The following is a 72,089-nucleotide window of genomic DNA, read 5'->3' as shown; positions in this document are numbered from 1 at the left end:
TGAGCCTCTACAGCCCGGTCCTTCAGCAGTCTGGCCAGCTGCAGAGTCCTCCTGACAACCACAACAGATCACTGGCTCTCATTCATAGTGACACACACCTCAAAAGCTACTCTGTTCCTGAAATTAAGTTTAGTATATGAATGCACACATGCAGACACACACACACACACAAACTAATCTGTTTTCTGTCTCTCTTGACATTGTGTGTCCTTTGAGGCATGGCTGCTGCCATCTCTCTCCTGAAACCCTACTGCGTTCTAACAGTGTTACACCCTCCAGACTGAAAGAAGTGTTGTTTTCTCAAGGGGAGTGAACTTCATTAAGAGAAGATGAATGGCTGGGCTGGGCGTTTGGCTCACTTGTAATGCTCAGCTGCCACTTCAAATTCCCCCAGAAAGATATAGGCGTTCCCCAGGTTGCAGTAAGCCCTTCTCTCTGCCGAGCGGTCGCCAAACTCCTTGGCAATCTGGAGGCGCTGGGAAAGAAATGGACGAACACACAGACACATTACAACACTTTGGTCTCGGTACAGCCAGCGACTCTAGTCTTCCATTGTGTCATATGTTTACCTCCAGACTTTCTGTATTGAAATGAGCCATACAGGACATATTGAACTGCAGAGCACCATTGAAAACAGAAATATATCTGACAAAAGACTAATGGCTGGACTTAATCAAAACTGCCTTAGTAATGTTTCTGGAGTTCCTTTGTGTACAAACTACTGCTCATCTTCCAGTGAAAAGAGTCTGACTGGTATTTCTACTACAGTACGTAAAAACACTATTCTGTTTGGCCATAGGGTAAAAGTGTGTGTTTTATATGCTACAGCAGTACAGCTCTGATTGAATCCAGCACTTAATGATAGGTTATAAACTTTGATCAGATTGTAATTACCTGTTCATGTGAGGCCACTGCATTCTGGAAATCTCCTAATAGGTAGTGTGTGTTGCCAAGGTTACCATATGTTCGGCCCTGGGCGGCACAATCTCCAAGCTCCTTCACTATGGATAAGTTTGCTCTGACAATACAGACAAATAGTTGAAAATAAACATTGCTTAAAATACAGTACCATTCAAAAGTTGACACCAACTCATTCAAGGGTTTTTCTTTATTTTGACTATTTTCTACATCGTAAAATAGTGATAGCATACCTGTCAATTGAAATATGTGTGTGTATATATATATATATATATATAAAACAATATGCCCTTTATTTCTACTCTACAGTACTAGACGTAAGGCACATGAACACACTAACTCACTCATAGTATTCCGCTGCTTTCCTAAGTGCAGTCATGACCTCCTCAGGGAACTCTCCAGGCTCCGCTCCGCTCCAACAGATGGTCTTGCCTTTGGCATGATACACGTTCCCAAAGTTATACAGCGCCCTCGCCTGCCCCACCTAACGAAGTGACAGAAGAATAGAGGCAATGTCAATTCCAAAACCGTTGTTTTTTTTTTTTTAAGTAAAACGCATTTAAACACTGGGAAAAAACGCAAATGAGTTCATTTCACCTTGTCGTGCAGGTCCACGGCGATGTCTAAGTGCCTCTGACAGCAGACCAAAGCCTCATCAAACCTACCCAACACCTTTAGCGTGTTGCCTAGGTTACCACTGGCTTTCGCCTCTCCCTGCTGGTCCCTGATGGTCCTGAGAATGGGATAGTAAAATGTCATCATCGGAAGGAAAAGCTGATCTACTTTAAATTGCAAAATGCTTACTTCCAAACAGCGGAATTATGTGGCGAGGTCATGCTGATAAGAGGGAACAATGACCTGGTGACAGGGCGTATTCTTTCCTGCCTGGTGACAGGGCGTATTCTTTCCTGCCTGGTGACAGGGCGTATTCTTTCCTGCCTGGTGACAGGGCGTATTCTTTCCTGCCTGGTGACAGGGCGTATTCTTTCCTGCCTGGTGACAGGGCGTATTCTTTCCTGCCTGGTGACAGGGCGTATTCTTTCCTGCCTGGTGACAGGGCGTATTCTTTCCTGCCTGGTGACAGGGCGTATTCTTTCCTGCCTGGTGACAGGGCGTATTCTTTCCTGCCTGGTGACAGGGCGTATTCTTTCCTGCCTGGTGACAGGGGTGTTCCTACCTGGTCAAGGTGAGGTCATGATGGTGGAACTCCAAGGCTTTGCCGTAATCATGCAGGTGGAAGTAGGCGTTGCCCAGCTGGCTATAGATGGCACTCAGCACCTGCAGGTCCTCAGTTCCAACCTGGATGGCCGCCTCGAAGAAGGACACCCCTGCGCTGTAGTCGTCCACCTTACAGAGCCGCTCCCCCTCCAGGGCCAGCTCCAGACAAGACGCCTCCATCCTACAGGGGGCAGCAGAAACGGTTTAGGTAGAAGATAGGATTAGAGGTCCACGGAGCTGGTGGAGTTCAGTAGGCACAGACGGGAGAAAATATTGTCTGGTCCAAAACCCAATTTTATTGAGCCCAAACGTCCCAAAGTGGCCACAGTTCAAATGAACCAGAAACCAAAGCCCCCCATTAACCTAAGTGTTCAAGTTCTAGAAGCAGAAAAAAAAAAAACATATGACTAGCATCCCTCTCACGCTCCATCAGACTGGAGTTTGTTTGGCTACTTCCTCCTTAGTCCGGAGGACAATAGCCTTGGTTTATCAGGGTTTGTCTGTTATGGTTAGGGCTGACTTCCTCTCTACGTGGTCCCTATAGTACAATATGCAGCAATCTGGCAGACAGCTCCACTGAGGACTGTGCTATTCAGTGGGCTCAATGTTTACAGAACATTCAGACAGAAGTGCATTGTCTACAGGCATGGTTCTCTCCTGTGTAGAATAGGGATTGAGCAAGACATTGGATCTGCAACGCTCATGGTGCTGTAACATTCTGGGTGTTTCGGTCACTTTAACCCCAGACAGGGTCAGAGAGGAGCATCCACAGAGGCAGGTGGATTAACAGATTAGGAGCAGATTAGTGATATTCATGCAGCCTGGCTTCAATTGTTACACAGTCTCTTTACCATCTTGTGTGTTCTACTGCAAAAGCGCCCATCACTTTGTTAGAAGAGACGAACTGTATTCATGCATGTTTTTTACTTCCAGTTTTCCCTCTTGTATCAGGTGCTCCCCACCCACCCAGTGTTCCTTTTAGAAAGCTCTCACAGAATACTGACTGACATTACACCTGACCCACTAAAACACATTCTATACATTATGAAACTTTATAGATAAAGGGTTATAACATTGATACTGAAGGGAAAACATTATAGTTGTGTTTTTATTTACTGTATTTAAATCAAATGTGTTTTACTGTTTACTGACTGAACAATGTTACAATGAGTCGGTGTCGGTCTTGCAGATAAAATAACAAATGATTGTACTGTACAGTGACAGATACTGGATTTAACTTCATTTGGTTATTTGAACCACACACACACTACAACCATACCTGGGTTTCTTTCTCCTACAACAGCACATGGCACATCCGAGTGGCATCTAACAAGGCTTCCACTGGGTTTAATGATGATTCCTGTGCAACGGTCGAGAGCTAAACACATTCCGGACCAGGGCTGAGGTAGCCTACGCTCTTCAATATCTCACTGAGATTATTTTATCAAAACATTGAGAAGATCTCCTTCCATTCCCACAAGTCACCAACGACCATATGTTTTGCATACCACACACTACGGTTGCAATAAAGTAGGCTAACCCCAAGGATAAAAGGGGAAAATATACTGTCAGCATTACTACATGAGGTAATCTACTTGTCTTTCTCTGGCCTTGTCACCTGGCTGGATTTACTACAGTGGGTCCTACAGTGATTATACAGGCCCTGTGTACAAAACTGCTGGGCAGCATCAGAGAGCTTTGTTAAAGGTCTCTGTCTGAGACTCAGCTGGCTAGGAGGTAAAACTGGATATAGCGATAAAAATCCATATAGCGATCATTTGCTTGAATTGATGCAATAACCATAAATAGAACGATACGTTTATAAAAAATATTTCTGGTTTTATCGTTGTAGCCATCAATTGTCCCATTAACAATCACCCATATTAGCAACCTTATTTCATTTCACACTTCTCTAGTATAGGCTACTTATTATAATGAACAATATCAGCAAAATGCCTGCGATAAGTGCTCAGTACGGTCATTATCGATCATTTTCAGATTATCGTGCCAGCTCTACTAGGAGGTTTAAGTTATTCAATTAAAACGTACAGGGTTTGACTAGGAGTTAGGCCTACCTTCAACACTAACATTGAAGCGTTTGAGAACATATGCCATAATTGTCACCTCCGCGTTAATGCTCAAATGCATTTTAAATGGTTGAACAGGAAAATGCCTATAAATCCTAAGCGGAGATGAACATGGTTGAACATACAACCATGGTGCCTTCTACCACTCCTTTCAAAAGAAGTTGAATCATCTCATTTGGAAATTTGAAATACAAAGCAAATAATCAATGTTTCAGAGGCTTATTAAATATTGATTGAGAAGCCTGGAGCAGTTTTTGCTGTTTTCCCCCCAGGTCACACCTGCCGGTGCTCTTTACTTTGGGCCAGGTGCTGGGTGACACCTATGAAAGTCAGTGACCTGCCAGCCTGCCATAAACATGGGAACAGGAACCACTCAACTAGCTTAGTCTACAGTCCAACCATCCCTCAACTCCACTTACATGGAACTTCCTCTCACAACTCCATTTAAAATGGAAGAAGAGGGAAATGTAGCCTACCAATTGACACCTGAAAGCTCAGGAAAATCTGATCTCATCCCATGCAACAAACTTTTGAGACATCAGGATGAAATCTAGACTACATGGTCTACTGTGTCAAATCCTACAATGATCATTGCTGTTAAAAATTAAATAAAAAAATTGGTACAATTGAACTCTTCACTACTATGAAGGGGAGTTTAAAGCACCCAATCTAGGCCATACATGAAACAAAATATGTTGACCAACGATTGAGACAATGACAGTATAATGCTGTGTGTGGGGGGGGGGGGGGGGGGGGGGGGGGTTATTGCCTACCTGTATCGGACATGATAGGACTGGTCCTCATCTTGAATGCTAACCAGAGAGCCAACGGAATCCATTTAAGAGCATAAGTGGGACGATCCCAGTTAATCCAAAAAATTGTGATAATGAAAAAAACATCTGATGGACCTAGGAGAAGTGGTCTGAACCTTCAAGAGTTGTTGGAAAATCCTAATATTTCCATTTTTGGTAAGGTTGTTTGTCCTTCAAATGTTAGTCTGTCTAGAGACATTACCACAGCCCCAGACAGAGATCCCCGTCAGTCCAGGAGGCTGCATTTCTCCTAGTGTTTGAGTTTGTCTTGCCTTGTCAGTGCCACCACAGCTCTCCTCGGCAGTCTTCTGTGAAGAGAACACAAGATGCTGTGTGTGAAGCTTCATTCTGGCCCCGCGACAACATGGCAACACCCACTAAACAGCGTGCACACGCAGGGCAGGACAGGAGTGGATATGTTCACCCCTCACCACACGCAAGCTGTCAATCAATGACTCAATCATCAGTGCTCAGGGTCTACCTAAGAGGGAGGATACAGCTAGCCTAGGCAAGCAGACAAACAGGAGAGGATTTTTCCCAATCACCACAGATACATGTAATATACTGTGTGCAAGTTATTGGTAGGCAAAAGAGAACATGTATCCACCACAGAAATTATAATTGCAAATGGATTAAACTTGTATTACTTAGCAAGAAGTAGGTAAAGTAGCCTGGCTGACGAAAAAAGTTTGAAAAAAGACCTGCACAGTTACGACTGTGTGGAAAATCCATTGTTAGTACAGTGATAAGAAAGCCTAGTAGTCATAGATAAGGAACGCCACCAGTGCAAGACCAAACGCTGCCTCCTTCCCACATGATAAAGTAGGCCGCCTCTTTCCAGATGCACGTTTTAGTAGCGAGGCCTAATTAACAGGTTATTCCTGAAACCAAATTAGACTACCAGCTAAGTGTCAAGAGCACAATTATTACAAATATAAAAAACAGTAAGCGGTATTCAAATGTATGCTGCAGGTGCATATTGATATTCATTGGTGGATAATAGAAAGAGGCATATTCTGATAGTAGGTAGTATCGCAACAGCCTGTAACTAAATGACATTCACAAAGATTATTCAAAGACTTGTTGTTGTGAATCATCACTTTTCTAATCCAGGAGTAATCTACTTTCAACCTGGGGATGGTTCACCACAGACCTCTTTGTCGAGCTGCTTGTTACGTTGGGAATACAGCATGATACCATACCCTTTGTTGGTATAATTGATCTCTTTCAGGCAGAGAGTACACCTGGCATAGCCCTTTTTATCCACTGTATTGAAAGTGAGAAAGAGGGAAAGTGTGTGGTGTTCCTTTCACCTCTAGTGGCTTCCAGCTGAACCCTTGTATATGGTCTTAACATTCGATATACTCCTTGTCCTAAGGGTAAAATAATGACCCGCCTTCACTAAACCCCTAAAATAAAGCAGCTTAATTTTAAACCCAAAATCTATTTTGCATTTAGAAACAACCTGTCATTCATCAAACTTTGAATATCTTGGTTTTCCCTCTTCACAATGCAGAAAGACTGCATTTTAATCAGTGGACACTAGTTATTACAACACACCTGTCAATTGTTTTCCTTACTAAAGTAGAGGATTATTATTTCTAAAAGGTACTGCATAGGTGTAAAAAAAATATGTTTTGCAAGAGATAGCACTTGTATAGCCTATGAAAGTAGCAGAAATGTGCAGAGTAGTTTTGAAAGCATTTTATTGAAGGGAAACAATAACCATTTTTTGGCAACATGGTGATATATTCTATTATACTGTACAATGAGGAATTCAACTACAAAATACTAGTCTTCTCCCATTTTTTTAACCATAGCCCCCACCCACAAGGTGTATAAACAAATAAGATACTAAACCAAAATGTGAAATACATAAATCAATCAACTCTAATTAGTATGCAAGTGTGTGTGCATGGACTTTGCAGATGTATTTCTCACATGTGCAGCACATAGTATTTGTTTTCCAGTCCTTCTTTGGGAGGCAGAATTGGCATCTCCTCCTCTCGTCTGCCCCAGCTGCAGCCTCAGATGGCTCAGGGCAAGATTCCGCCCCTTGAACAGCTTTTACAAGCGCTGCAAAGGCTGCTGTGCGGGGGAGGCGCTCCCTTCTTTGAATGTGTGGGGTTACAAGTGCCTTTCCCAGCTGCTCCAGGAACACCCTCCTCTTGTTCCGCTTATCGGGCATCCAGGTAGGGTTGATCTTGTTCCATTTCACGAAGGCATTGTATAAGGACATTTCAATTATGTTATGGAAGATGACCAGGGGCCAGTCATCATGCAGCTGTAAGTTCCAATCACCTTGTTCAGGTTGTCCATGCCTCCTTTGTTGTGGCTGTAGTCCAGGATGATGGCTGGCTTCCTGTCCTCACGATCACTGATCTCAGCCGTTTTGTGCAGTGTGCTCAGGAGGACAACATTCTTGTTCCTCTTTGGGAGGTAAGAAACTAGAGTGGTGGTGGGGGTGAAGGCAAACTTTGATGAGAAGGCCTCCCCCTTGTTGCGAGGAGTGCAGGGGGGAGCTCAGGCTTGTTCTTTCTAACTGTGCCAACCATGGCACATGGTTCAGGAGCTGCTGGCTGAGTTAAATCAGTAGAACACAATCTCAATTTCTCATTATAACTGCCAGGTCAAAAATGTATTTGTACGCTGGTGGTGTACAGCTTTCATGGAAAAATGAAAAAGGAGATGTTTAACTTTCTAAATGCTGAGGTCACTCTAGGAAGTCCTTAAGTTTCAAGTTGGAAAAATATAATTTAGGCGGTTCTCTGCTGTTAAACATTGTGGCGGGTCATTTTTTACCCTTAAGACAAGGGTTAAGCCAGCTACAGCTACACTTGAGCCCTGAATCCACTTGTTTAACAAGCAACGTCACGTTTTGAAAATTAACCACATTCTGTTGAGGGAAAATATTACTTCACAGATACTCTAGTTAGTTTGTTAACATTTCACACAGATTGCCAGGATCCAGTAAGCAACTAACGCGTTATAACTTGAGGAACGGCAAGGAGTCGTATACCAGTTAATACTATAGCGAATGGTTAGGTTACTAACGTTAGCTCATCTGATGTTGTAACGTTAGCTAGCTAACATTATCTGTCTGACCTTATTAGCCAGCTAATTTTCACACCATAAACTCAATTATTTGATCAGTTAAGTTGAATATTGTTGCACAACATTTCTCTGGCTAGCTAACGGAGAATTTGACACCCAACTACTGTAGCAAGATACTTAACAATGCTAACAATACTTGTTCCACCACACTTTCTCCCTCACCTCAAACTTTCCAAAATGCCAGTTGTTTTTCGGTTACAGCTCATGAAGTACGCTTCATCAACTTCTCACCCCCGTCTCCGTGGTCAGGCTTCTCACCTACCTCTTCGTTATTGTCCAGGGGATGCGCTGCTGTAGCTGGTAAACTTCCATTCCACTCTCCGCTCTTCAGGCGCGTGCTGCATTCTGTTATGTGACCGATTGGCTAAGCCTTGGATACAGCCAGTATTTCTCCAAACACACGTCACTCGTCCGCATACAGCCAGTAGTGATCCAAAGATCCTCACTTTTCTCATTGGATCTACACGAATCACACAGGTCACCATTTTGGATTCAAAATGGCAAACTTCGCCGAAAGTAGACTAGTTTCATTAGAGGTCGACCGATTAATTAGGGCCGATTTCAAGTTTCATAACAATCAAAATTTTTGGCCGCCGATTACATTGCAATCCACGAGGAGACTGTGTGGCAGGCTGAACACCTGTTACGCGAGTGCAGCATGGAGCCAAGGCAAGTTGCTAGCTAGCATTAAACTTATCTTATAAAAAAACTAACATAACTACACATTGTTGATGATATTACTAGTTTAACTAGCTTGTCCTGTGTTGCATATAATCAATGCGGTGCCTGTTAATGCGGTGCCTGTCATCAAATCACAGCCTACTTCGCCAAACGGGTGATGATTTAACAAAAGCGCATTCGCGCCAGGGTATATGCAGCAGTTTGGGCCACCTGGCTCGTTACAAACTGTGTGAAGACCATTTCTTTCTAACAAAGACCATAATTAATTTGCCAGAATTTTACATAATTATGACATAACATTGAAGGTTGTGCAATGTAACAGCATTATTTAGACTTAGGGGTTGCCATCCGTACGATAAAATACGGAATGGTTCCGTATTTCACTGAAAGAATAAACATTTAGTTTTCGAAATGATCGTTTCCAGGATTTGACCATATAAATGGACAAGGGCTCGTATTTGTGTGTTTATTATAATTAAGTCTATGATTCGATATTTGATAGAGCAGTCTGACTGAGCGGTGGTAGGCAGCAGCAGGCTCGTAAGCATTAATTCAAACAGCACTTTACTGAGTTTGCCAGCAGCTCTTCGCAATGCTTGAAGCACAGCGCTGTTTATCAACTCCCGAGATTAGACTGGCAATACTACAGTGCCTATAAGAACATCCAATAGTCAAAGGTATATGAAATACAAATGGTATAGGGAGAAATAGTCCTATAATAACTACAACCTAAAACTTCTTAACTGGGAATATTAAAGGCTCATGTTAAAAGGAACCACCAGCTTTCATATGTTCTCATGTTCTGAGCAAGGAACTTAAACGTTAGCTTTCTTACATGGCACATATTGTACTTTTACTTTCTTCTCTAACACTTTGTTTTCGCATTATTTAAACCAAATTGAACATGTTTCATTATTTATTTGAGGCTAAATTGAGTTAAGTTAAAATAAGTGTTCATTCAGTACAAATAAATAAAATTAAAAATTAAAATAGTCCGATTAATCGGTTTTGGCGTTTTTGGTCCTCCAATAATCAGTATCGGAGTTGAAAAATCATAATCGGTCGACCTCTAGAGGAAACCGGTACAAAAGTATCTATAGCCACAGTAAAACAAGTCCTATATCGACATAACCTGAAAGCCCGCTCAGCAAGGAAGAAGCCACTGCTCCAAAACCTCCATAAAAAAGACATACTACGGTTTGCAACTGCACATGGGGACAAAGATTGTACTTATTGGAGAAATGTCCTCTGGTCTGATGAAACAAAAATATAACTATTTGGCCATAATGACCATCGTTATGTTTGGAGGAAAAAGGGGGAGGCTTGCAAACCAAAGAACACCATCCCAACCATGAAGCACGGGGGTGGCAGCATCATGTTGTGGGTGTGCTTTGCTGCAGGAGGGACTGGTGCACTTCACAAAATAGATGGCATCATGAGGAAGTAAAATTATGTGGATATATTTAAGCAACATCTCAAGACATCAGTCAGGAGGCTTGGTTGCAAATGAGTCTTCCAAATAGACAATGACCCCAAGCATATTTCCAAAGTTGTGGCAAAATGGCTTAAGGACAACAAAGTCAAGGTATTGGAGTAGCCATCACAAAGCCCTGGCCTCAATCCTATAGAATATTTGTGGGCAAAACTGAAAAAGCGTGTGTGAGCAAGGAGGCCTACAGACCTGACTCAGTTACACCAACTCTGTCAAGAGGAATTGGCCAAAATTCACCCAACTTATTGTGGGAAGCTTGTGGAAGGCTACCCGGAACGTTTGACCCAAGTTACACAATTTAAAGGCAATGCTACAAAATACTAATTGAGTGTATGCAAACTTCTGACCCACTGGGAATGTGATGAAAGAAATAAAAGCTGAAAATCATTCTCTACTATTATTCTGACATTTCACATTCTTAAAATAAAGTGGTGATCCTAACTGACCTAAGACAGGGAATTTTTACTAGGATTAAATGTCAGGAATTGTGAAAAACTGAGTTAAATGTATCTGGCCAAGGTGTATGTAAACTGCCGACTTCAACTGTATGTGTCTGAGCCGATGACAAAGCTGTCTGTGTGCGACTATGACGTAGTGGTTAATAGGACAAGTGTTGTATGACTACAGTGCAGCTGTGGCAACAAAAGCAGTCATTTGAAAGAATAGCTTGACAGGAGGCTGGCTCCCACATCACACACAAAACTGTTATCATGAGCTCATCTTTAATGTACTCACAGGGTGGTCTACTCACTCTGTTTCCACAGCCTCTCATTAACCAGTCCACATCCTCTCATTAATCAAGCAAACCCAGAAACACCAAAAGGATAATAATGCATGAGAGCAGTAATGCAGCCAGCAAATCACCATCAAAACAGAGGGATCTAGAAAGAGGCACCCCTCACCTGAAATAATTCAGTGTGGGGATTGGCTAGCTAGAGGGGATTGGGACTTAAAAAATTAATAGATTACTATCAATAGTTGAATGTCCTTCTAGTGTTCTTTCACATTTTGTTGCCTAGTTCCCTTATTCATTTCCCAGAAGAGATTAAGTCATACCATGATTTCCCAGAAAAATACACTGGAATTCTCAGCAATTCTACAGTAGCAAGCTAACTAAGTTAGTAACTGTAGATATTGTGCACACACGAGACATAGCTATAGGCCAAAAACATACTGTATTTGATTAGCAAATTATATTTATTTTGACGAATATAGCTAAAGCGTTCCCCAAATAGTGAACTGAGAGATTTGATCAGCAAATCAGAGAAAAATAACTAAGTAGCCAACAAGCCAGTTCTAACAAACGTGCAAGCTACAACCACAACCATATTGCTATTTATTTAGCTTAGAGGGCTACGCTATGGGTACACAACCAGAGAACCTTTGCAACCTGTAACCGTAGCTAACATTAGCTCAACTGGCTAACGTTAGCTAGTCCACTTACGTTAGGCGGTCCAGTTCGAACAATGCGTTTTACTCCCCGTTTCGATACTTCGACTCGAACGGTAAATACAATTTCACTTTAATTCTACAACTTTATAATAAAACTTTATATTTATTGCCATATGTGCTTATAAATTCGCCAATTCGCTAACATAACTAGCAATAAACTTTTGTGAAACTTCGATGAGTCGACTCTGTTTTGTTGGTCCAGTAGCCAATCAGCGGAACAGGTTCAAAGATAGCCACGCCCATTACACCCGTCTGTGGACCAATGTCATTTCAATAATGAATTTTAACTGTAGGATGAGAGAGTAAATCACGTTATCCTCATGCAGTTTCAAGGTGTCAAGTGTGTCAGCAAAATATGCAATAATCAGAAGAATAAAACAAAGTCAATCTCGACTATAATGGCATTTACTAATGCAAACATCTCAGTTTGGGGGGTTGAAAACTAGTAAGTAAACGGACTGCCTGAAAAAGTAGGAGCCTGTCTAGTTGCACTGCCACTGTTGCAGAACGTTAGGCAGTAGCTAGCTGTTAATAAAATGTAGATAGCTGCTAGCAAACTGACAGGCTAAATTAGTATTGTTTGCATAAATTGAGAAATTGGCCAAAACACACAAGTGCTTTCAAAAACTCGGCGTTTGTCAGCAGCAGGGGAGGATGAGAGTGAAGGGAGCTCGCTGCTCCCCCATACTTTTTTCGGGAGTTTACTGAAGCGATCAAACTCCTCTCGCACGTCAAGTTCAGACGTGATACAATGTACATTATTGATGAAGCCACATACATTCGACTGCCTTAGATCTTGAAACAATGTGACAGACGTAACTGGTGGGTTATGTCAGAACTTGAAGATCCCATAAGAAACAATGCTGTGTAGCATATAACACATTATAAATAGATGAGATTGGGGCCAGGTCAGGTGAGTTTCATTGGGTTCAACAGGCATACGCTGATAACTTGCCAGCAGGTCTTGTGGTTGATTGTTTTGAGAGGTTGCACAGACTTCTCAGTAGGATAGAGATTTGTTTCATTTGATTTAACCTTTATTTGATAAGTTTAGTTGTCCTAATAGAATTGCACTTATACCGACTGCATACAGCTTAGTCTGCCATGCTTTTTAACTTCTAACACTGGATTGTCAAATACTCGTTATGCTGAAGAGCAAGTTTATCAAGTCTCTCACCAATCATACACACATCACTCATACACACACCCACATACTGTAGGTGATGCTACACACACACACTCACACACACACAGCGCTTGACTTGGACTGAAATAGGTGCCGGTGCTCTTTTTGTGTGATGGTACTGTTTATATTCAGGTGCAGGAACTACTGACTGCAATAGTTTAAGCCAATATTCTGTAAGAGGTGCAGGAACTCAAGTAGTAGAACCTGTTAGGTGCCGGTATTCAGCTCCGGTGAGCTCCTGCCCCTGTCAAGCACTGCTCACACACAAACCTACCATTATACTCACATCACTCACGCCCACACATCGCAAAAATTACTGCATTGTTAGTTAGGGCTTGTAGGTAAGCATTTCACTGTAAGTGGACAAATAAAATTAGATTTTGATTTGAAGTCCACTACCTGCTCCCTGACTTCTCCAAGGTGAAAATCTCAAAGAGTACCAGCAGTCCGGTGAGACCTGTCAGCCAGTCACCCATCTTCTCCAGGCCTGAGTCCTCACTGGGTAGGTCCTCTGCTTTGGAGGTGATCAATAGGGTGATGGAAGACTCTATTCAGCCCTCATAGAGGCTCTATGTGTTCAGAGACCAGGACAAACAGACAGAGACCATCCCAGGACTTGTGCATCATTTACAGGTGGGTTCAGAGGGCCAGTTTAGTCTGCCATGTAAACCACTCTACAAATGAGTCACACATCTCTCTCATATCTCTCTTTGAGGCTAAATATGATAAACTGCTGACTATGCAGAAAACGTCATTGATCAGATGAGACTCTACAATGGTCTCGTCTTTGCTCTGTTAAATGGACTTAAATAACCTTCATACTATTATCACTTTTTAAACAATCAAAAAAATGTCTCAATGGAAATGTTGTACAACTTGTAACCATTTATTTCAACAGACACAAGCGCTATCTAATCTTACCCTGTAGTTTGACTGTGGTGACTAAGAAGACCTCCCCAACACCTTATCTCCATCAGGCAAGATGCTGTCTCTGACATCTGATATTATGACTGGTCCTCGCTCTATAACAAATTACCTGGCCAAGAGCCACCTGTTTCCTTAGTGACACATGGGGTCGGATGACATATGATTCTGGTTACACGCACAGTCACAATCTAAGAGTGAGGGTTCACCCCCTAAAAAAAATTCAAGGACAAAGTATTGAGAGAAAAAGATGACAAATGTATTACACAACCAGTTTACATGAGATGATGCAACTTGAGGAATGAAATTAATAATTTCTCATTATATTATATTTTTTCACATTAAATCAGCATCAATTACAAATAAGATACTTTCCATTTTCAATTATGTAGGATTTAGGCCATAACATAAACTGGATATGCACCGTCTCAGCTTTTGTGTTTGCAGGACAATTCACTGAGGAGCCAAACCAACAAAACCCCTCTAAACAGCCCAACACTTCTCAAACCCACACTGACCAACCAAGTCTGAGTGAAGGGGAAAGGATGGCCAGGGAGTTGAGGGATATTGTCAGTGGGTTTATGCAGAAGGTAACCTGTAAAGCAAACTAAAGCTTTATAGTGGTGCATTACCACCCTTCATTTAAATTATACAGACTTTTACAGGTGGATGAATTCAAAATGTGTTGAACACCATGTCAATTACTATTGAAGAGCAACCTAATGGTTAATTGATTTTAATTTACTTAAAAAGTATATTTCTGTTCAGGACTGTGTTCTAAAGTTTATAAATTGCCTGGCTGGGCTGATGAGACAGTGGATTGCGCAGTCAGATGGAACAGAGTAAATAGGCATTTTAACATCAGCGGCTGGAATAGACACCGCCTGGAATGCGGTTTTAACCAATCAGCATTCAGGATTAGACCCACCCATTGTATAATAACAGTTGATTCTCATATCCTTGATTCTGTAAGCAGAGTATATTGTTGTCTCATAATGCTATATCATACCATGGCCATTGTCCTGTGTCCAGGTGTTTAAAAGTATGATGGATCCCCAGGACCAGCTGGAGAGGAGGTGCATCTGTAAGAAAGAGCACAGAGCTCTGGAGATGCAGAACTACATGGGCCATGCCAGGAACACAGGCCAGTTCGACTCGAGAGTTTAGAGGTCTACTGATGTACAGTGTCTTATTGTGTGTGAGAAGGTTGAGTTATACAGTACATGTCTGCCTGACTCACGCTAGGGCCAACCAGAACCGTACTGTGCTGGCTCAGCTGTTTTATTTTAACATAGATCTTTCCAGCGCTTTTCCAACAACAATGGTAGATGTGTAACCAGGTCAGTACAGTCCAGAGCCTCCAGCGAGGGTTCCCAGTCCAGAGCGATGATCTACGGTCGGGAGGTCCCGGCGACGATCCCACTTCGGTCACCGAAGTGGGGGGAGCCTCAAGCGGAGCGGGGTCGGTGTCCCATGCCGGAGCCTCCACCGAGAGTAGATGCCCACCCGGACCCTCCCCAAAGGTTCAGGTTTGCGGCCGGAGTCCGCACCTTTGGGGGGGGGGGGGGGGGGGGACTGTCACGCCCGGACCTTCGAGATCCTTATTAGTCTCTATGTTTGGTTAGGTCAAGGTGTGACTCGGGTGGGAAAATCTGTTGTCTATTTCTTTGTGGTTTTGGCTGAGTATGGTCCCAATCAGAGGCAGCTGTCTATTGTTGTCTCTGATTGGTGATCATATATAAGTTGTCATTTTCATTTTGGATTTTGTGGGATCTTGTTTTCCGTATAGTTTATTTTGCCTTACAGAACTGTGCGCTTTCGTTTTTTGTTGTTGTTATTTTGCTTTTGGTGTCATCAATAAAAAGAACGATGTACGCCTATCACCCTGCACCTTGGTCTAGTCATTCCACAATCGAATAGAGTAGGGAGGTAAGGCAATAAATAGGCCATAGAGGCTAAAATAATTATGATTTAGCATTAACACTGGAGTGATAGATGTGCAGAAGATGATGTGCAAGTAGATATACAGGGGTGCAAAAGAGCAAGAGGATAAATAACAATATGGGGAGGAGGTAGTTGGGTGTGCTATTTACAGATTGGCTGTGTACAGGTACAGTAATCGGTAAGCTGCTCTGACAGCTGATGCTTAAAGTTAGAGAGAGAGATATAAGAATCCAGCTTCAGTGATTTTTGCAGTTCGTTCCAGTCATTGGCAGCAGAGAACTGAAAGGAAAGGCAGCCAAAGGAAGTGTTGGCTTTGGGGATGACCAGTGAAATAGACCTGCTGGAGCGTGTGCTACAGGTGGGTGTTGCGATGGTGACCAGTGAGCTGAGATAAGGCGGGGCTTTACCAAACAAAGACTGACAGATGACCTGGAGCCAGTGGGTTTGGTGACAAATATGTAGTGAGGGCCAGCCAATGAGAGCATACAGGTCGCAGTGATGCATATTATGCATATTATCGGTTATTTTGTGTGTGGAGGGAGAGATATTCAGGATAGAGATGCACCTAGAGGACATTAAAGGGCTGATTGACAGGAACGTGTGTGATCAGCAGCTCTCCCCTCCCCACTCATCATCCTCCACACCCCTGTCACTGTGTGGGGAGCCCAGTCCCCCTCCCCAATCATCCTCCACACCCCTGTCACTGTGTGGGGAGCCCAGTCCCCCTCCCCAATCATCCTCCACACCCCTGTCACTGTGTGGGGAGCCCAGTCCCCCTCCCCAATCATCCCCCACACCCCTGTCACTGTGTGGGGAGCCCAGTTCCCCTCCCCAATCATCCCCCACACCCCTGTCACTGTGTGGGGAGCCCAGTTCCCCTCCCCAATCATCCCCCACACCCCTGTCACTGTGTGGGGAGCCCAGTCCCCCTCCCCAATCATCCCCCACACCCCAGTCACTGTGTGGGGAGCCCAGTCCCCCTCCCCAATCATCCCCCACACCCCTGTCACTGTGTGGGGAGCCCAGTCCCCCTCCCCAATCATCCCCCACACCCCTGTCACTGTGTGGGGAGCCCAGTCCCCCTCTCCAATCATCCTTCACACCCCTGTCACTGTGTGGGGAGCCCAGTCCTCCGGGTCTGCTCACCCCCTCACCACCCCTGTCACTGTGTGGGGAGCCCAGTCCTCCGGGTCTGCTCACCCCCTCACCACCCCTGTCACTGTGTGGGGAGCCCAGTCCTCCGGGTCTGCTCACCCCCTCACCACCCCTGTCACTGTGTGGGGAGCCCAGTCCTCCGGGTCTGCTCACCCCCTCACCACCCCTGTCACTGTGTGGGGAGCCCAGTCCTCTGGGTCTGCTCACCCCCTCACCACCCCTGTCACTGTGTGGGGAGCCCAGTCCTCTGGGTCTGCTCACCCCCTCACCACCCCTGTCACTGTGTGGGGAGCCCAGTCCTCTGGGTCTGCTCACCCCCTCACCACCCCTGTCACTGTGTGGGGAGCCCAGTCCTCCGGGTCTGCTCACCCCCTCACCACCCCTGTCACTGTGTGGGGAGCCCAGTCCTCTGGGTCTGCTCACCCCCTCACCACCCCTGTCACTGTGTGGGGAGCCCAGTCCTCTGGGTCTGCTCACCCCCTCACCACCCCTGTCACTGTGTGGGGAGCCCAGTCCTCTGGGTCTGCTCACCCCCTCACCACCCCTGCAGGAGGTAACTGTGAGCGGGCCAAGTATTTTGTCTGTTGCTCTAAAGTGGAAAGGTGGAATAAACAAGTCCGGAGCAGGTTTTGACCTAGAACAAAGTTCTCTATGGAGGTATTGTCTCTTCTATAATGTAAATCACGGGTGTGTCACCATCTTAACTATACGTTTGTGGAGAGCTCATTTCTGGTGGTGAGAATCCGTGTTTGCCATTCCCAAGAGGTGGTCCTTTCCTTTCTTCTATCGCCTGTCAGGTAAGTCCTCCGTTTGGAGAATCAACACGTCCCTTTTCCACCGAGCTCTCCCCACTACTGGTTCTCCCGTATCTTATGTAGGAGGAAGAGAATATGTGATTAGTGCCGCCAGGTGTGCTTAGCTGCCTCGGATCCCCTGCACTCACACGCGGGGCTGGGCTTCTAACCGTGGGCACAGCCTGCCCCCTGGTGGTCCTTCCACATAATGTAACACACTCATTTACTCATAGCATAGCTGTTCATTCTTTGTTTTGCCATGTATTTGCTTACTCACTCTCTCACTCAAATACCTTAATGATTACTGCATGTACATACAAGCTTTTTACAGAGTAGTTACATAGATTATTGCTCTGTTATTTACACTGGAATAAGCCTCTGTAATGTTAAGTGTCAGCTAAACCTAAAGGGACCAATTACACCATCTGTGTTTCCTTCATTGTACATGCATCAACACCAGTGGAGGCTGGTGACTTGAAACATTGAGGAGGATGGGAGACCCACGGCACAGGCACGGAACGCACGGAGACCACAACGTGTGTTTCAAAAACCATGAAATACTCATTATTTTAACCTAAAGCATTTAATAAAGACATTTAATGTACAACATTATGGGGAATGGGAATGAGAGGGCTACTTACAGTGTTGGAAAGGGATCACAGCAGTGATTGAATGAGGGTATGAGGCATGAGTTGAGGTGTTCAGTGGCTTGACCAGTGCAGGACAGGATTTTACTGGGAAGATAAAAAACAATAACACAAGACACTACACAGACAACAGAGCTAAGAATGAGTTAGTCTAAGCAAGGAGTAAAATATTTGATGTGTATTAATGTGATTGTTTATGTGATTGAGTCTACATAAAGTAATGAGGAAAAAGGGGTACTCACAGTGATACTGATAGGGGTACTCACAGTGCTTGGAAGGGGAACATTCAATGTGCCAGTGGATGAATGGGCACATGAGACATTGTGGCTTCAGTTCATGTCAGGAGAAAGTTGACAGTGGTAGTGGAGTGGAGTAGTCATCACCTCTTAATCAGGGAGCAGGAGGGGACTTAGCTGTAAATACAAATAGCAGATACATTACAGGTGCGCCATCGTAGGTTTGGACAACGAGTTTCTCTACGAAGTTAAACTCAGACATTTCAAAATTCATAAAGTCAAACACAGACTGCACATCTCGCCCACTTGACACATCAAAGTAGCCCAAGAAACGTTCCTGAATAAAGCCCTAATCATCCACATACCTGACGATAACTGACAACTGCAAGCAGACTGGTTGCAGCATAGGTCCCAGAGCGGTCAGACTGGTTGCAGCATAGGTCCCAGAGCGGTCAGACTGGTTGCAGCATAGGTCCCAGAGCGGTCAGACTGGTTGCAGCATAGGTCCCAGAGCGGTCAGACTGGTTGCAGCATAGGTCCCAGAGCGGTCAGACTGGTTGCAGCATAGGTCCCAGAGCGGTCAGACTGGTTGCAGCATAGGTCCCAGAGCGGTCAGACTGGTTGCAGCATAGGTCCCAGAGCGGTCAGACTGGTTGCAGCATAGGTCCCAGAGCGGTCAGACTGGTTGCAGCATAGGTCCCAGAGCGGTCAGACTGGTTGCAGCATAGGTCCCAGAGCGGTCAGACTGGTTGCAGCATAGGTCCCAGAGCGGTCAGACTAGTTGCAGCATAGGTCCCAGAGCGGTCAGACTGGTTGCAGCATAGGTCCCAGAGCGGTCAGAGAAATTTTTACCACCTGGGGCCTGGAGTTTTTCCTTATATGTTAACCTAATTAGGAAAGCTCTGGACCCTATATGATGGTTTAGACCAGAGCTGTGATCTTACTCCTGCTGACCCCCTACTTAACAGTACTGTACACAGCAGAGTCAGTTTACGGTATACGTCCCACTTCTTTGAGTTTCTCTACATGCCATTTACATTCATGGGTTTCTTGTTTAGTATTAATCATCTAGATTCCTGTAATACAACACGGTGTATCATTTACATACTTATGTTTTTATGCCTCATGGCCCTAAGTAGAAATCCTGTCTAGGGGAGTGATATTATCTCTATTTTCCGTGACATTGACATCAATCACAAGTTACTGTACATTCAGATATTCTGATAATCATCTGTTGACTGTTGATGGTGATGTAAGTGGATAGTGTGTGCATGTGTGTCTGTGCATGTGTGTGTGTGTGTGTGTGTGTGCACGTGCATGCGTGTACATGTTTGTGTATGCTGATAGCAAGCACACTCCCAGCCCTCCCATGGGAGACATTCAGGTACAGAGGTGCTGGTGGGCTCCATCAACCGTTTGTTTTAGTCTCTGTGTTCCTCTCTGTTCCCCCTGAGCCTCTCACAAGGCTCCCTAGAGAGACTAGACATCCCCAACACAGAGGAAGAGGAGGAGGAGGAAGAGGAGAGGAGCTCGGGTCTATTTGAGGGGACAGCTTATGATATGGTTCTAGAGTATTTGGCTTGCCAGTACCTGATATCTTGAGATAGACTGTGGATGCCTGACAAGTTAGTGTTTTGGTATTTCAGTGTACTGGATTAGCTACGTAAACAAGCTAACCAACTCCCTATTCACCTCAACACTACCCTCTTTTGTCTATAATGTAGCAAGTGTGCATAATGAACAGGCCACCTAACTAACCCCCCACTCTTTAGTAAAAGTGACACAGCTGTGGTTATATGGAGTGGTGATTTCATCAGTACAATATTAAGACAGGATGCACTGTCTCTATCTAAGTCATATTGCACAACTGACATGCTATATATGAAAGGTGCACGATTTGGTAAAGTGTTTCCAAATGAACATCTAAAACGTGGATTTAGACAATGTCTTCATCCTGGTATTGTGCTGTTGTTACTGTAGCCTGCAGCAGAGCCCCCCTAAACCCAGAGAGTGAGTGGGATCTGGGAGGTAGTGTGAGTTTGGCTTGTCTCTGTTGTCAAGACCCAGTCCCAGAGCATCACAGACCCTCACCACATCCCAGGTTGGTGTCAATACATTGACTAACTCCCAAACTGGCACAGACGCTGTACTATTGATAATACAGCTGACAACATCCTGGGTGTTGAAGTGACGCTGATGTTGGGTTTATTCTGGGATGTAGAGGACAGTAAGTCCAGAGACATACAGTGGGTTTGGGAGCTCTGACTTGAGTCGCCAAGTCACAGGACTATCCCAACCAAAACGTCATACAGAAAGGTACAGGTACATACATACCTGGAGTGAGGCAAGCTATGACTGGACATTTCAGCAATGTATTAATAATTCAAATGTATGAAATGTATGTTGTATTTATCACCTATCCTCAGGCTCCAGTTCCAGTCTGATGGGGCCTCCAGTCCTGTGAGAATGAGTGACAGCGAAGGCTCCTGCTCCAACCTGCAGACAATGGTCCATCTGACTGGGGATAGTGGAGAGAGGAAACCCAGTCTACAGACTACTATCCATCTGACTGGGGATATTAGAGAGAGGAAACCCAGTCTACAGACTACTATCCATCTGACTGGGGATAGTGGAGAGAGGAAACCCAGTCTACAGACTACTATCCATCTGACTGGGGATATTAGAGAGAGGAGGCCCAGTCTACAGACTACTATCCATCTGACTGGGGATATTGGAGAGCGGAAACCCAGTCTACAGACTACTATCCATCTGACTGGGGATATTGGAGAGAGGAGGCCCAGCCTACAGATTACTATCCATCTGACTGGGGATATTGGAGAGAGGAAACCCAGTCTACAGACTACTATCCATCTGACTGGGGATATTGGAGAGAGGAGGCCCAGCCTACAGATTACTATCCATCTGACTGGGGATATTGGAGAGAGGAAACCCAGTCTACAGATTACTATCCATCTGACTGGGGATATTAGAGAGAGGAGGCCCAGTCTACAGACTACTATCCATCTGACTGGGGATATTGGAGAGAGGAAACCCAGTCTACAGACTACTATCCATCTGACTGGGGATATTGGAGAGAGGAAACCCAGTCTACAGACTACTATCCATCTGACTGGGGATATTGGAGAGAGGAGGCCCAGCCTACAGATTACTATCCATCTGACTGGGGATAGTGGAGAGAGGAGGCCCAGTCTACAGACTACTATCCATCTGACTGGGGATATTGGAGAGAGGAGGCCCAGCCTACAGATTACTATCCATCTGACTGGGGATAGTGGAGAGAGGAGGCCCAGTCTACAATCCATCTGACTGGGGATATTAGAGAGAGGAGGCCCAGTCTACAGACTACTATCCATCTGACTGGGGATATTAGAGAGAGGAGACCCAGCCTGCAGACTACTATCCATCTGACTGGGGATATTAGAGAGAGGAGGCCCAGTCTACAGACTAATATCCATCTGACTGGGGATATTAGAGAGAGGAGGCCCAGTCTACAGACTACTATCCATCTGACTGGGGATATTAGAGAGAGGAGACCCAGCCTGCAGACTACTATCCATCTGACTGGGGATATTAGAGAGAGGAGGCCCAGTCTACAGACTACTATCCATCTGACTGGGGATATTGGAGAGAGGAGGCCCAGCCTACAGATTACTATCCATCTGACTGGGGATAGTGGAGAGAGGAGGCCCAGTCTACAGACTACTATCCATCTGACTGGGGATATTGGAGAGAGGAGGCCCAGCCTACAGATTACTATCCATCTGACTGGGGATAGTGGAGAGACGAGGCCCAGTCTACAATCCATCTGACTGGGGATATTAGAGAGAGGAGGCCCAGTCTACAGACTACTATCCATCTGACTGGGGATATTAGAGAGAGGAGACCCAGCCTGCAGACTACTATCCATCTGACTGGGGATATTAGAGAGAGGAGGCCCAGTCTACAGACTAATATCCATCTGACTGGGGATATTAGAGAGAGGAGGCCCAGTCTACAGACTACTATCCATCTGACTGGGGATATTAGAGAGAGGAGGCCCAGTCTACAGACTAATATCCATCTGACTGGGGATATTAGAGAGAGAAGGCCCAGTCTACAGACTAATATCCATCTGACTGGGGATATTAGAGAGAGGAGGCCCAGTCTACAGACTACTATCCATCTGACTGGGGATATTAGAGAGAGGAGGCCCAGTCTACAGACTAATATCCATCTGACTGGGGATATTAGAGAGAGGAGGCCCAGCCTACAGACTACTATCCATCTGACTGGGGATATTAGAGTGAGGAGGCCCAGTCTACAGACTACTATCCATCTGACTGGGGATATTAGAGAGAGGAGGCCCAGTCTACAGATGCCTCCTCAGTTGTGCAGGACTGCAGTGGACTACTGACTGACCAGACCTAGTCAGAGTGTACCTGTTAAACCTCATGGTGAGTGGTGAAGATTCACACAGCTTCTGCTGTGGTCCTAGTGGAAGTGTTGATGTTTTCCTGGTAGAGGCAGTACATCTGGGCAAAGGTTAGTCTAAAAACACTGAGTATTCAACTCAAGAGTAAACTTGACCTTATGAAAATGATAACCAGGACTGGCTACCAGGTAATAAAGCTTAACATCATAGTGACCAAAACCCTAATGTTTTTGAGTTGACTAACCTCTCTCTCGTGGTGTCGGAGGTGTCCCAACTGAGGAGAGGAACCTGGAAGAGGGTCTGGTCCAGCTGCCTCACCTCTCCCAAAGGATGAACTACCTTACCTCCAGATACAGACAGAACAGACAGGACAGAAGGCTTAAAACCAAGCTGTTGATGCCTTCTAGTGCCACTGTGTAATTTAGTATTAGTTTGGTTAGCATGTAATTGAGATATTGCTTATATTAGCATGTAATGTTAGTCATTGTAAATGAAATCTCGGTTAAGCCAGAACTAAAGTCTTACGTTTTTGGTCTGATGCTCAATTAAGTTCTTGGTCCATACATGTTAAGATAAGAGATAAAGAGATGCTAGAATGAGGAGTGGAACCAGAGTGAGGAGCTTGACCCTCTCTCTTTGTAAGTTATGGGCGGAGTCGGACCGCTCTGAGAACATGTTGCCATTCCAAAGTACACCACTAGGTGGCAGGAGAGGGAGCAGCAAGCCCTACTCCTACGGACAGACCAGGGAAAACCCAGAGCAAAAAACACTCCAATACAGGTTGGTGGTCCTGGTATTGACTTTCTACTAATGGGTGTAAAATACAGGGAACAGTTGGAAAAACAACAGTGATTCTTACATTATTATTATTGGGGCGGCAGGGTAGCCTAGTGGTTAGAGTGTTGGACTAGTAACCGGAAGGTTGCAAGTTCAAATCCCTGAGCTGACAAGGTACAAATCTGTTGTTCTGCCCCTGAACAGGCAGTTAACCCACTGTTCCTAGGCCGTCATTGAAAATAAGAATTTGTTCTTAACTGACTTGCCTGGTTAAATAAAGTAAAAAAAATTTTTTTAATATGTTTAACAAAAGATTAAATCAGTTGTTGAGTCAGATTTTGGTCATTCAGTTTGCAGAATTTGCCTTAAAGTTATCTTCGGTGGTCCTGAAGGTAGTTGTGCTTGTTTCTCCATCCATTTTACAATCCGAGAACTGTTCTCTGGGGACCTCCAATCTCACCCACTCCAGTCCTCCAGCATTCCAGCACTCATACAAGAACCCAAGCTACAGATCTCCATGTAAGGACCAGCAACCAATCCACCTCTGCCCATATGACACTGTCGTGACTGGGTCTCATCATGACTACTTTATTCATTTCATTATCAAGTCACAATTTAAAGATGCACTATGCAGAAATCAGAGACCAAGGAGAAGAACAGCTGAGATGTTTCGCACCCAGTGTTGTCTACTCTGACACTATATTTTCACTCACTCACTCACTCACTCACTCACCTCACTCACTCACTCACCCAGTGTTGTCTACTCCGACACTATATTCTCACTCACTCACCCAGTGTTGTCTACTCCGACACTATATTCTCACTCACTCACTCACTCACCTCACTCACCTCACTCACTTCACTCACCTCACTCACCTCACTCACTCACCCAGTGTTGTCTACTCCGACACTATATTCTCACTCACTCACTCACTCACTCACTCACCTCACTCACCTCACTCACCTCACTCACTCACCTCACTCACCTCACTCACTCACTCACCCAGTGTTGTCTACTCCGACACTATATTCTCACTCACTCACCCAGTGTTGTCTACTCCGACACTATATTCTCACTCACTCACTCACTCACCTCACTCACCTCACTCACTCACTCACCCAGTGTTGTCTACTCCGACACTATATTCTCACTCACTCACTCACCTCACTCACCTCACTCACCTCACTCACCTCACTCACCTCACTCACCTCACTCACTCACTCACTCACTCACTCACTCACAGTGTGAGAGCAGCAGGTGCTGTCTGTCTCCCACCACAGAAGGAGCTCTACCAAGTCAGACTCACCTCTACTACCCAGCAATGTGTTTTTCCAGCGGACACTTCCCCCAGCTCTCAACCCCCCCCCCCCCCCCCCCCCCCCCCCCCCCCCCCCAGGACCGAGGCAGAGCAAGCAGGCACAGGGCCAACGAGGTGAGGCTGCCACAGATAGGAGAACATTCTTTCAACATCAATGGGTACCAGTCATGTTTTACCTGGTATTTACTGAGGAATGTGGTAAAATGGGTTAATGCGGAAGCCATATTTCAGTTGAATACATTCAGTTGGACAACTGACTAGGTATCCCCCTTTCCCACTTACCCGCACTGTAAGTTATGTCAAAGTATTATGCAAAGAAAAGGAATCCTAAAGGAATCAAATAACTATGTGTTGGTTCATGTCATGTAACCATCATTACATCATCAGTTTACAATTAGAAAAACGCCTGAATGTCTTTTAGTGAGGAAAACATGCTTACCAGATGTTGAAGTTCTTAGAAGATTGTTGTATTAGAGAAATGACTCAATCTGATCATTTTATTTTAAATGATTTACAAACAGTTATTTTGTAAATGTCAAATGTTTTAAAAGATAACATTTTGGTGTCGCAAAATTGCCCCCCATATTCCAGAGGCCGGTGTGTGTTAAGAGGAACACAAGAGGGTTCACACAGGAGTCTATTCTACGGTTGGTAACAACAGCTACCTCAGTACCATTATTACTACCAGTATCATTCAGCCACCTCAACTTATTGCCTCTATGGCCGCAGGACATCCCTATCACACTATTCTAGTACTACCCAGCCAACTGTCCATCCACCATTCCCCTACACAAAGGGACAGAGATTATGTTGATAAAAACTAGGCCAGATTTAGAATATTACATTACAGAAAAAAAGCCCCTTCACTTCTGAGAATGTGTATCGACTTTGGTCCCCCTTAACTATAATTTGTTCACCTGACACCCTCCCGCCCATTGTTTTCACCCTGTGGATATCGCAGACAAAACCAACACTTATTGAGTTTTTCTATCAGACGTCTTTGTGTTCCCCTTGCTCTGTCCCAGCCCGGTGCCAAGTTGTGTGTTTTGTTGTAGAATATTCTGTTTCCCTGTTGTTCTCTTCTGGGTGACTGAGGAGAAGTGTCCGGGAAACAGGCCTAACCGTCACGTCCAATTTTCTTTTAGATATAGGTGATTTCCCTAGACCTACAGACATCAACACACAACCCTTCTCTTAGATATGATCTTAAACAACACAAAACAGTTCATTTTCCTGGGGGCTTGGGATTCTTTCATGCCCTGTTGTCATGGATTCCTGTAAAAGACCTAACTTACCGCAATATCACATTTCCTCTCTAAAGACACTGAAACCATTTTATTATATCTCTCATTAGTAGGTCAAACCAGAGGTGGCCAGATCAGCTCCAGGCCGATCCCTAATCCATAAAACATCACTTTCACAGCTGTCACACTGATACTGTCCATGTGTCCTCCCAGAGGTGTGAAACTGCCCTGTGACCTTGAGGTGTCTGTCAACACCTTGATTATGCCAGTTGGATGTCTTCCAGCTGAGCTACCTATCTACCATTCTGCTCCCTCCAAGGGCTGTGTACTGAAGCCTGATCTGGTGTGTTCTCTGGGGGGGGAACCATGGTCCACCATGACATCCACATAAAAGGAGAGGAAACTAGTGCAAGCGGAAGTCTAAGTGCTGTGCCCCCACAGTGTTAAATCTGATCCCTACACAATCAAACACAAACACAAATGTAAGGACATATTGTGCCGCCACACTCAAACCTGATCTAAGAGGACAGACCACCAACATTTTCAGTCGCCTGCCACTGGCCAGTGCTTGGTGTTTGTGTATGTCTTGTCATAGCAGTAGTACTAACACAGAATAACACACTTTACATGTTTTCTTTTTGAAACTACACGGGAACTGAAAATCACACCTGACAATAATCCTCCAAATTGCATGTGAATGAACTCCCATGGTTGAGTGCTCCAACCCCTGTCTACCTCGGAGAAGTCCTTTCTTCTAGATAAGCCCTTTTGTTGAACTCTCATTGGGAAAAGGGAGATATATATATCACTTATAGTAGCCGTGACAACAGTACAATGGGCCTGGAGATAGGCTACTAGGCTAAGGGCATTGGGCCAGTAAATTTGTCGATGTACCCTTGAGCAAGGCACTTAACTCTAATTGCTCCTGTAAGTCACTCTGGATAAGAACGTCTGTGTAACGATTGTCGTCGGGAGAAGGAGAAGAGGACCAAGGTGCAGTGTGGTAATTATTCATAATACTTTTAATAAATACAAAAACTTGAACAAAAAAACAACACGACAAACAAACAGTTCTGCAAGGTGCAATACACACAAAACAGAAAACAACTACCCACAACTCATAGTGGGAAAACAGGCTGCCTAAGTATGGTTCTCAATCAGAGACAACGATTGACAGCTGCCTCTGATTGGGAACCATACCAGGCCAAACACATAGAAATCTAACACACAGAACAAAATATAGAATGCCCACCCCAACTCACGCCCTGACCAAACTAAAATAGAGACATACAAAAGGAAACACTGGTTCCTGACAATAGAAAAAGCTCTCACTTTGAATAGAGGACAATAGTATTAGTTTGGCTGAAACAATAATGTTTTGGGAAGGACATTTTCTGGCCTGTATCCCCTATTTATAAAACTATCAATATGACATCAAGTGTCCGTCACCAAGCCTAGGGATTCATCTGACATTTATAAGTAGAGGTACAACTAGGGAAAGAAAAAATGTAAATGAAGCATTACATATCAGTTGTGTGCCATGGACAGGGGAGCAGGTCACTCCTAAAGGGACCATTCTAATCTTGATGGGATCACCTACAAGGCTGTAATAAATCATAACAATAGAAATCCGAAACTCAGATCAGATCTAAGTTTCAGATCTATCTCTGTAAAGTTTCATTTGCTCAGATTTCTCTCTTTGTCCTTGGTTCACAAAACAGCCTTATCCATGCTTGATCCTTTTTTCCCCCATTTACTCATACACACCCACACCTGTTCATGCTTAGAATTAGTAGTGACTCATCAATGGTTCATATTTGCATCTTCTGTTAGCTAAGGGGTTCTTGGAGAAACCTTTAATGGTTCGATGTAGCAACGGGAGTGGAGGCGTGGCTTAGTATTTTAGTTAGGTGTTTGGCCACCCGTTAGACTAAATTTCATTCCTGTTCATCTGTTCTGTTGTGTCATCACATGTTAAGGTTGAACAATGACAGTTTGGTAGCTTTAATGAGGCTAACAGAGGTGTATGAGTTCCTCAGGAGCCTATGCAAATCCCAAAGTTGGAACGCTTCACTCGCTTTCAGAAGCGTTCCTCGGGGAACCTTTTTAAACTAGAATGTTTCCACTGGTGTGGCAACCCAAAAGCTCCAAACACCTTTACTTCTAGAGTGTAGGATCTGACTTAGAGAGCCACACATGACAGAGACATAGTCACTGGGGAACAGGGAGTATTCCGTTCAAGCTCTACCATTGAATTACATGTAAAAGAAAGGCATCTCACATGTAAAGAGGTGTCTTTGTCAGTACCAAACAATTAGCCTTCACTGTATGACATGGAACACCTGGTAGTATTCACGTTTCTTCACATCTTAACTGATAACCAGGCTGCATATGAGGTTAATCATTTCCTTCATGACCAGACCAGTCTTTGTCATCAGTCTTTGGCACTTTGTATTTGATTTGAATAAATAGGATACTTTTGGACACACAGTACTGCTGTGTACTGTGGTGAGTAACAACGTGAGCCTACTGGGTCAGATAATGGGTGATACTGAGGCCTGTGAGCAGTAACAAGATGGAGCCAGATGGAGCCAGAGAGGATGTCTGCCGTTTCATGGGCTCTTAATTAACCAACAGTGATATTTTCTTTGTTTGTTCACATTGTTTTAAACATATTTTGTACATAATGTTGCTGCAACCGTCTCTTATGACCAAAAAGAGCTTCTAGAAATCAGAACAGCAATTACTAACCTTGAACTGGACGAAGAATTTCTCTTTAATGAGTCGGACGAGAGGGATTTACTCCAGACACCCGAACAGGTCCACATCCCCGTCATTTGCAGGAGAAAAAGACGCAAGAGGTGCCTTGTGAGGATCTGCCGACGATTGGCTAATCTTCCCTTGCCGTCCGTACTACTAGCCAACATACAATCGCTGGATAATAAATTGGACGAACTCCTACCAATGGGACATTAAATACAATAATATCTTATCTTATCAAATTTATTTCAAATCAAATGTATTTATATAGCCCTTCGTACATCAGATGATATCTCAAAGTGCTGTACAGAAACCCAGCCTAAAACACCAAACAGCAAGCAATGCAGGTGTTGAAGCACGTCGGCTAGGAAAAACTCCCTAGAAAGGCCAAAACCTAGGAAGAAACCTAGAGAGGAACCAGGCTATGAGGGGTGGCTAGTCCTCTTCTGGCTGTGCCGAGTGGAGATTATAACAGAACATGGCCAAGATGTACAGCTATGTGTCATCCGCATAGCAGTGAAAGTTAACATTATGTTTTCGAATGACATCCCCGAGAGGTAAAATATATAGTGAAAACAATAGTGGTCTTAAAACGGAACCTTGAGGAACACAGGGTGATGTACAGTTGATTGGTCAGAGGACAAGCCATTCACAGAGACAAACTGATATCCGACAGATAAGATCTAAACCTAAGCCTTAAGATCTTATGTTTCACAGAGTCGTGGCTGAACGATGACATGAATAACATACAGCTGGCAGGTTATACACTGTATCGTCAGGATAGAACAGCAGCCTCTGGTAAGACAAGGGGTGGGGGTCTATGTATATTTGTAAACAACAGCTTGTGCACGATATCTAAGGAAGTTGCGAGGTTTTGCTCGCTTGAGGTAGAGTATCTCATGATAAGCTGTAGACCACACTATCTACCTAGAGAGTTTCTGTATTTTTAATAGCTGTCTACGTACTGCTGCTAGCACTAAGACCGCACTCAATGAGCTATGTACCACCATAAGCAAACAGGAAAACATTAAACCAGAGGGGGCGCACCTAGTGGCCTGGGACTTTAATGCAGGGTAACTTAAATCAGTTTTACTTCATTTCTATCAGCATGTTAAATTTGCAACCAGAGGGAAAAAACTCTTGACCACCTTTACTTCACACACAGAGACGTGTACAAAGCTTTCCCTCACTCTCCATTTGGAAAATCTGACCATAATTCTATCCTCCTGATTCCTGCTTACAAGCAAAAATGAAAGCAGGAAGCACCAGAGACTCGGTCAATAAAAAAGTGGTCAGATGAAGCAGATGCTAAACTACAGGATTGTTTTGCTGTCACAGACTGGAATATGTTCCAGGATTCTTCCGATGGCATTGAGGAGTACACCACATCAGTCACTAGTTTCATCAATAAGTGCATCGATGACGTGGTCCCCACAGTAACTGTACTTACATACTCCAACCAGAAGCCATGGATTACAGGCAACCTCCTGCCACTTTCAAGGAGCAGGACTCTAACCCGGAAGCTTATAAAAAAATCCTGCTACGCCCTCCGATGAACCATCAAACAGGCAAAGCATCAATACAGGACAAAGATCTAATCGTACTACATTGGCTCCGATGCTCGTTGGATGTGGCAGGGCTTGCAAACTATTACAGACTACAAAGGGAAGCACAGCCGAGAGCTCCCCAGTGACACGAGTCTATTAGATGAGAGAAATTACTTCTATGCTCACTTCGAGGCAAGTAACACTGAAACATGCACGAGAGCACAAGCTGTTCTGGGCGACAATGTGATCACGCTATCCGCAGCCGATGTGAGTAAGACCTTTAAACAGATCAACATTCACAAGGCCGCAGGGCCAGACGGATTACCAGGACATGTACTCCATGCATAAGCTGACCAACTAACAAATCAAATCAAAATCAAATCAAATCAAATTTATTTATATAGCCCTTCGTACATCAGCTGATATCTCAAAGTGCTGTACAGAAACCCAGCCTAAAACCCCAAACAGCAAGCAATGCAGGTGTAGAAGCACGAAATAAAAGTGTCTTCACTGACATTTTCAACCTGTCTGAGTCTGTAATACCACCATGTTTCAAGTAGACCACCATAGTCCCTGTGCCCAAGAACAATAAGGTAACCTGCCTAAATGACTACCGATCCGTGGCACTCACGTCTGTAGTCATGAAGTGCTTTGAAAGGCTGGTCATGGCTCACATCAACACCATTGTCCATGAAACCCTAGACAAACTCCAATTTGCATACTGCCCCAACAGTTCCACAGATGATGCAGTCTCTATTGCACTCCACACTGCCCTTTCGCACCTGGACAAAAGTAACACCAACATGAGAATGCTATTCACTGACTACAGCTCAGCGTTCAACACGCTAGTGCCCTCAAATCTCATTACTAAGCTAAGAACCCTGTGACTAAACACCTCCCTCTGCAACTTGATCCTGGTCTTCCAGACGGGCCGCCCCCAGGTGGTAAGGGTAGGTAACAACACATTCGCTACGCTGATCCTCAACACTGGGGCCCCTCATGGGTGCGTGCTCAGTCCCCTCCTGTACTCCCTGTTTACTCATGACTGCACGGCCAGGTACAACTCCAACACCATCATTAAGTTTGCCAATGACACAACAGTGGTAGGCCTGATCACCAACAACAACGAGACAGCATATAGGGAGGAGGTCAGAGACCTGGCAGTGTGGTGCCAGGACAACAACCTCTCCCTCAACGTGATCAAGACTAAGGAGATGATTGTGGATTACAGGAAAAGGAGGACTGAGCACGCACCCATTCTCATCAACTGGGCTGTAGTGGAGCAGGTTGAGATATTCAAGTTCCTTGGTGTCCACATCACCAACAAACTAACATGGTCCAAGCACACCAAGACAGTCATGAAGAGGGCACGACAAAACCTATTCCCCCTCAGGAGACTGAAAATATTTGGCATGGGTCCTCTGATCCTCAAAAGGTTCTACAGCTGTACCATCGAGAGCATCCTGAATGGTTGTATCACTGCCTGGTATGGCAACTGCTCGGCCTCCGACCGCAAGGCACTACAGAGGGTAGTGCGTACGGCCCAGTACATCACTGGGGCCAAGCTTCCTGCCATCCAGGACCTTTATAACAGGCTGTGTCAGAGGAAGGCCCTAAAAATTGTCAAAGACTCCAGCCACCCTTGTCATAGACTGTTCTCTCTGCTACCGCACGGCAAGCAGTACCGGAGCACCAAGTCTTGGTCCAAGAGGCTTCAAAAACACCTTTTACCCCCAAGCCATAAGACTACTGAACATCTAATCAAATGGCTACACAGACTACTTGCATTGCTCCCCCCTCTCTTTTACGCTGCTGCTACTCTCTGTTATTATCTGTACATAAGTCACTTTAATAACTCTACCCACATGTATGTATATATTACCGCGACTAACCGGTTACCTCGACTAACCGCACATTGACTCTGTACCGGTAGCCCCTGTATATAGTCTGCCTATTGTTATTTTACTGCTACTCTTCAATTATTAGTTACTTTTATTTTTTAGGTATTTTTCTTAAATCTGCATTGTTGGTCAAGGGCTCGTAAGCAAGTATTTCACTGTTGTTGTTAGGTATGCGTTACTGGCTGTAAGGGAGTCAGACGCAGGAGAGCAGAAGGTGGGGAGACAAAGGAGCCTTTTATTTCAGCAAACAAAACACACGGCACTAAGAACTCTAAACATAATATGGGTTGACATAACCCAGCGCAAACCAGTCTAGCGTTCACATACACGAAACAACAAACAATTCCACACAAAGACATGGGGGGGAACAGAGGGTTAAATACACAAAAATTAATGAGAGAAATGAAAACCAGGTGTGCAGTTGCATTCGGCGCATGTGACAAATTTGATTTGATTTGAAATCAAGTGGCATATAGACTAAATATCTAATTAAATGTTTGTCTTGTTCCCAAGATATTCCTAGCCTGGTTCCAGATCTGTTTGTGTTCTTGCCAACTCCAAACATGTGGCACCCAGGCTAACACCCTGACCACATACTGTACATTAACAACATGTATTGTCCAGACTATTTATATAGGCTGGGTCCTACTTTGATAGATTGAAGGGAAAGTGACAAATATATCTGACAAATTGATCTGTCAAATGAGCTATCAGTTCCATTTCATCCAAGAGACATAAATTATCAACGCTTTAGGGGAAAACCCTCTGGCCAGTGGCTGTCCATCCATGAGAGGTGCCTTCCACAAAACTCTCAATACAGAGAGAAATAGTCATGAAACATTGTATCGGACAAGTGAACAGAAAGTCATGTCTTAAGGCTATGTTTTTGTGTCTTGCACAACAATAACATAGTGCTATAGGTGACTCGTACAAAATAATGTCTGATTTTCTCCCTTAGGATTTAGGCTTCTCTCTGTTTCAAAGGGTATGAAGGCCTACATTTGAGTGATAATTATAGGAATTCCTAACGTTCCTGTCAAACGATTTGAAGAACTGTGTATCTTGAAGTAAACAACTGAGTTGCTGTCCTCCACCCATCTGGTGAAACAAATAAATCATAGCTCCTATAATGGCCTGGTATATGGTAAACTAAAGCCTGGTGTCTTGCTTTTATTGTAGTTATGTTGAGCTATTAGCTGCTTGTAGGCTAGATTGGGCTATAGCTAGCATACCATTCTCATGACAGGTAATACTCACAGGAGATGTAGAATAGCACATAGCAACGCAGTATAACTGACACCAATCTCCGGTTTATTGTACACCCTTGGTTGTTACATCTGCTCCTGCCAAGCCTTCTACTTCTCATCCTGTGTCTCCTTAACCTGCCACCACTCCCCCAGTGCTCTCTACCTCTCTCTCTGTATGTGTGTATGTGATTGTGTGAGTGGAGACTGGTGTGCTGGAGGCAGAGCAGATCCCCACCAGCTGCAACCTGTTCCATAATCAAGGCCTCTACAAATAGTCAGCCCTGTCACTTCTACGCTGCCAGTTCGTAGCCTCTGCGCAGTCGGTCTGCGGTTCAAGCGTTTTGTTCCTGCATAGAGCTTGTAATGCTGTTCTACCTGTTTTTCCCTTAGCCTGATGCTGCTTTTCTCTCCTCTACAGTTCCGTCCACTCTGACTTTGGTCCCTTTCTCCAGTCCCACGTCTGTCCTGGACCCCCCCACTCTACTGCTTCCTTGGATTCCTCTCCCGACCTGCTTACCCAGACCCAACATCCCTCACTCCAGCCTCAGCCTCAGCACCTGGCTCCCTGCAACCCGCCCAAGCTTTCCCTGGCTTGCACCCCTTCTTCCCCCTGTTTGTCAATAAATATCTTGGTTACCTTATCCCAGTCTCCTCGTCTGAGTCTGCACTTGGGTTCACCTGCTCTGCCCCGCATAACATTGGTTGTAAACTCTTAGAAAAACAAGGTGCTATTTAGAACCTAAAAGGTTCTTCTACGGTCTCCATAGTAAAACCCTTAGAAGAACCCCTTTTGGTTCCAGGAAGAACCCCTTTTGGTTCCAGGAAGAAGCCATTTTGGTTCCACGTAGAACCCTTTTGGGTTCCCACGTAGAACACTTTTTGGGGTTTCATGTAGAACCCTTTCCACAGTTCTATATGGAACCTAAAAGGGATTTACCTCGACCAAAAAGGTGTTCTGCCTGGAACCAAAAAGGGTTCTCCTATGGGGACAGCTAAAGAACCCTTTTGGAATCATTTTTCTGAGAGTGTACAGTCGGGTGTTGTAGCTCCAGCACAACAGGACGTTTTTCACTGTAATGCAGAGCTATGCAAGCATAATTTTGCCATTATACAACCGGATATTTAACTCACCAGCATGCAGTACACAGAGAGCACACATGAACACACCTGGCCTATCTCTCCAGAAATAAGTCTCTCACGGTTGCCGCCTGCTACCGACCCCCCTCAGCTCCCAGCTGTGCCCTGGACACCATTTGTGAATTGATCGCCCCCCATCTAGCTTCAGAGTTTGTTCTGTTAGGTGACCTAAACTGGGATATGCTTAACACCTCGCCAGTCCTACAATCTAAGCTAGATGCCCTCAATCTCACACAAATCATCAAGGAACCCACCAGGTACAACCCTAACTCTGTAAACAAGGGCACCCTCATAGACGTCATCCTGACCAACTGGCCCTCAAAATACACCTCCGCTGTCTTCAACCAGGATCTCAGCGATCACTGCCTCATTGCCTGTATCCGCTACGGAGCCGCAGTCAAACGACCACCCCTCATCACTGTCAAACGCTCCCTAAAACACTTCTGTGAGCAGGCCTTTCTAATCGACCTGGCCCGGGTATCTTGGAAGGACATCGACCTCATCCCGTCAGTTGAGGATGCCTGGTCATTCTTTAAAAGTAACTTCCTCACCATTTTAGATAAGCATGCTCCGTTCATAAAATGCAGAACTAAGAACAGATACAGCCCTTGGTTCACCCCAGACCTGACTGCCCTCGACCAGCACAAAAACATCCTGTGGCGGACTGCAATAGCATCGAATAGTCCCCGTGATATGCAACTGTTCAGGGAAGTCCGGAACCAATACACGCAGTCAGTCAGGAAAGCTAAGGCCAGCTTCTTCAGGCAGAAGTTTGCATCCTGTAGCTCCAACTCCAAAAAGTTCTGGGACACCGTGAAGTCCATGGAGAACAAGAGCACCTCCTCCCAGCTGCCCACTGCACTGAGGCTAGGTAACACGGTCACCACTGATAAATCCATGATTATCGAAAACTTCAATAAGCATTTCTCAACGGCTGGCCATGCCTTCCGCCTGGCTACTTCAACCTCGGCCAACAGCTCCGCCCCCCCCGCAGCTCCTCGCCCAAGCCTCTCCAGGTTCTCCTTTAACCAAATCCAGATAGCAGATGTTCTGAAAGAGCTGCAAAACCTGGACCCGTACAAATCAGCTGGGCTTGACAATCTGGACCCTCTATTTCTGAAACTATCTGCCACCATTGTCGCAACCCCTATTACCAGCCTGTTCAACCTCTCTTTCATATCGTCTGAGATCCCCAAGGATTGGAAAGCTGCCGCAGTCATCCCCCTCTTCAAAGGGGGAGACACCCTGGACCCAAACTGTTACAGACCTATATCCATCCTGCCCTGCCTATCTAAGGTCTTCGAAAGCCAAGTCAACAAACAGGTCACTGACCATCTCGAATCCCACCGCACCTTCTCCGCTGTGCAATCTGGTTTCCGAGCCGGTCATGGGTGCACCTCAGCCACACTCAAGGTACTCAACGATATCATAACCGCCATCGATAAAAGACAGTACTGTGCAGCCGTCTTCATCGACCTTGCCAAGGCTTTCGACTCTGTCAATCACCATATTCTTATCGGCAGACTCAGGAGCCTCGGTTTTTCGGATGACTGCCTTGCCTGGTTCACCAATTACTTTGCAGACAGAGTTCAGTGCGTCAAATCGGAGGGCATGCTGTCTGGTCCTCTGGCAGTCTCTATGGGGGTGCCACAGGGTTCAATTCTCGGGCCGACTCTTTTCTCTGTGTATATCAATGATGTTGCTCTTGCTGCGGGCGATTCCCTGATCCACCTCTACGCAGACGACACCATTCTATATACCTTCGGCCCGTCTTTGGACACTGTGCTATCTAACCTCCAAACAAGCTTCAATGCCATACAACACTCCTTCCGTGGCCTCCAACTGCTCTTAAACGCTAGTAAAACCAAATGCATGCTTTTCAACCGGTCGCTGCCTGCACCCGCATGCCCGACTAGCATCACCACCCTGGATGGTTCCGACCTAGAATATGTGGACGTCTATAAGTACCTAGGTGTCTGGCTAGACTGCAAACTCTCCTTCCAGACTCATATCAAACATCTCCAATCGAAAATCAAATCAAGAGTCGGCTTTCTATTCCGCAACAAAGCCTCCTTCACTCACGCCGCCAAGCTTACCCTAGTAAAACTGACTATCCTACCGATCCTCGACTTCGGCGATGTCATCTACAAAATGGCTTCCAACACTCTACTCAGCAAACTGGATGCAGTCTATCACAGTGCCATCCGTTTCGTCACTAAAGCACCTTATACCACCCACCACTGCGACTTGTATGCTCTAGTCGGCTGGCCCTCGCTACATATTCGTCGCCAGACCCACTGGCTCCAGGTCATCTACAAGTCCATGCTAGGTAAAGCTCCGCCTTATCTCAGCTCACTGGTCACGATGGCAACACCCATCCGTAGCACGCGCTCCAGCAGGTGTATCTCACTGATCATCCCTAAAGCCAACACCTCATTTGGCCGCCTTTCGTTCCAGTACTCTGCTGCCTGTGACTGGAACGAATTGCAAAAATCGCTGAAGTTGGAGACTTTTATCTCCCTCACCAACTTCAAACATCAGCTATCTGAGCGGCTAACCGATCGCTGCAGCTGTACATAGTCTATTGGTAAATAGCCCACCCTTTCTCACCTACCTCATCCCCATACTGTTTTTATTTATTTACTTTTCTGTTCTTTTGCACACCAATATCTCTACCTGTACATGACCATCTGATCATTCATCACTCCAGTGTTAATCTGCAAAATTGTAATTATTTGCCTACCTCCTCATGCCTTTTGCACACATTGTATATAGACTCCCCCTTTGGTTTCTACTGTGTTATTGACTTGTTAATTGTTTACTCCATGTGTAACTTTTTGTTGTCTGCTCACACTGCTATGCTTTATCTTGGCCAGGTCGCAGTTGCAAATGAGAACTTGTTCTCAACTAGCCTACCTGGTTAAATAAAGGTGTTCTCAACTAGCCTACCTGGTTAAATAAAGGTGAAATAAAAAAAATAAAAAATAAAATGTAACACTATAGCTAAACCATTATACATACATTTACTCAACTGCTATTGTTGACTAATGACAGTAGTTTTTTAATGGGGCACAGTGTAACAGTGCACCTGTGTACATCCAGTACTACACCTGAGTAGGCCATCTTTCCTCCTCCTTCTCTGATAGGCCTGCTGGCACCCTGGCAGGAGGAGGGCTCAATCTTTGGCATTTTCTGAAAACATTCCCCCTAAAAAACGAAAACCGTCAAAGTTCAGCCCATGACACTACCCTGTGGTCATAATCAGAAATAGCATTAGCCTACTATACATCTTTAGCCTCAAGGCAGAGGCTTTCCAGGAAGAATGGGAGCAACAGATTTGAAAGTGTTACAGCTCTTGCTTTTAATCAGTTTATCTGAGGTAAGAACAGATCTTTACTAATTAGACCTACAAATATTGTGTTGCTTAAACAATCTTAGTGTTGATTATTGCAGTTGTATATGATATTGTTATTCTGCTGTGTCATTGTAACCATCTGAAAACATGCACTTTGTATGATTCTAGAAATGCATAGAGACAGAGGGAGACGTTTGGCTCTTCTGAGTAACACTGCTTTCAATGAGTGTATGCCCAACCTTGGCTCAATGGACAAATTCATTCATTGAGGGAAAAAAAGCCCTGAGCTCACTGGCCAGTTCTGAAATCTGTGTTGAGTGAAGAAAAAATGTGCTGCCTCTCGGCCTGTCATGCAGAGAGAATATTATACAGGCCAGGGGTATAATGTCCCTTTTAGGGATAAAATATGAAATACCACCGCTACTGTTGAAATGGTTTCCGTTAGCGTTTTTTCAAAAACTGTTTTTTGGATTATCCAACTAACTATAGATGTTTATGTTTGGTTTTCAGATATGTGGAGCGCAAAAAGGTATTCAAACAACTCTTTGTTAACATTTTAAAACCAACTTTCCCACATAATTGTTTGAGAGAAATTATCTTTTATTTCACTGTTATTACGCCATTATAAAGTACATGCAAATAATAAGCCTAAAATGTATTTAACGATTTCTGTTCTTTCACAACGTTGCAGACATAACGTTATCCGTGCTCCAAGTGTCCACAAAAAGTATGACGGTGCGATGGAGTCGTTACTCTGGGGCCAGCTCCTACAAAATCACCGCCACACCAAAGAACTCTCCTCAACCGTCCGCATTCGCCCAGTTCAGCGGGAACTCCGTCATGGGCTCTGTTAACTCTCTCTCCGCCAACACGATGTACACCATTCGGGTTGAGGCCATTGACAAAGCGGGCAACGTCCTGAGCAGTGCAGAGTTGGACGAGAGCTCATGTATGTATGCATGCATAATGGCCATGTGTGTGCGTAATGGACATATTATGAATTATGTATAACGCATTGTAGGCCTGCTATTCTCTCAATGCTTTGAATAAGGTATTTGAATAAGAAGAAGATGATGATAATTATGATGATGATAATTATGATGATGATAATTATGATGATGATAATTATGACGATGATGATGATTATGATGATGATAATTATGATGATGATAATTATGATGATGATAATTATGATGATGATGATAATTATGACGATGATGATGATTATGATGATAAGTATAATGATGACGATGATGATGATTATGATGATACTGATAATTATGATGATGATGATTATGATGAAATTGATAATTATGATGTTCATGATGATGCTGATAATTATGATGATAATGATAATTAGGATGATTAGGATGATGATATCTGTATCCTGTGTGTGATGATGCTCTGTTCTGCTCTGCTCTGACCACCAGCCCCTGAGGTACCTACCATTAAGCAGGCCTACTCCAAGCAGAGCGACAGCATCACTGTGGAGTTCAGTGAGGTAATGGGGGCGAGCGGCTACATCCTGCGAGCTGAGACTGAGGTGGGAGACTTCTTATCAGAGACTGCGGTGACCAGCTCCCCCGGTACCGTGCTGCAGTTGCAGCCATACACAGACTACACCCTCAGTGTCATGTCTGTCAACAGCGCGGGACGCAGCCAGCCCTCAGCACCCGTCCAGACCAGAACGGGTAGATGGTTTAGATACATACACCTGTCCAGGTTTATACACCTGTTCACATACACCTGTTTAGATACATACACCTGTCCAGGTTTATACACCTGTTCACATACACCTGTTTAGATACATACACCTGTCCAGGTTTATACACCTGTTCACATACACCTGTTTAGATACATACACCTGTCCAGGTTTATACACCTGTTCACATACACCTGTTTAGATACATACACCTGTCCAGGTTTATAAACCTGTTCAAATACACCTGTCCAGGTTTATACACCTGTTCACATACACCTGTTTAGATACATACACCTGTCCAGGTTTATACACCTGTTCACATACACCTGTTTAGATACATACACCTGTCCAGGTTTATAAACCTGTTTAGATACATACACCTGTGCAGGTTTATACACCTGTTCACATACACCTGTTTAGATACATACACCTGTGCAGGTTTATACACCTGTTCACATACACCTGTTTAGATACATACACCTGTCCAGGTTTATACACCTGTTCACATACACCTGTTTAGATACATACACCTGTCCAGGTTTATACACCTGTTCACATACACCTGTTTAGATACATACACCTGTCCAGGTTTATACACCTGTTCACATACACCTGTTTAGATACATACACCTGTCCAGGTTTATAAACCTGTTCAAATACACCTGTCCAGGTTTATACACCTGTTCACATACACCTGTTTAGATACATACACCTGTCCAGGTTTATACACCTGTTCACATACACCTGTTTAGATACATACACCTGTCCAGGTTTATAAACCTGTTTAGATACATACACCTGTGCAGGTTTATACACCTGTTCACATACACCTGTTTAGATACATACACCTGTGCAGGTTTATACACCTGTTCACATACACCTGTTTAGATACATACACCTGTCCAGGTTTATACACCTGTTCACATACACCTGTTTAGATACATACACCTGTCCAGGTTTATACACCTGTTCACATACACCTGTTTAGATACATACACCTGTCCAGGTTTATACACCTGTTCACATACACCTGTTTAGATACATACACCTGTCCAGGTTTATAAACCTGTTCAAATACACCTGTCCAGGTTTATACACCTGTTCACATACACCTGTTTAGATACATACACCTGTCCAGGTTTATACACCTGTTCACATACACCTGTTTAGATACATACACCTGTGCAGGTTTATACACCTGTTCACATACACCTGTTTAGATACATACACCTGTTTAGATACATACACCTGTCCAGGTTTATACACCTGTTCACATACACCTGTTTAGATACATACACCTGTCTAGGTTTATACACCTGTTCACATACACCTGTTTAGATACATACACCTGTGCAGGTTTATACACCTGTTCACATACACCTGTTTAGATAAATACACCTGTCCAGGTTTTAACACCTGTTCACATACACCTGTTTAGATACATGCACCTGTGCAGGTTTATACACCTGTTCACATACACCTGTTTAGATACATACACCTGTCTAGGTTTATAAAAAAAAGCCTTAAGTTTGTTAAAATAATTAGAAAGTAAAAGGACAATTAGTGTCTATCTGATCCAAGCCAAAAGAAGAATTGATCACAGACAATAAGTCTCCCTCAACTTTCACTCACTCTTCAACTGAAATTAAAAGTTGTTTACTGAATATCGTAATGACTGTTTCATGACTGAAACGCTACCTCTCCATAGTGTCTGAGAGACAAAGGGCTGCTATCTCCATAATGGAGTGCAGTTTCGCAGCTCTATTGTCATAGTGGGTGCCTTGTGCAGAAACTGTATCTCCCCATTTAAGCCTTAAAACATATCAGAATATGAAAAGGGAAACCATGAGAACTAGGTTCTCCTCTCCCCAAGGAGAATTGGACGTATCATAAGGACAGGAAAATTGATTCTATTTCACTAGCAAACAAAAAAGATGACTCTGTTTGGCCAGGTTTGGACTCTTTCAATATATTCTCTCTTCTCTTATCTTTGCCTGGAACAGGTTTGTTTCCTTCCTGGATAGTATCATCTCTCTCTCTCTCTCTCTCTCTCTCTCTCTCTCTCTCTCGCTCTCTCTCTCTCTGTCTCTCTGTCTCTCTGTCTCTCTCTCTCTCTCTCTCTCTCTCTCTCTCTCTCTCTCTCTCTCTCTCTCTCTCTCTCTGTCTCTCTGTCTCTGTCTCTGTCTCTCTCTCTCTGTCTCTCTCTCTCTGTCTCTCTCTCTCTCTCTCTCTGTCTCTCTCTCTGTCTCTCTCTCTCTGTCTCTCTCTGTCTCTCTCTCTGTCTCTCTCTCTCTCTGTCTCTCTGTCTCTGTCTCTCTCTCTCTCTCTCTCTCTCTCTCTCTCTCTCTCTCTCTCTCTCTCTCTCTCTCTCTGTCTCTCTCTCTCTCTCTCTCTCTCCCTCCTTTCATCACATCTATTAGTTTATTCATCTATCTTTTTTCTCCCTTTCCCTCTTCAGTGGTGGTGGCCCCACAGCTAAACTCCACCTCTCCCAGAAATGACACCATTCTGGTGACCTGGTCCCCGGTCAACCACGCGGTCCTCTACACCCTCTGCATCATCAAGGAGGGCTCCAACTCTCGCCTCAAACTCAACACCAGCGACCCATTCATGACCTTTGATGACCTGGAGCCCGGTACCATCTACTGCGTCAAGGGCACGGCCTGGGACCTGGACGGTCGCCCTGGAGACGACCTCACTGTGTGTCAGATCACCCGTAAGCATGGCAACTGGGTGTTTGGTTAATAATATTAGCTTGTATTAAAACCTCTCAGGAGAGAAAGAGACCTGGCAAGATGCCAGAAAGGGAAAAGTTATTTATGCTTTGTATCTAGAGACAGAATACTGAACAATAGACACAATGTAACACATAATCAGCTTATAACATCAGTCTATATGCCCTCTAGATGTATGAGTGTGTCTATGTGAGTATGTTAATCTCATGTTCATATCAGTACATGTATTTTTTTGTGTCGTTCTTTGAATAAATGTATCTCTGTTCCCCCACTAGGTCCTCTCAGCCCTGGGACCATCCAGGTGTTTTTGACCCAGACCAGGTCTGGGGGTTTGGCAGTCTACTGGCAGATGGTGCATGGGGCAGACGTCTACTTGGCAAAGACTTCTACTGGTCAGAACTGCTCTGCATCAGGGAGGTTCTGTATGATCAGCCCACTGAGCTGCGGGCAGAACCACAGTGTGACTGTTACAGCCGAGAACAGAGCTGGAACCAGCAACCCCTCTGACCCAGAGGAATTCATCACATGTATGTATACCCCCTGACCCTTGACCCCTTACCTCTGGCTCTAACCCCTAACCCCAAAATCAAATAAATAAATCAAATAAAAATGTATTGGTCGAGTATACCGATTTGCAGATGTTATCGCTGGTGCAGCGACATGCTTGTGTTGCTAGCTCCAACCGTGCAGTAAAACATAGCAATAAAAATAATACACACATAATACAGAATTAATAAAAGAACATAGTTATATAGGATGAGCCATGACTACAGTAGAATACAGTATATGCATATAAAGTGAGTAAAACAGTATGTAAACATTATTAAAGTGACCAGTGTTCAATGACTCTATGTACATAGGGCAGCAGTCTCTAAGGCGAAGGGTAGAGTACTGGGTGGTAACCGGCCAGTAACAGTGACTAAGGTTCAGGACAGGGGACAGGGTACAGGGCGGAGGCTGGCTAGTGGTGACTGTTCAACAGTCTGATGGCCTGGAGATGGCCTGGAGAAGCTGTTTCTCAGTCTCTCTGTCCCAGCTTTGATGCACCTGTACTGTCTTCGGCATGGCTCGGGTGGCTGAAGTCCTTCAGGATCTTCCTGTGACACAAGGTTCTGTAGATGTCCGGGAGGGCAGTAGTTGCAACACTACACTGTAGCCATACTAACATGAATCAATGTAAGCTGACCTCCCCAATATTATTACTATGATATAAGGTAATGTAATGTTATCCTAATCTCTCTTGTCTCTCTCGGGCACACATATGTAATAATAGTGTATTTATATGTTCTTGCAATACTTCCAGTGTTATTACTATGGTATAAGGTAATGTAATCTCTTGACTCTCTCTGTCACACAGATGTAAAATAGTGTGTGTTATTACTATGGTATAAGGTAATGTAATCTCTTGACTCTCTGTCACACAGATGTAAAATAGTGTGTGTTATTACTATGGTATAAGGTAATGTAATCTCTTGACTCTCTCTGTCACACAGATGTAAAATAGTGTGTGTTATTACTATGGTATAAGGTAATGTAATCTCTTGACTCTCTGTCACACAGATGTAAAATAGTGTGTGTTATTACTATGGTATAAGGTAATGTAATCTCTTGACTCTCTGTCACACAGATGTAAAATAGTGTGTGTTATTACTATGGTATAAGGTAATGTAATCTCTTGACTCTCTGTCACACAGATGTAAAATAGTGTGTGTTATTACTATGGTATAAGGTAATGTAATCTCTTGACTCTCTGTCACACAGATGTAAAATAGTGTGTGTTATTACTATGGTATAAGGTAATGTAATCTCTTGACTCTCTCTGTCACACAGATGTAAAATAGTGTGTGTTATTACTATGGTATAAGGTAATGTAATCTCTTGACTCTCTGTCACACAGATGTAAAATAGTGTGTGTTATTACTATGGAGTTATATGTATATCGCTCTTGTGTCTCTCTGTCAGTCCCATGCCCTCTGGAGCAAGTCTGGGTAGATGAGCACCAGGCGGGCAGCTGCTGGGTGTCGTGGAATAAGATGCCCTTGGTGGAGTACTACATCGCTTTTGTCAAGAGAGACGACGGGTCTGAGGAGCGCTGTAACACCACTGACACCACCTGTCACTTCTACTGCATGTGTGGCTACACCTACCTCATCACCATGTTCACCTACAACCAGGCTGGCTCCAGTCCACCGGGAGACGTGTTCAACTATACCACCAGTAAGAGTTGTTATACTGTCCACACACACACACACACACACACACACACACACACACACACACACACACACACACACACACACACACACACACACACACACACACACACACACACACACACACACACACACACACACACACACACACAGCTTTGTCAAGTCACTCATCTCTCTTCTCTTCCTCCCTAGTTCCCTGTTGCCCAGAGGACGTTACCATAGCACTGGTGTCGACGGAGACCCTGGAGATCATGTGGTCGTCGGTGCGGGGGGCGGAGCTATACGAGACGACGGCGGGGGAGATTGATGATGTCATCCACTGTAAGGACACGGCGCCTGTGTGTGCTCTGTCCAACCTACGCTGTAACACACAGTACAGTGTGGTGGTGACACCATGCAGTGAAATACGAGGCTGCAACCGCACCTGCAAACCTCACACACACGAGACAGGTAAAACACACATCAATACAATAGGTAACAAACAGTGCAAGGGTGTATTCACTTTAAATTACATAGAAAACATTTTATTTTAAAGAATGAGATCAGCTCTTCCTCAACTTTACTGTCTTTGTTCTACATGGGATCTCACTTTACCATTACAAGACCAGTAGAGGCTGCTGAGGGGAGGACGGCTCATAATAATGGCTGGAACGGAGCAAATGGAATGGAACCTAGGTTTCTTCCTAGGTTCCTGCCTTTCTAGGGAGTTTATCCTAGCCACCGTGCTCACTTCACAGTTGAGAATAACACACATATTTATTTTCACAAAGTCTGCTGCCTCAATTTGTTTGATGGCAATTAGCATATACACCAGCATGTTATGAAGAGTGATCAGATGAATTGCAAAGTCCCTCTTTGCCATGCAGATGAACTATATCACAAAAAAAATTTCACTGCATTTCAGCCCTGCCACAAAAGGACCAGCTGACATCAGGTCAGTGATTCTCTCGTTAACACAGGTGTAAGTGTTGATGAGGACAAGGCTGGAGATCACTCTATTACGCTGACTAAGTTCGAATAACAGACTGGAAGCTTCAAAAGGAGGGTGGTGCTTGGAACCATTGTTCTTCCTCTGTCAATCATGGTTACCTGCAAGGAAACACGTGCCGTCATCATTGCTTTGCACAAAAAGGGCTAAACAGGCAAGGATGTTGCTGCCAGTAAGATTGCACCTAAATCAACTATTTATCGGATCATCAAGAACTTCAAGGAGAGCGGTTCAATTGTTGTGAAGAAGGCTTCAGGGCGCCCAAGAAAGTCCAGCAAACGCCAGGACCGTCTCCTAAAGTTGATTCAGCTGCGGGATCGGGGCACCACCAGTACAGAGCTTGCTCAGGAATGGCAGCAGGCAGGTGTGAGTGCATCTGCACGCACAGTGAGGCAAAGACTTTTGGAGGATGGACTGGGGTCAAGAAGGGCAGCAAAGAAGCCACTTCTCTCCAGGAAAAACATCAGGGACAGACTGATATTCTGCAAAAGGTGCAGGGATTGGACTGCTGAGGACTGGGGTAAAGTCATTTTCTCTGATGAATCCCCTTTCCGATTGTTTGGGGCATCTGGAAAAAAGCTTGTCTGGAGAAGACAAGGTGAGCGCTACCATCAGGCCTGTGTCATGCCAACAGTAAAGCATCCTGAGACCATTCTCTGCCACCATGGGGCGGCAGGGTAGCTTAGTGGTTTGAGTGTTGGACTAGTAACCAGAAGGTTGCAAATTCAAATCCCAGAGCTGACAAGGTACAAATCTGTTGTTCTTCCCCTGAACAGACAGTTATAACCCACTGTTCCTAGGCCATCATTGAAAATAAGAATTTGTTCTTTACTGACTTGCCTAGTAAAATAAAGGTAAAATAAAAAATTCATGTTTGGGGTTGCTTCTCAGGCAAGGGAGTGGGCTCACTCACAATTTTGCCTAAGAACACAGCCATGAATAAAGAATGGTACCAACACATCCTCCGAGAGCAACTTTTCCCAACCATCCAGGGACAGTTTGGTGATGAACAATGCCTTTTCCAGCATGATGGAGAACCTTGCCATAAGGTAAACATGATAACTAAGTGGCTCGGGGAACAAAACATTAATATTTTGGGTCCATGGCCAGGAAACTCCCCAGACCTTAATCACATTGAGAACTTGTGGTCAATCCTCAAGAGGCGGGTGAACAAACAAAACCCCACAAATTCTGACAAACCAAGCATTGATAATGCAAGAATGGGCTGCCATCAGTCAGGATGTGGCCCAGAAGTTAATTGACAGCATGCTAGGGTGGATTGCAGAGGTCTTGAAAAAGAAGGGTCAACACTGCAAATATTGACTCTTTGCATCAACTTCATGTAATTGTCAATAAAAGCCTTTGACACTTATGAAATGCTTGTAATTATACTTCAGTATTCCATAGTAACATCTGACAAAAATATCTAAAGACACTGAAGCAGCAAACTTTGTGGAAATTAAAACTTTTGGCCATGACTGTACATCTGCATTGCTTGCTGTTTGGGGGTTTAGACTGGGTTTCTATATAGTACTTTGTGACATTGGCTGATGTAAAAAGGGCATTTGATAAATACATTTGATTGATTGATTGATCAAACACATGGAAACCATGTATTTGATACCATTCTACTAATTCTTCTCCAGCCATTACCTGTCCTCCCCAATGAAGGTACCACCAACCTCCTGTGTACAAGACAAGGATAAGAATAAGCTTTAACCAAACAACAAATTAACCAACTTACCAAACAACAAATTAATCAATTAACCAGTCCATTAACCCCTCATCTCTCCTCTAGCTCCCTGTTCTCCAGAGATCCTGAGTGTATCTCAGACCAACTCATCCTCGAGTGTCAGTGTCTTGTACACGGCCCCCAACACCCCCAACACTACCTACACCGTCACAGCCGTGGGCCTCACTGACACACACACCTGTCAATCACTCTCCACCTCTTGCCAGCTCACACAGCTGCCCTGCGGAGCCACCTATGATGTCACAGCGTATGCCAGGACAGCAGTGGGGCCAAGCCTGTCCAGCTATAGCGTGCCCCTGGAAACAGGTGCGGGAAACCCTGTATGACAGAGTGTATGTGGTTGTTAGGGCAAATCTAAAACGATATCCTATTTGTGCAGTATGGGAATAGGGTGTCATTTGAACCATAGATGTACAGACCATAGATATACATACCATAGATATATAGACCATAGATGTACAGACCATAGATATACATACCATAGATATATAGACCATAGATGTACAGACCATAGATATGCATACCATAGATATATAGACCATAGATATACAGACCAAAGATATACATACCGTAGATATATAAACCATAGATATACAGACCATAGATTATACAGACCGTAGATATACAGACATTACAGATAACTCTCAGGCAGTCTCATTTGACACTGTATTCCCTATGCAGTGCACTAGTTTTAGCCAGATATCTAAGAATCTGTTCTGTTCTGTTCCCTCGCCAGGTCCCTGCTGCCCCCACACCCTGACAGTAGACCAGGTGACCCAGGCCATGACCAACGTCACCTGGTCCCCCGCTATAGGGGCGCGCTCCTATGTCACGGCGCTGACATCATCTCGGGGACATGCCAAGTGCCACACCATGGACACACACTGCCTGATGGGATGCATCACCTGCGGGACCAACTATAGCGTGAGCCTGGAGGCCATCAGCAGGACAGGCCACAAGGCAGAATGCAGATATCATGGGTTCTCATCCAGTGAGTATGCATAGGCCACACACACACACACACACACACACACACACGCACGCACGCACGCACGCACGCACGCACGCACACACACACACACTCACTCACTCACTCACACACACACACACACACACACACACACCACACACACACACACACACACACACACACACACACACACACACACAGACAGCAGACAGACAGACAGACAGACAGACAGACAGACAGACAGACAGACAGACAGACAGAAGACAGACAGACAGACAGACAGACAGACAGACAGACAGACAGACAGACAGACAGACAGACAGACAGACAGACAGGACAGACAGACAGACAGACAGACAGACAGAAGACAGACAGACAGACAGACAGGACAGACAGACAGACAGACAGACAGACAGACAGACAGACAGACAGACAGACAGACAGACAGACAGACAGACAGACAGACAGACAGACAGACACAGACAGACAGACAGACAGACAGACAGACAGACAGACAGACAGACAGACAGACAGACAGACAGACAGACAGACAGACAGACAGACAGACAGACAGACAGACAGACAGACAGACAGACAGACAGACAGACAGACAGACAGACAGACAGACAGACCGACAGACAGACAGACAGACAGACAGACAGACAGACAGACAGACAGACAGACAGACAGACAGACAGACAGACAGACAGACAGACAGACAGACAGACAGACAGACAGACAGACAGACAGACAGACAGACAGACAGACAGACAGACAGACAGACAGACAGACAGACAGACAGACAGACAGACAGACAGACAGACAGACAGACAGACGACAGACAGACAGACAGACAGACAGACAGACAGACAGACAGACAGACAGACAGACAGACAGGACAGACAGACAGACAGACAGACAGACAGACAGACAGACAGACAGACAGACAGACAGACAGACAGACAGACAGACAGACAGACAGACAGACAGACAGACAGACAGACAGACAGACAGACAGACAGACAGACAGACAGACAGACAGACAGACAGACTGCTAAATAATCACAAACAAACACCAATATTTCCCCCCATTTTGCATTCTGTCCATTCAAGACCACGTCATATAAATCTTCAATCTTTACTCCTCTCTCGCTCCCAGGCGCCTGTTGTCCATCGAGTGTCAGGCTCTACCGGATGGCCAACAAATCTCTGAGGGTGTACTGGCACTCCTCGGGCCCCCAGAACCACACGGTGGACCTGATTGGGACAGGCACCAACCACACCTGCATCCCCCCGCCTCTCAGCAGCTCCTGTGACGTGGCCGAGGTCATGTGTGGGGACGTCTACACCATGGTGGTGGCACCTGTCAATCAGGATGGGAGCAAAGTCACATTCTGTCCCGGCAGGATCTACTCTGGTGAGTGTGTGTAGTTACTTATTTAGTTAGTTAGTTGGTTAGATGGTTCGATGGTTAGTTAGTAGTTCATAGCTAGTTAGTATGTAGTTTGTTAGTAGTTAGTAGTTAGTTAGCAGTAGGATTTGTTAGTTAGTAGTTAGTTATTAGTCAAGTTGAAGATGAAGATTACATACAGTTAGGTTGGAGACATTAAAACTAGTTTTCAACCATTCCACAAATTTCTTATTAACAAACTATAGTTTTGGCAATATTTTGTGCATGACACAAGTAATTTTTCCAACAATTGTTTACAGACTGATCACAATTCCAGTGGGTCAGAAGTTTACATACACTAAGTTGACTGCCTATAAACAGCTTGGACAATTCCAGAAAATAATGTCATGGCTTTAGAAGCTTCTGATAGGCTAACTGACATCATTTGAGTGATTTGGAGGTGTACCTGTGGATGTATTTCAAGGCCTACCTTCAAACTCAGTGCCTCTTTGCTTGACATCATGGGAAACAATTGTAGACCTCCACAACTCTGGTTCGTCCTTGGGAGCAATTTCCAAATGCCTGAAGGTACCACATTCATCTGTAAAAACAATAGTGCGCAAGTATAAACACCATGGGACCACACAGCTGTCATTCCGCTTAGGAAGGAGACGCGTTCTGTCTCCTAGAGACGAACATACTTTGGTGAGAAAAGTGCAAATCAATCCCAGAACAACAGCAAAGGACCTTGTGAAGATGCTGGAGGAAACAAGTACAAAAGTATCTATATCCACAGTAAAACGATCTCTATATCAACATAACCTGAAAGGCCGCTCAGCTTAGGAAGAAGCCACTGCTCCAAAACCGCCATAAAAAAGCCAGACTACGGTTTGCAACTACACATGGGGACAAAGATCATACTTTTTGGAGAGATTTCCTCTGGTCTGATGAAACAAAAATAGAACTGTTTGGCCATAATGACCATCGTTATGTTTGGAGGAAAAAGGTGGAGGATTGCAAGCCAAAGAACACCATCCCAACCGTGAAGCACGGGGGTGGAAGCATCATGTTGTGGGGGTGCTTTGCTGCAAGAGGGACTGGTGCACTTCACAAAATAGATGGCATCAGGAGGATGGAAAATTATGTGGATATATTGAAGCAACATCTCAAGACATCAGTCAGGAAGTTAAAGCTTGGTCGCTAATGGGTCTTCCAAATGGACAATGGCCCCAAGCATACTTCCAAAGTTGTGGCAAAATGGCTTAAGGACAACAAAGTCAAGGTATTGGAGCGTCCTGACCTCAATCCCATAGAAAATTTGTGGGCAGAACTGAAAAAGCATGTATTTTTTTTGTTTATCTTTATTTAACTAGGCAAGTCATCATTATTTTCAATGATGGCCTAGGAACAGTGGGTTAACTGCCTTGTTCAGGGGCAGAACAACAGATGTTTACCTTGTCAGCTTGGGGATTTGAACTTGCAACCTTTCAGTTACTAGTCCAACACTCTAACCACTAGGCTACTTGCCGCCCCAAAAAGTTTGTGCGAGCAAGGAGGCCTACAAACCTGACTCAGTTACATCAGCTCTGTCAGGAGGAATGGGCCAAAATTCACCCAACTTATTGTGGGAAGCTTGTGGAAGGCTACTAGAAACGTTTGCCCCAAGTTAAACAATTTAAAGGCAATGCTACCAAATACTAATTGAGTGTATGTAAACTTCTGACCCACTGGGAATGTGATGAAAGAAATGAAAGCTGAAATAAATAATTATCTCTACTATTATTCTGACATTTCACATTCTTAAAATAAAGTGGGGATCCTAACTGACCTAAAACAGGGAAATTTTACTTGGATTAAATTTCAGGAATTGTGAAAAACAGAGTTTAAATGTATTTGGCTAAGGTGTATGTAAACTTCCGACTTCAACTGTAGTTTGTTAGCTAATAGATAGATAGTTAGTTAGTTAGTTTGACGTTCATAGCTAGTTAGTAGTTAGTCATTAGTTAGTTAGTCATTAGTTAGTTTGTTAATTAGTTAGTTAGTTAGTAGTTGGTTAGTTGATTAGTTGTTCGTTAGGTGGTTAGTTGTTTTGTTGGTTAGTTTGTTACTAGTTAGTTGGTTTGTTAGGAAGATAAATATATTCTGTGGTAGATAGGTCAAACTGGGAATGTCTACAGTTAGTTTGTATCTAATGGCATTGTTCTCATTATCTTACAGTGTCCTGCTCCGGAAGCAATGTAGGAGTGGGTAAGTGTCTGGCGTCCGATAGTAAACTTCACCAGGCAACTTTACTGACATTGTATATCCTACCCAATACACTCTAAAAATATATATTTTTTTTATGGGTACTTCAAAATGAAACTGTGGGGAACCTCTTCAAAGAACCCCCTTTAATGGTTCCTCGAATAACCTTTTGCGGTTCATTTGTTCCATTATTATTAATCAGTGTTTATTATGATTTGTGGCAAAGCAGAATTCAAAAATCTTAATATGAGGTCAACTCCCAGCAGAGCTCCAAGTTCAATCAATATATCCTCTGGCGTATTGATGTGTTGATATCCTTCGTATCCATAGCCAGAAGGGTTTTGCAGTGTAGGGAGGGTGAAGTCTGTGAATACAAAAATAATAATTATACAGATGATTAAGAAAACGTGCACATGAGAGCTTTCATTCCTTGGTTTTTGTGGTAAATGTGAATTAAATAATCTTCACTTTTGACAACAGTTTTCATACACTTTTCATACCTTGTCCACAACACCTTGTCCATAATGTAGAGACCTCTGGGATCTTCATCGAAGAGCTCAGTGAGGAGCAAGATGGCTGCTGTGATTGAATCCTATAAGGTTTTAGAGAACCCATTAATAATAATTAGATGATAGCCTACAGTACATGTGATCTGCATGACATTATGTGACAAACCAATACCAATTGTACATACCTTTGTGTGCCTCATCGGCAGAATACCTGCAGACACACAAATAAGTGGGCAGTTAAAGCCCTCAACATTTTCTTACCTCTTTGTTGATTGACATCCACTGAATTGTGTCCATTTTCTCTTTTGTAAATCATTTTATAAGGGAGAAAGTGTCCAACAACACAGCCATTTGCACAAATATGAAAAGATAGACGGTATCATCATAAAACAATACCTATTTAGATCATACAAGGGAGAAACCTCACGTTAAATTGAGGAGAGCTTAAAAATGATCAGTTAAATGCTTGCACCAGCTGTTTTTCAAATTCAAATCCACATTTTTCAGTTGGGCAGTTAGGTTCCTGCAAGAACCCACAAGAACTAAGGAGGTTCCTCGATGAACCCCAAATCCTATGGGGTTCTTCAAAGTACCTTTTGGGGGCATTTTTCAGTGTCCAGAACCCTAAGGTTCTTCAAAGAACTTTGAGGATCTTAGAACAACCCTTGTTGAACCTCCTAGTTTTTATGCTGAACACCATTATTTCTCTTCTTTCTAGTGATCTATCGGGGAAAGAGAAGTGTCGATTAGAGGTGAGTTTAAATTGTGTATAGCAAAATCATCACCATTGCTGTAAAAAACCCTATGAACTGATCATAAACTCTGTTGTGTAAACTTTTGAAATGTTCATTGTGTCAGACTTCATACATCGTCATCTACTACATAAAATTATGAAAGATCCAGAAGAAAGGTGCTTAGTCAAAACCTGTCCTTTGTGTTACCACATGTCATAAAGAGTATCATGTAACTTCCTAAGCATCCATAAATTGCATCAGTCTGTATGAGGTTGTCAACAACAATAAAGGCTGAAGATAGTCTAGCGGTTAGAGCATTGGTCCAGTAACCAAAAGATTGCTAGTTCAAATCCCTGAGGTGAAAAATATGTTAATGTTACCTTGAGCAAGGCACTTAACCCTAATTTCTCCAGGGTTGCTGTTGATAATAGTTAGCTGTGACCCAACTGTCTGAGGGATGGTTGGGACAAGCTGAAGAAATCACAGGTAATCACAGTAATAAATGTGCATTTTATTGCATGACATAAGTATTTGATACATCAGAAAAGAAGAACTTAATATTTGGTACAGAAACCTTTGTTTGCAATTACAGAGATCATACGTTTCCTGTAGTTCTTGACCAGGTTTGCACACACTGCAGCAGGGATTTTGGCCCACTCCTCCATACAGACCTTCTCCAGATCCTTCAGGTTTCGGGGCTGTCGCTGGGCAATACGGACTTTCAGTTCCCTCCAAAGATTTTGTATTGGGTTCAGGTCTGGAGACTGGCTAGGCCCCTCCAGGACCTTGAGATGCTTCTTACGGAGCCACTCCTTAGTTGCCCTGGCTGTGTGTTTCGGGTCGTTGTCATGCTGGAAGACCCAGCCACGACCCATCTTCAATGCTCTTACTGAGGGAAGGAGGTTGTTGGCCAAGATCTCGCGATACATGGCCCCATCCATCCTCCCCTCAATACGGTGCAGTCGTCCTGTCCCCTTTGCAGAAAATCATCCTCAAAGAATGTTTCCACCTCCATGCTTCACAGTTTGGATGGTGTTCTTGGGGGTTGTACTCATCCTTCTTCTTTCTCCAAACACGGCGAGTGGAGTTTAGACCAAAAAGCTCTATTTTTGTCTCATCAGACCACATGACCTTCTCCCATTCCTCCTCTGGATCATCCAGATGGTCATTGGCCAACTTCAGACGGGCCTGGACATGCGCTGGCTTGAGCAGGGGGACCTTGCGTGCGCTGCAGGATTTTAATCCATGACAGCATAGTGTGTTACTAATGGTTTTCTTTGAGACTGTGGTCCCAGCTCTCTTCAGGTCATTGACCAGGTCCTGCCGTGTAGTTCTGGGCTGATCCCTCACCTTCCTCATGATCATTGATGCCACAACGAGGTGAGATCTTGCATGGAGCCCCAGACTGAGGGTGATTGACCGTCATCTTGAACTTCTTCCATTTTCTAATAATTGCACCAACAGTTGTTGCCTTCTCACCAAGCTGCTTGCCTATTGTCCTGTAGCCCATCCCAGCCTTGTGCAGGTCTACAATTTTATTCCTGATGTCCTTACACAGCTCTCTGGTCTTGGCCATTATGGAGAGGTTGGAGTCTGTTTGATTGAGTGTGTGGACAGGTGTCTTTTATACAGGTAACGAGTTCAAACAGGTGCAGTTAATACAGGTAATGAGTGGAGAACAAGAGGGCTTCTTAAAGAAAAGCTAACAGGTCTGTGAGAGCCGGAATTCTTACTGGTTGGTAGGTGATCAAATTCTTATGTCATGCAATAAATAGCAAATTAATTACTTATTAAAAATCATACAATGTGATTTTCTGGATTTTTGTTTTAGATTCCTTCTCTCACAGTTGAAGTGTACCTATGATAAAAAATTACAGACCTCTACATGCTTTGTAAGTAGGAAAACCTGCAAAATCGGCAGTATATCAAATACTTGTTCTCCCCACTGTATATATAAAAAAATATTGAACCTTTATTTAACAAGGCAAGTCAGTTAAGAACAAATTCTTATTTACAATGACGGCCTAACCCGGATGACGCTGGGCAATGGGACTCCCAATCATGGCTAGATGTGATACAGCCTGGATTCAAACCAAGGACTGTAGTGACACCTCTTGCACTGAGTGGCAGGGCCTTAGACCGCTGCGCCACTCAGGAGCCTCAGGAGCTTTGGGAGTCAGAAACATGTATTCTAGTGTCAAAATTGACTACAAAGTGTAAATAGGATCATTCTGGTCATAAAGTCCGTATCCCAAAACGGATTTTTGTGAGATTTGTTTAACTGAAGATGTCACAACTTACTAGAGGGTTCAGTTTTGATTTCAATCCTGCCAACACTGCCTGGCACAATCTAATCAAGGCTGGCAGTAATCAAATCATCCATCTGTTTAGACAGTGGTAATGAAAACCTAGAAGAAGAACTGGGAAACAGAAAGAAACCTTGACAGCAGAGTGACTGACATTCCATACAGACAAGAGGCTTGAACAACAGCAGCATATAGACAGCTAACACATTAACACAGGTTCTACTGTTATACATCTGTCCCTCTGCTCTGTCCCTCTGCTCTGTCCTTCATCTGTCCCTCTGCTCTGTCCCTCTGCTCTGTCCCTCTGCTCTGTCCCTCTGCTCTGTCGCTCTGCTCTGTCCCTCTGCTCTGTCCCTCATCTGTCCCTCTGCTCTGTCCCTCTGCTCTGTCCCTCTGCTCTGTCCCTCTGCTCTGTCCTTCATCTGTCCCTCTGCTCTGTCCCTCTGCTCTGTCCCTCTGCTCTGTCCCTCTGCTCTGTCCCTCTGCTCTGTCCCTCTGCTCTGTCCCTCTGCTCTGTCCCTCATCTGTCCCTCTGCTCTGTCCCTCTGCTCTGTCCCTCTGCTCTGTCCCTCTGCTCTGTCGCTCTGCTCTGTCCCTCTGCTCTGTCCCTCTGCTCTGTCCCTCTGCTCTGTCGCTCTGCTCTGTCCCTCTGCTCTGTCCCTCTGCTATGTCCCTCTGCTCTGTCGCTCTGCTCTGTCCCTCTGCTCTGTCGCTCTGCTCTGTCCCTCTGCTCTGTCCCTCTGCTCTGTCGCTCTGCTCTGTCCCTCTGCTCTGTCGCTCTGCTCTGTCCCTCTGCTCTGTCCCTCTGCTCTGTCGCTCTGCTCTGTCGCTCTGCTCTGTCCCTCTGCTCTGTCCCTCTGCTCTGTCCCTCTGCTCTGTCCCTCATCTGTCCCTCATCTGTCCCTTTGCTCTGTCCCTCTGCTCTGTCCTTCTGCTCTGTCCCTCTGCTCTGTCCCTCTGCTCTGTCCCTCATCTGTCCCTTTGCTCTGTCCCTCTGCTCTGTCCTTCTGCTCTGTCCCTCTGCTCTGTCGCTCTGCTCTGTCCCTCTGCTCTGTTCCTCTGCTCTGTCCTTCATCTGTCCCTCTGCTCTGTCCCTCTGCTCTGTCCCTCATCTGTCCCTCATCTGTCCCTTTGCTCTGTCCCTCTGCTCTGTCCTTCTGCTCTGTCCCTCTGCTCTGTCCCTCTGCTCTGTCCTTCTGCTCTGTCCCTCTGCTCTGTCGCTCTGCTCTGTCGCTCTGCTCTGTCCCTCTGCTCTGTCCCTCTGCTCTGTCCCTCTGCTCTGTCCCTCATCTGTCCCTCATCTGTCCCTTTGCTCTGTCCCTCTGCTCTGTCCTTCTGCTCTGTCCCTCTGCTCTGTCCCTCTGCTCTGTCCCTCATCTGTCCCTTTGCTCTGTCCCTCTGCTCTGTCCTTCTGCTCTGTCCCTCTGCTCTGTCCTTCATCTGTCCCTCTGCTCTGTCCCTCTGCTCTGTCCCTCATCTGTCCCTCATCTGTCCCTTTGCTCTGTCCCTCTGCTCTGTCCTTCTGCTCTGTCCCTCTGCTCTGTCCCTCTGCTCTGTCTCTCATCTGTCCCTCTGCTCTGTCTCTCATCTGTCCCTCATCTGTCCCTCTTCTCTGTCCTTCTGCTCTGTCCTTCTGCTCTGTCCCTCTGCTCTGTCCCTCATCTGTCCCTCTTCTCTGTCCTTCTGCTCTGTCCTTCTGCTCTGTCCCTCTGCTCTGTCCCTCATCTGTCCCTCTGCTCTGCATCTTGTATTACAGGTAATCCCCTGGAAAGGCACAACATGTAATCTACTTATATCAACTTCTGTCCCGTCTGTCAAGAAATCAGCTGAAATGTCATTGTTTTTATTCAGACCCCTCCTTTGATTCTATCTTCATCTATCTATGCTGTTTGGGTCCAACATGTGTCCTTATGACAAACCATCATTAAGTTCATTATCTAAGGTGTGTTATCTTCAGTTTCTAACTCAATAAGACTTGATGCAGGTTGATATGACTATAAAGAGACATGCAAGCTTGTGAATTATACATTATAATCTCTACAATCAAAATGACACATTAAAGGTGTTCAATTACAAATACTTGCTATTGACGTTTCGTTATCTGTATCCACTGTGTCTTTTCTCCTACATATATGTTTTTTTACTAACAGACTGAAACTGTGATTATGGATCCTAGTGTTTAGCAGAGATAAATAATTACAATGTATGTCCTTTGTGTAAGTCTCCCTTCATGACCCAAGAGAAACAAGAGAAACGGTGTGCCACATCATACATTTGTCTGTGAGCTGGACTGTACATGTCTTTTTTTCTTTTTATACATGAAATAACATAAGTATCCCTAAGTAGGAAGCCTCCATAGAGTTGTTGTTAAGCATGTTATGTAACAGTGGTCATACAGCTGTTTGTTGGTCACTGTGAAAGAGGAGCATAGAGAACATACTAGAATACCACTGGAGCTCAGGCTGCTGCTGAGGGGAGAACGGCTCATAATAATGTCCAGAACGGCGCCGATGGAATGGCATCAAACACCTGGAAACCATGTGTTTGGTGTATTTGATACCATTCCACCTACGTCTCTCCAGCCATTACCACGAGCCCATTCTCCTCAATTAATGTGCGACCAACCTCCTGTGCACTGGAGTCATACATGTCATATGGATGACAAGTCAGGTCATATTGAAGGGCAGAGAATGTTCCCATTGCATTCAATGTGTTCAAACAATAAAACACCCTATTGCATTACCACACTGTGTGGCGTCAATCAATGAACCTCTTGGAGTAAACCAGACTTATCTCTGAAAGATTCATAATAAAGATATTATATACAGTACCAGTCAAACGTTTGGACACACCTCCTCATTCAAGGTTTTTTTCTACATTGTAGAATAATAGTGAAGACATCAAAACTATGAAATAACACATATAGAAGCATGTAGTAACCAAAAAAGTGTTAAACAAATCAAAATATATATTATATTTTAGATTCTTCGAAGTAGCCACCCTTTGTCTTGATGACAGCTTTGCACACTCTTGGCATTCTCTCAACCAGCTTCATTCCGGGTGACTACCTCATGAAGCTGGTTGAGAGAATGCCAAGAGTGTGTAAAGTTGTAATCAAAGCAAAGGGTGGCTACTTTGAAGAATCTCAAATATACTCCCACCCAAAGCGGCAACCCAGGGACCCCCTCCCACCCAAAGCGGAAACCCAGGGACCCCCTCCCACCCAAAGCGGCAACCCAGGGACCCCCTCCCACCCAAAGCAGCAACCCAGGGACCCCACCCACCCAAAGCGGCAACCCAGGGACCCCACCCACCCAAAGCGGCAACCCAGGGACCCCACCCACCCAAAGCGGCAACCCAGGGACCCCCTCCCACCCAAAGCAGCAACCCAGGGACCCCACCCACCCAAAGCAGCAACCCAGGGACCCCCTCCCACCCAAAGCAGCGACCCAGGGACCTCCATCATACTTTAGCAAAAAAAATACATGTTTTACATGTCTGGTCTTATCATCAGGTGAATGAAAAGGGCAAGAGATGTAATCAACATATAAAATATATTTTGATCTGTTTAACACCTTTTGGTTACTACATGAATTCCATATGTGTTATTTCATCGTTTTGATGTCTTTACTATTATTCTACAATGTAGAAAATAGTCAAATCTAAAGAAAAAACCTTGAATGAGTAGGTGTGTCCAAACGTTTGACTGGTACTGTATATATATATTTTTTGGGGGGGAGGACCCCCTGCATTACCTCTGCCGTGGACCCCCTGCATTACCTATGCCGTGGACCCCCTGCATTACCTCTGCCGAGGACCCCCTGCATTACCTCTGCCACGGACCCCCTGCAATACCTCTGCCGTGGACCCCCTGCATTACCTCTGCCACAGACCCCCTGCATTACCTCTGCCACGGACCCCATGCATTACCTCTGCCACGGACACCCTGCATTACCTCTGCCACGGACACCCTGCATTACCTCTGCTGCGGACCCCGGTTGAATACCCCTGACCTATAGTGCTTCCAAAGAACATACAGAACAGTCTGTTACTGGTCTGAATAGAACTAATAGATCTAAATCAACAGCACACAGACACAATCCTGCTTCACCAAGACAATGAAACCACTGCCATTCACACCATTTCTAATAAGTAAAGAAACGGATGGGAAACAAGTAAGAAAACATGTGTAGGTATAGGAGCCAGGAGTCAGTGTGCCTGAGGTGGACACGATCAGCTACCTCACTGACACCCTCTCCATGAAGAGGTAATTGGCATAGCACTGGGTCAGCTGCAATACCTCATCTAGCTAGGAGACAAACACAAACATCCAGGGAGGGGTGGAGAAAGAAAGAGAGAGAGAAAGAAATTAAGAAAGAAAGAAAGAGAGCTAGAGAGAGAGGTGTGGACCCATTGTTAGCCGCTGCTTGGCCTTTACAAAAAGCTACATTCAACAGGCTATCACATTCACCTACATAACACCCAAACCGGAATACAGTCCATCCTCATCTGGAAATATAATAATGCCTGTAGATATTGTTTATCCGTTAGTAATTAATATAGGTGACATTTAACTGTTGTTGTTAATGTTGTTGTTGTGGAGTTTTAAGGCCTCATTCAAGCACATTAAATTGTTATGTATTCCATACACATACAGTCAACATTCCACGTATAGGCTTTTCTCCAGAATGATTCAGCAAGTCAAGTTCCTTCAAAGAAATGAATCTCAGCTGTATCCTCTCTGTATACAGGGATCTCACTGGGATGAAGTTTAAACAACGTGTGTAATCTCAGTGGGATCACCAGTGAGAGACCTGGCCTGCAAATGTCACTATTTGCTTTTGAAAATAATAATGGGATGTTGGTCTGAGTTCTGGTTATTTTTCCTTGAGTTCCTTCATCTGTCTGTCATGGATGTTTGATTCCAAGTGTAATCTAGAGGCGAAATAAACACACACCTATTTAGGCGAGGTGCTGGCTAGCGTACTGGGACACTTAAAACATAAAGGAGAGCCGCCCACTCTAGGATCTCAGATGCAAATATTTAATGTCCAACGTTTCAACAGACAATGTGTTTTCGGACCTTCCCTTGATCGTATTCTCGCGGGGCAGAAACCTCAGAGATCAATTGGTAAACTCTGATTTACAAACCCAAGATATCCCTGCACAATGTGTATTTGCGCCCCTACAAGTGTAATGGCTGTGCTCAATGCAATGGCACTCATAAATGTGGATCCTTCAAACACCCACAAACAGGGAAACAGATCCCAATCAAAGGTGTTATCACGTGCTCCACTAAGGCAGTTATTTATCTTGTAACTTGTCTGTATCTCGGAGCATCGTAGCACCATTAGGTGCAAAAACTCGACTTACCCAGTTGCGGCCCACTTTTTGGAAACAAACCACTCGATTTCGGCTCTACCTTATATTGGCATCAAACATGTCACCATCCCTAGGAGAGGGGGTGACCTCGACAATTTATTGTTAAAACGAGAGGCTGCCTGGATCTTTCATTTAAAGACCCTTACGTAGACTGAACTGAAGCCATTCTTGTGTTTATTGTGATTTTGCTATTCATTGTAAGTGTTTGTAGGCCTATGTAGCCACATTGTATCTATGATTGTATGCTATCCATTTATGTTTTTGTATGCTATTTTAATATATGAGAATTAACCAATGATATCAGGCCACACCCGGCCATGATTACAGACACCTGTGTGTCTTTTAACACTCTATAAATGCAGTGTTTGTCATTACACCCTGATGAAGACAGCTTGTCTGTCGAAACGTTGGACATAAACTTTTTGCATCTGAGATCCTAGAGTGTGTGGCTCTCCTTTAGTTTTTTGATTCCAAGTGTCCCAGTAAGAGTAAAAGAGAACATGAGGCCTATTTGGGTTTGGTGGGAATGGTGCTGGACTGAGGTAGATGGACTGAGGCAGATGGACTGAGGTAGATGGACTGAGGAAAGTGGACTGGGACAGATGTGGGGACAGATAACTGGGACATGTACTCTGGGACAGATACATCGGGACAGATGAACAGGGACAGATGGACAGGGACAGATGGACAGAGGTAGATGGACTGAGGCAGATGGACTGATGGTAGATGGACTAAGGGTGACTGAGATGGACAGAGGGCCTAACAGTGAGGGGTAGGTCCGGTACAGAGGAGTGACGGAAGGAGAGGGATCTGAGTATTGTATCTCCGTATCTCTCTGTATCTCTCTGTTCACATCACTTTTCCCTTAATCATAGATCAACACAATTTCCACTCATTGTGTAAGGTTTGAGTTTCAGGCTCTGAATCAAGGTGGCATATTTGTTTTCACACGCAGCTCTTATCTCAAACTCTAGAATCTCAACCACAATGGACACATAATAGATGCTTAATCCCTCATTGTCTTCTGACAAAGACAGTCAGTCAAGGTTAGATGAGATGCGCAAATATGGAGAAAGAGTCATTTTAAATCCCATCATTCAGCCCTTCCCATAATCACACACGGAACACCACACAACTAGTTGTGTCTCTAGTTCACCATGAAAGACCCAAGTCAAAATCCCAGATTCTGTATCTGGCCTTTCTTTCTCCCCATAGAGATAGACATGAATGTGATGCTTAATATCTTAATACAGGTTTATTCTCATCTATTCTGAACTAGGCCTTTCACTTAGAATAAGAATATTTCTGTTGGGTTTCTAAGTGCCAAAGTCTTTGTAACTCACAGTACGTGATCCCTGGTGAGGTCTAATCCTACAACAAGAGGAAGATGTAACCCGCTGTCTGACATTATGATGCGAAGGAAGAGATGGGGAGAGTATTCTGACTTCTTCCCATTGACTCTGTAAAGCAAACACAATGGACTAACAAACAATACCTGTACACAAGGTACAATGGGATACTTTACTTGTGGCTGCTAGGTCCATTTCAATCAGTAGTTACATAGCTCTTAACACGTGTGTATTAAATGTCTAGGAAACACATTTCTATTGTCACCAAACCAGGATGTACATTTAGGAATTCATTTACTTGACCACTGAATTTCAAGGAAGTGAAAGCAATATCACGTTATTTCATGCCAATGGGTTTCAAACAGGAAGACAATATCATTTAAAAAACATCCTTAGAGACATTCTCAGACACATAACTTCCTACAAAACACTTTATATTCAAATTAGGAGTACATTTGGCTGAAATTAGGAGTAAATTAAGCAGAAATGAGGAATAAATATCACATACAGTACCAGTCAAACATTTGGACACACCTACTATTTCCAGGGTTTTTCTTTATTTTTACTATTTTCTACATTGTAGAATAATAGTGAAGACATCAACACTATGAAATAACACATATGGAATTATGTAGTAACCAAAAAAGTATTAAACAAATCAAAATAAATGTTATATTTGAGATTCTTCAAAGTAGCCACCCTTTGCCTTGATGACAGCTTTGCACACTCTTGGCATTCTCTCAACCGGATTCACCTGGAATGCTTTTCCAACAGTCGTGAAGGAGTTCCCACATACGCTGAGCACTTGTTAGCTGCTTTTCCTTCACTCTGCGGTCCAACTCGTCCCAAACCATCTCAATTGGGTTGAGGTCGGGTGATTGTGGAGGCCAGGTCATCTGATGCAGCACTCCATCACTCTCCTTCTTGGTCAAACAGCCTTTACACAGCCTGGAGGTGTGTTGGGTCATTGTCCTGTTGAAAAACAAATGATAGTCCCACTAAGCACAGACCAGATGCGATGGCGTATTACAGCAGAATGCTGTGTTAGCCATTCTGGTTAAGTGTGCCTTGAATTCGAAATAACTGACAGTGTCACCAGCAAAGCACCCCCACACCATCACACCACCTCCTCCATGCTTCATGGAGGGAACCACACATGCGGAGATGTCCATCTGATGTCCATTGCTCATGTTTCTTGGCCCAAGCAAGTCTCTTCTTATTGTGTCCTCTAGTAGTGGTTTCTTTGAAGCAATTCAACCATTAAGGCCTGATTCACACAGTCTCCTCTGAACAGTTAATGTTGAGATGTGTCTGTTACTTGAATTCTGTGAATTTATTTGGGCTGAAATATGTGGTGCAGTTTACTCTAATGAACTTATCCTCTGCAGCAGAGGTAACTCTGGGTCTTCCTTTCCTGTGTCGGTGCTCATGAGAGACAGTTTCATCACAGCGCTAGATGGTTTTCGCAACTGCACTTGAAGAATTGAGATTGAGATTTTGGGGATTGACTGACCTTCATGTCTTAAAGTAATGATGGACTGTTGTTTCTCTTTGCTTATTTGAGCTGTTCTTGACATTATATGGACTTGGTCTTTTACCAAATAGGGCTGTCTTCTGTATACTACCTCTACCTTGTCACAACACAACTGATTGTCTCAAATGCATTAAGAAGGAAAGAAATTCCACAAATGAATTTTTAACAAGGCACACCTGTTAATTGAAATGCATTCCAGGTGACCTCATGACCTAATTTCAGGTGACCTCCTGAAGCTGGTTGAGAGAATGACAAAAGTGTGCAAAGCTGTCATCAAGGCGAAGGGTGGCTACATTAAAGAATCTCAAATATAAAATATATTTAGATTTGTTTAGCACTTTTTTGCTTAGTGCATGATTCCATATGTGTTCTTTTTACATTTTGATGTCTTCACTATTATTCTACAATGTAAAAATGGTCAAAATAAGGAAACACTCTGGAATGAGTTGATGTGTCCAAACTTTTGACTGGTACTGTAATCATACCTTGCAGGAAACAGCATTTATTGAAAACTATTTTTTGAGAACAAAGATCAGGTGTAGGGTGTGTGGACATCGCCTGGCAACCCCCTCACACACTTTCTCTTCTTCCCATCATGATACCTGTACACTGACCTAAGCCCACAGGCAGAGAAGAGAGAGTACTGTCCTTATTGGGGGCTCTCTGATTGGATCCCACAGAGCTGATCTACCCGTGCCCTGCCGCTAAAGATTCCAGATGAGCTCCTGTATCCAAGCTCCCATGTACCTATGGATGTAGCTTATTGATACACTAACAGTCATCATGGAAAAGCTTGGAACTTTCTATTTACCTTTCATCTTATTGTCATTGACTCAGGTAAGTGTTCATTCTAATACATTCTTTTATATTTTGTATTTTATTTGTGGATGATGGTGGATGCTGTGATTTGTCTTGTACATTTAAACAAATGTACAACTTTTTGTCCTTATTGCTTTTTCAGATCCAGCAGGCATTAGCAGGTGAGTTAGCTGGGCTTATATTGGAAGTATTTGAAGAGTTTATTTCCAAAACACTATATCCACAACTTGTCCACATTTGTGTTTCTTCCATCAGAACTTATTGCTTATGGGTACTTCTATGTGTGTGTAAAATATCACTGTTCTCACGTTTTTATTCATAGATTTTAGATGTGTATTCAAATGTTTTTTATTTTGCAAAACGCTATATATCCGTTGTTTAGCTGGAATGGAATGGACATATCTTGTATAACATGTAAATTCAACCCATCATATACATCTAGCCTCTTACTATAGTGTTTGGTTAGAGTTAGGTCTCATCCTAAAAGGCACCCTATTCCTTATATAGTGCACTACTTTTGACCAGAGCCCAGATCTCATATTACTGCATTGATAATCGGTTATATATATATTTTAATATTGGCGTCACAAAAGTATCATATATACAGTATTATATGTACAGTATTATATGTACAGTATCATATATACAGTATTATATGTACAGTATTATATGTACAGTATTATATGTACAGTATTATATATACAGTATTATATGTACAGTATCATATATACAGTATTATATGTACAGTATTATATATACAGTATTATATATACAGTATTATATGTACAGTATCATATATACAGTATTATATGTACAGTATTATATGTACAGTATTATATGTACAGTATTATATGTACAGTATTATATGTACAGTATTATATATACAGTATTATATGTACAGTATCATATATACAGTATTATATGTACAGTATTATATATACAGTATTATATGTACAGTATCATATATACAGTATTATATGTACAGTATTATATATACAGTATTATATATACAGTATTATATATACAGTATTATATGTACAGTTGTTCATAACATTTTTTATTATTTGTCACATTTGATACATCTACATTTGTAACCAAATGTGTCTCTCTGAAATAAAAACATCTCGTAAAACAAATAGACATGCATTTCATTGAACAACCCCATACCATGATTAGATGTGGAAAAAACACACCAATCTCTTTCAGAAATTCTTTCAACAAAAAAAGCGAATTCGCCAACATTTCTGAAAATGGATATATAACGTTTTGGAATGAAACGCTAGAAAGTTTATTTATTTGTTATCATTTTTGGTGGTTCACAACTTAATATACAGTATTTTATAAAGAAGATATTGTGCTACACTGGTATTACAGGTTAAACATGTAACGTGGCAATGCACCAACGCCAACCCTTAGAAATGTCTATAGATGTGGAACAAAAATTATTATTAATTCAATACAATAACAATTTATTTTGGCTCTCAAATATAGATTTTAATCACATTTTGTAGTGTATTCTAATAATGACCAGTCATTGTGAATTGATAAAAGAGAACTAACTATCTATTGAATACTGTGGTTATTTGGAAACTACCCAGAATACATGTTAAAATGTCATCATCATTATCAACATTTCAGCTGATGTGTTTTCTATGCTCCCAGATACACAACTCCTAACCTTTATTTGTAGCACAGGGCCTAACTATAGAACTCATTCAAAATTGATCAAATATTATTGCCCAATGTCTTCGTTTTATACTGCTACGTCATGTAATCCTTCATAACTGACAACGTTTGTGTTCTCTATTCAGCTTGTAGTATCACGTCAGTAACATCTCCTTCCGCATCGACACTGAACGTCAAATGGAACAGTTACCCTGGAGCCACAAATTATTTTCTGGATTTGCGGGTCGTGAACTCAATAAGCATCGCGCCAGTTGTGGTGACGCTGCCTGTGTCAAGTACGCAAAGGCTGATCCAAGGATTGCGGCCAGGGAGTGTTTACCAAGTCCAATTGAAAGTCTTTCAGTTTTACATTGTGATGTGCACTAACACGCAAACTGCCACAACAGGTAACTCTCCTACGTGTAATATGACCAGTAGTTAATTAGTCCATGTTTACCTATTTTCATTGATTTCTTTGAGTGTTAGATCATCAACAGTGTCCTTGTTTCTAGTTCCCGCCACCTCCCAGATCACCTATTCCAAGGCGATATCGAGTACCTCGATCAGATTTGAATGGTCCGGCGTCCCTGGGGCTGACAAGTATTTGTTGGTTGTGGACGGGTTCAGTAACGGAGACAGATACAACCACAGTTTCACTACGCTGACTGGACAGGTGGATGGGCTCACACCTGCCAGGTCTTATACCTGCTATGTCTACGCTTCCAACCAAGCAGGACTGGGGACCAGCAGCATGACCAAGACAATCACTACATGTAAGTCTGACAAATAGAATCATACAGGCTATATGATAAAGTATGTAAAACAGTGTAGAACAGCTCATAATAATGTCCGCAATGGTGCAAATGGAATGGCATCAAATGCCAGGAAACCATGTTGTTTGATGTATTTGATGCCATTCCAATGATGCCAATCTAGTCATTACCATGAGCCTGTTCACCCCAATTAATGTGCCACCAGCCTCCTTTGATATACAGTAACAGGACAAACTCAAGTTGCGCATGTCTATAGCAAGGGCCCTGAGTTTTTCCTAGTCACATCAAGTGCTCAGGAAAGACTCAGATGATCCATAGTAACAGTGGTGGCTGTAGTACTGTCCCTACCAATCACACCATTATCTCTTTCCATACAGTGGTACAACCTAGTAACAGTGGTGTCTGTAGTACTGTCCCTACTAATCACACCATTATCTCTTTCCCTACAGTGGTACAACCTAGTAACAGTGGTGTCTGTAGTACTGTCCCTACCAATCACACCATTATCTCTTTCCCTACAGTGGTACAACCTAGTAACAGTGGTGTCTGTAGTACTGTCCCTACTAATCACACCATTATCTCTTTCCCTACAGTGGTACAACCTATTAACAGTGGTGTCTGTAGTACTGTCCCTACTAATCACACCATTATCTCTTTCCCTACAGTGGTACAACCTAGTAACAGTGGTGTCTGTAGTACTGTCCCTACTAATCACACCATTATCTCTTTCCCTACAGTGGTACAACCTATTAACAGTGGTGTCTGTAGTACTGTCCCTACTAATCACACCATTATCTCTTTCCCTACAGTGGTACAACCTAGTAACAGTGGTGTCTGTAGTACTGTCCCTACTAATCACACCATTATCTCTTTCCCTACAGTGGTACAACCTAGTAACAGTGGTGTCTGTAGTACTGTCCCTACTAATCACACCATTATCTCTTTCCCTACAGTGGTACACCCTAGTAACAGTGGTGTCTGTAGTACTGTCCCTACTAATCACACCATTATATCTTTCCCTACAGTGGTACAACCTATTAACAGTGGTGTCTGTAGTACTGTCCCTACTAATCACACCATTATCTCTTTCCCTACAGTGGTACAACCTAGTAACAGTGGTGTCTGTAGTACTGTCCCTACTAATCACACCATTATCTCTTTCCCTACAGTGGTACAACCTAGTAACAGTGGTGTCTGTAGTACTGTCCCTACTAATCACACCATTATCTCTTTCCCTACAGTGGTACAACATAGTAACAGTGGTGTCTGTAGTACTGTCCCTACTAATTACACCATTATCTCTTTCCCTACAGTGGTACAACCTATTAACAGTGGTGTCTGTAGTACTGTCCCTACTAATCACACCATTATCTCTTTCCCTACAGTGGTACAACCTAGTAACAGTGGTGTCTGTAGTACTGTCCCTACTAATCACACCATTATCTCTTTCTCTACAGTGGTACAACCTAGTAACAGTGGTGTCTGTAGTACTGTCCCTACTAATCACACCATTATCTCTTTCCTTACAGTGGTACAACCTAGTAACAGTGGTGGCTGTAGTACTGTCCCTACTAATCACACCATTATCTCTTTCCATACAGTGGTACAACCTAGTAACAGTGGTGTCTGTAGTACTGTCCCTACTAATCACACCATTATCTCTTTCCCTACAGTGGTACCACCTAGTAACAGTGGTGTCTGTAGTACTGTCCCTACTAATCACACCATTATCTCTTTCCCTACAGTGGTACAACCTAGTAACAGTGGTGTCTGTAGTACTGTCCCTACTAATCACACCATTATCTCTTTCCCTACAGTGGTACAACCTGGTAACAGTGGTGTCTGTAGTACTGTCCCTACTAATTACACCATTATCTCTTTCCCTACAGTGGTACAACCTATTAACAGTGGTGTCTGTAGTACTGTCCCTACTAATCACACCATTATCTCTTTCCCTACAGTGGTACAACCTAGTAACAGTGGTGTCTGTAGTACTGTCCCTACTAATCACACCATTATCTCTTTCCCTACAGTGGTACAACCTAGTAACAGTGGTGTCTGTAGTACTGTCCCTACTAATCACACCATTATCTCTTTCCCTACAGTGGTACAACCCCCAGCTGGGGTCTGTAGTACTGTCCCTACTAATCACACCATTATCTCTTTCCCTACAGTGGTACAACCTAGTAACAGTGGTGTCTGTAGTACTGTCCCTACTAATCACACCATTATCTCTTTCCCTACAGTGGTACAACCCCCAGCTGGTGTCTGTAGTACTGTCCCTACTAATCACACCATTATCTCGTTCCCTACAGTGGTACAACCCCCAGCTGGTGTTGCCGTAGTACTGTCCCTACTAATCACACCATTATCTCGTTCCCTACAGTGGTACAACCCCCAGCTGGTGTTGCCGTAGTACTGTCCCTACTAATCACACCATTATCTCGTTCCCTACAGTGGTACAACCCCCAGCTGGTGTTGCCGTAGTAGCGACAGGAAGGAGCACAGCCCGTGTAACTTGGAATTCGGTCAACAAAGTTCTGTTGTATCAGGTCAGCGTTACAGACAACAACAAACCGGGTGTGCCTGTACTGAAGAACACCACCACTACGTACATGGACGTCAGTAATCTACAACCCTGCTCCACATACACTGTAGGAGTGTCATCAGTCAACACCTTCCTAGAGCCTGGAGAACCCACTAATGTCTCACATAGCACATCCAGTGAGTACTGTTGGAAGAGAGAAAACGAGATGAAATGATGGTCAGAGAGAGGAAATTAGATGAAATTACAGTCAGAGAGAGAGAGAGAGAGAGAGGAAATTAGATGAAATTACAGTCAGAGAGAGAGAGAGAGAGAGAGAGAGAGAGAGAGAGAGAGAGAGAGAGAGGAAATTAGATGAAATTACAGTCAGAGAGAGAGAGAGAGGAAATTAGATGAAATTACAGTCAGAGAGAGAGAGAGAGGAAATTAGATGAAATTACAGTCAGAGAGAGAGAGAGAGGAAATTAGATGAAATTACAGTCAGAGAGAGAGAGAGAGGAAATTAGATGAAATTACAGACAGAGAGAGAGAGAGGGGATAAAATGAAATTACAGTCAGACAGAGAGAGAGAGAGAGAGAGAGAGGGGATACAATGAAATTACAGTCAGACAGAGAGAGAGAGAGAGAGAGAGGGGATACAATGAAATTACAGTCAGACAGAGAGAGAGAGAGAGAGAGGGGATACAATGAAATTACAGTCAGACAGAGAGAGAGAGAGAGAGGGGATACAATGAAATTACAGTCAGACAGAGAGAGAGAGAGAGAGAGAGAGAGAGAGGGGATACAATGAAATTACAGTCAGACAGAGAGAGAGAGGGGATAAAATGAAATTACAGTCAGACAGAGAGAGGAAATTAGATGAAATGACGGTCAGAGAGAGAGAAGATGCATGCACACATGTACTGTAGGCTACACATGCACACATGTAATGTAGGCTACACATGCACACATGTAATGTAGGCTACACATGCACACATGTACTGTAGGCTACACATGCACGCATGTACTGTAGGCTACACATGCACACATGTACTGTAGGCTACACATGCACACATGTACTGTAGGCTACATATGCACACATGTACTGTAGGCTACACATGCACACATGTACTGTAGGCTACACATGCACACATGTACTGTAGGCTACATATGCACACATGTACTGTAGGCTACATATGCACACATGTACTCTTTTCTCTGTGTATATCAATGATGTTGCTCTTGCTGCGGGCGATTCCCTGATCCACCTCTACGCAGACGACACCATTCTATATACTTTCGGCCCGTCTTTGGACACTGTGCTATCTAACCTCCAAACAAGCTTCAATGCCATACAACACTCCTTCCGTGGCCTCCAACTGCTCTTAAACGCTAGTAAAACCAAATGCATGCTTTTCAACCGGTCGCTGCCTGCACCCGCATGCCCGACTAGCATCACCACCCTGGATGGTTCCGACCTAGAATATGTGGACGTCTATAAGTACCTAGGTGTCTGGCTAGACTGCAAACTCTCCTTCCAGACTCATATCAAACATCTCCAATCGAAAATCAAATCAAGAGTCGGCTTTCTATTCCGCAACAAAGCCTCCTTCACTCAAGCCGCCAAGCTTACCCTAGTAAAACTGACTATCCTACCGATCCTCGACTTCGGCGATGTCATCTACAAAATGGCTTCCAACACTCTACTCAGCAAACTGGATGCAGTCTATCACAGTGCCATCCGTTTTGTCACTAAAGCACCTTATACTACCCACCACTGCGACTTGTATGCTCTAGTCGGCTGGCCCTCGCTACATATTCGTCGCCAGACCCACTGGCTCCAGGTCATCTACAAGTCCATGCTAGGTAAAGCTCCGCCTTATCTCAGCTCACTGGTCACGATGGCAACACCCATCCGTAGCACGCGCTCCAGCAGGTGTATCTCACTGATCATCCCTAAAGCCAACACCTCATTTGGCCGCCTTTCGTTCCAGTACTCTGCTGCCTGTGACTGGAACGAATTGCAAAAATCGCTGAAGTTGGAGACTTTTATCTCCCTCACCAACTTCAAACATCAGCTATCTGAGCAGCTAACCGATCGCTGCAGCTGTACATAGTCT

At 44.0% G+C, this 72,089-nt stretch overlaps 2 protein-coding genes across 3 annotated transcripts in view; one reads left to right on the top strand and one right to left on the bottom strand.

Moving 5' to 3' along the window:
• The window catches only part of LOC109869203 (G-protein-signaling modulator 2), a 24,629-nt gene extending 12,593 nt beyond the window's left edge, over nucleotides 1-12,036 (bottom strand). Inside the window, exons 1-8 of one of the 2 annotated variants that reach the window (XM_020459175.2) lie at nucleotides 11,767-11,963; nucleotides 4,997-5,343; nucleotides 2,096-2,317; nucleotides 1,516-1,651; nucleotides 1,263-1,402; nucleotides 895-1,018; nucleotides 360-475; nucleotides 1-51 (exon numbers count right to left, since the gene is read on the bottom strand). The exon at nucleotides 1-51 is cut by the window's left edge and continues 214 nt beyond it. In XM_020459175.2, coding sequence (XP_020314764.1) covers nucleotides 1-51; nucleotides 360-475; nucleotides 895-1,018; nucleotides 1,263-1,402; nucleotides 1,516-1,651; nucleotides 2,096-2,317; nucleotides 4,997-5,061 — 854 coding nt within the window. In that variant the 5' untranslated portion in view covers nucleotides 5,062-5,343; nucleotides 11,767-11,963. Of the gene's footprint in view, nucleotides 52-359; nucleotides 476-894; nucleotides 1,019-1,262; nucleotides 1,403-1,515; nucleotides 1,652-2,095; nucleotides 2,318-4,996; nucleotides 5,344-11,766 lie in introns of both variants that reach the window. The other variant, XM_020459177.2, reaches the window with a different exon arrangement.
• Nucleotides 12,037-38,268: 26,232 nt separating this feature from the next.
• Nucleotides 38,269-58,665, top strand: fndc7a (fibronectin type III domain containing 7a). The gene is made up of 14 exons (XM_031809744.1): nucleotides 38,269-38,403; nucleotides 38,890-38,908; nucleotides 39,071-39,328; nucleotides 39,810-40,070; nucleotides 42,540-42,797; nucleotides 43,092-43,343; nucleotides 44,779-45,033; nucleotides 45,222-45,479; nucleotides 47,816-48,076; nucleotides 48,507-48,761; nucleotides 49,900-50,157; nucleotides 52,348-52,377; nucleotides 53,602-53,635; nucleotides 57,680-58,665. Exons 1-13 carry the CDS (start codon nucleotides 38,347-38,349, stop codon nucleotides 53,631-53,633), a joined length of 2,454 nt encoding a protein of 817 aa, XP_031665604.1. The 5' UTR covers nucleotides 38,269-38,346; the 3' UTR covers nucleotides 53,634-53,635; nucleotides 57,680-58,665.
• The last annotated feature ends 13,424 nt before the right edge of the window (nucleotides 58,666-72,089 follow it).

Source organism: Oncorhynchus kisutch, linkage group LG30, assembly GCF_002021735.2.
Source record: "Oncorhynchus kisutch isolate 150728-3 linkage group LG30, Okis_V2, whole genome shotgun sequence".
NCBI lineage: Eukaryota > Metazoa > Chordata > Actinopteri > Salmoniformes > Salmonidae > Oncorhynchus > Oncorhynchus kisutch.
Note: the sequence above shows the minus strand (reverse complement) of the source record. Positions and strands in the feature narration are given on the sequence as shown.

Bases quoted from the DNA above. Each gene is read 5' to 3' on its own strand.
- fndc7a (XM_031809744.1), top strand. From the start codon at position 38,347: ATGGGAGCAACAGATTTGAAAGTGTTACAGCTCTTGCTTTTAATCAGT. The intron at 42,798-43,091 runs GTAAGCATGGCA...TTCCCCCACTAG, and splicing joins CACTGTGTGTCAGATCACCC to GTCCTCTCAGCCCTGGGACC. The intron at 48,762-49,899 runs GTGAGTATGCAT...TCTCGCTCCCAG, and splicing joins ATATCATGGGTTCTCATCCA to GCGCCTGTTGTCCATCGAGT.